This window comes from Sus scrofa, chromosome 13 (genome assembly GCF_000003025.6).
Source record: "Sus scrofa isolate TJ Tabasco breed Duroc chromosome 13, Sscrofa11.1, whole genome shotgun sequence".
Lineage (NCBI taxonomy): Eukaryota > Metazoa > Chordata > Mammalia > Artiodactyla > Suidae > Sus > Sus scrofa.
The window spans coordinates 86,176,043-86,248,131 of NC_010455.5; the positions used below are offsets into that span (position 1 = coordinate 86,176,043).

General features: G+C 36.3%; 1 pseudogene; it reads right to left on the reverse strand.

Moving 5' to 3' along the window:
* LOC102165040 lies at nt 28,106–29,978 on the reverse strand (annotated as a pseudogene).

Consider the following 72,089-nt stretch of genomic DNA (forward strand, 5'->3'; position numbering starts at 1 on the left):
AAAAAATAGTTATTTTTCACCAAATGGAATAAAGAAACTATTCCCATAAAGTGATTTCATACTGATGTAAGTTGTCTACATAAGCTGTAAAATATCTTGACATTCAGATGACCTAAATATACTCTTGAAAACAACCAACTGAACTAGTTGACTTCTCAAAATTTCTCCTAAACCTTGAGTCTGTAAAATACAAAAACTACTGAAGAAAAAAACCCCACTTATTTCCTCTCTTTGGATGTTTTACACTTTCATATTCAAATGGATGCTAAGCCATATGTTATACAGTCTTTGTATAAGTGTTTGGAGTTTTGTTCACAGAACATTATGTAAAACTATTGTATTTTTCTGAAACTTACATAGCTGTGGTCTTTGTTTCGGATAATACAATTAATTCCTATCCCACTTTGCATACATAAAGAACATCAATCTTGTAAGTAGCCCACAATACAAAGAAAAACACAACTGATATCTACAGAGAGATGCAACTTTATTTTATAACAATAGCAGCTCATTAGCTCCTAAGTTCAAAATTCACAGACAGTATCATTTTCCCCATAAGGAATCATATACTAAAAAAGACAGAAGTGCAGGATTCAATGACTCAGGATTCAGAGTCCAAATTTCACCACCACCTGTTGCCACAACCTTGAGAAAGCAATTTTATTATTTTGACTCCATTTCTCAATCCGTCCTGCTTATACTATAAGCTTTTGTAAGAATAACATTGGAAATATATGTCAACATGCAATGAAAAGGACTGTTACAAAAATTGATGGTATGCTACAGTAAGAGTAATGCAAGCAATAATAAAAGTCATTGTGGGTTTTTTTGGGGGGAGGATACTTGCTATGATCCAAGTGCTTTGCTTATTTTGTCATTTGATCCTTAAAAAAGCCCTATTGAGAGATATCCTCCTTGATGCATGAGAAAACTGAGTTTGACAGAAACTCTGCCACTTATCCAGGGTCACTTCCTACTAACCCCAAAGACAACTGATTTATCCTACTACCTAGGGCCTCAGAAAGCCAACAGGAGGAGGGAATGGAGGGCTGGCTGGATGAATGATACTGCAAGTTCACTGAGAACATGAAAGGACTAGGGAAAGGATCATCCTAGAACAGTTGGTCTAAGACTTCTGCCACCAAAGGAGGAGAGGATGAGGAAGAACACAACAGATGCTGATACATTTGTAGGTGATATAGACATCAGCAAAATGAGGGAATCTCAACCAAGTGGCCTCTATTTCTACCTGTAGTAAGAAGGCAGCTCTTCTCCTGAGAAGAAGGTTATGATAAAGTCTGATGATGTCAACAGTTGAGGAGAGAAGCCAAGCATAAAAATAGGAGATTTTTCTCCAGCATGCAGAGCAGCCTTGGTATAGTTGTTGAGAAGGCAAAAGATGTGACTGTTCAGAGTTGGGGTTTGCCTTGGGATGGCACAAATCAGGGGAAGATGCAGAGAAATGAGAGGTAATCAGTGTCCTGGCTGTGTCTGTCATCTTCTCGTAATGGATTCTCATTTTCTGACTGGATTTATTTATTTTGACCAATGCTATTTAATAGATATAACTAATTTTTTCTTGGTTTAACATACCTGGAAACAGAAATTATTCATCCTGTTGCTTTGAGATTTGGCTCTTGTGAGCTTCACATTGGTAACCTCTCTCTCTTCTGACCAGCAGTGTTTGTCAGGGATGGGGCCATAGACATCTAGGTGGTCTGAGAACAAAGCTGAAAGCCAGCCCCTCTCCATTGTACAGATGTATTCATGTTAAGAACGGAATTGTAATAAAATGCTTTCAGATTTTGGAATGCAATATGCAAACAGCACGACCTTATCTCTTTGTTACTGTGCTCTGTTCCACTAGCTTTGTGACAAACAATTCTGATTTTTAAAAAGAACTAAATAAAAAGACCTTGGTCTCAAAAACAGCTTCAAATGTAGCTCTGATGCAAGGCAAAGATTGATGCACTTATTTTGAATGTCAAAGTTTTTCTAAAACCATGCGTTGTACCTCCACCATCTAATAGTCCTCTCATTTCATTCCTCACATGAGGGTTTGCCTACCTCAGCCTCCCCTTTATGCTCTGACTTCTGCTTGGATTTATTATTACTCTCATCACTGCGGGAGAACTTTGACGTCTTTCGCCAGACGCAGAGTTATGCAGACGTAGTTTGTGCATTTTTCTAAAAAGCAGCTGTGTTATGAAACAGATATCTATCTTCTCCTTTTTTGCTTGTGTTTAGTGGCTTCTTTCAAAGGATGGGGAAAAAAAAGGAAGAAAAAAAATACAGGTCAGCCTATTAAAAAATAGAATCTCCCAAACCCCAGCTGCATTTTATTTTTCTGTTACCTTGTTTCTTTTTTCATTCCCCATAATGCTTGTCACCACCTTACTTACTACCTATTTGCCTGTCTTTGTCTTCTCTCAATTGCCATCTCTCTATCTCTGCTCTTAATGAATGAATGAATGAATGAAAAAATTACCCACAAGTCAAAAAAATCTGTAATCCCTGAGGATTTGAGTTTCAAAGAAAACATGACAGTGGTCTAAATGTTGGATAAGAAAAGTTGAGAATGCTTGACTGTTGCCTCACCAGGGAAGTGAATGGCTCTAGCAAATTCTGAGGTCGGCATTGCAAAAACTTTAATCCCAGCAGTCATCACCAGGGGGTGCTATAGTCATATGTCCATAATGCCACAGAGCTTTTTCACAATCTTCCCCAAACTGGAAATTGCTTTCTACCTAAATATAGGAAAAAAATCTTTGAGGGCCAGAAAAAGACCTTAACTACATCTGTAGTTGTTATCGGTGTCTCTCGTGGGGAAAGTACTTAACATGAGGTTCAGGGCTGCTGTTCCATTACCTTGCTTTCAAAATAGATTTATAGTAAGAGCTGCAAAGTAGATGGTTTCTATGTTAAGCTGTTAATGCTAATATTTAGCTTCATTTTATACTCAACAATGTGAAGTATTTGAATGTCCAGTGTGCAAGGGCAGCACATTATTAAAAATTCATTTTATTGTGTGATAAGCTGTATTCACTGGCCTGCAGACCCACCCATGTGTGCAGGCATCTCAGAATTTATCATTTAGCTTTAACCACACATCCAATATAGAAACAACTTTGACAATATCTTTATCCTATTTCTGCTAGAAAATTTACAATGACAATTCACCAAAATACAACATACATCTGTTATATTTGGACCTAATATCAATAGCATGCCTCCTTATATTACAGCTAACTTAAAAACCTATATACTGTGAGATACCACTGGTTCATTTCATTCAAAGGAAGAGGAGGTCATTTAGATATTTGTGTTTTTCAGAAACTATATAGACATCCTATTAATTTGAAGGAATAATAAATTTGTTGACTGATAGCATGTAGGTTAAGAGCATAAGTTATTGGCATCTCATCCACTAGGGTTTAAATATAAACTCTGCTAAATAAATAAATAAATATCAAATCTGCCCTATATTACCTTAGGCAGGACGCTTTAGTTCAGGGTTCTAGAAATTTGGTGGCATTCAGAAGCACCTGGGGAGCTCTGTAAAAATCCAAAGCCCAGACCATCATCTATTTCAAGAAGCCTGAATCTCATATTCCTTAATAGTTCTCTTATGATAGTGATCTAAGAATGGTGATCAAAATTTGAGAACTATTGACTTAAGCAAAAAGACTGAACTTCCTTATCCATAAAATAATGAACTTAATAGCACCTGCTGTGGTATGATGGTTAAATGACTTAATCTGCTTGAATTCAGTACCTAAGGTTGTAAACTCCCAATAAATGTTAGCTATAATGAGTTCCCAAAACTGTTATTTTGCAAAGTGTATCTGTGTCGGTGTGACAGAAATTTACCCTGTTAAATCTGTTAGGCTGAGGAAATATTCCTTTCCACTTACTACCTAAGTGACAAAAAATTCTGTTAAATCCAGCCATCTAAAAATTAAATTGAGAAGACAGAAAATAGTGATATTTATCGATATAAATTTTAGAAAATATTGGGTTTTCTAGGTTTTATGTAAGAGTAAATGTTTGAGGTAACAGAATTTTTTTGTTAAATCCAGCTTTTTAAAGCTGTTGTAACAATAAAGTTTTTACAGCTGTATGTGTCTTAGGAGACTTCTTTAAAACTACTTAACTATAAACAAGGAAAACAAGTTTACACATATTACAGCTTAGTGCAGAGAATCTAAGGTTTTATCTTTATTAAAACCAATGTTTTAGAGTTCCCACTGTAGCTCTTTGGTAACGAACCTGACTAGTAACCATGAGCAGGTAGGTTCAATCCCTGGCACTGCTCAGTGGGTTAAGGATCTGGCATTGCCATGAGCTGTGGTGTAGGTCACAGATGTGGCCTGGACCTGGCATTGCTGTGGTGGTGGTGTAGACCAGCAGCTGTGGGTCTGATTCGACCCCTAGTCTGGGAACCTCCATAAGCTGTGGGTGTGGCCTAAAAAGACAAATAAAATTAAAAAAAATAAAACCAATGTTTTATTGGAGATTGAATATATATTAAATTTTAGAGCCATCTTGCTTTAGGAACATAAATTTGCATTGCATTAAGATTTTTATAAGATGTATAGTCAAATATGAAATGTTTCAGATCACAAGTGATGAAAAGTTTCATTTAGTTTCTGCCCTTTCCTGCTAATTTTGAGCCTTGACTCATCTAAAATCTATCATTTCAGTAAGACAGAGATTATAAGTTTCAAAGAGAAAAACGTCAGAAAGCTACCACACAAGACAATAGAAGAAAATCACAGTTATTCTAAAGTAGAAACTGAAAGTCTTTGCTGGCCCAGTCTTGGCTTCTTTATAATTTTCCTGAAACATGCTGAAGAATTATATATATATGTTATTTTCAGATTTTGGCTTTGATCACTTGATATTAAAAATTTTTTTATATGACTGACACATGTATCTTGCTCTATTAACATAATTGAAGTTTAGGTTAAATTTCAAATGTTAAACCTAGAGATGTAGGGCTAAATTTTAGCTTTACTGATCCAATCTGACTGGACTCAAACTTTCTTTGCTTTAATGATCAAGCAAAAACAACAAAAAAAGTGTATTTCTGTCACCTTAACTAATAATGTCTTAAAAGACTTTTATCTGTGGTCAAGTGGATGTCATTATAATCAGGAGACATACATTCACCCTTGGATGTTTTCATTCAGCTTCATGGCTTTAACTATACTAAAGTATCTTCATTTGGTGGATATTGCACACACACACACACACACACACACACACACAGATACACACATGCAAGTGTGCATGGACTCACATACACGCAAAAAATCATTTCACACAAAAATAGAATATTTGTCTCTACAGCACTATTTATGCATCATTTGACTCACTAGCCTAGTAGGCTCAAAATGTCATAATCATATCTGCTTCATCACCACCACCTCCCCCCACTCCTGCCATGTAAGTTTGGCTGTCAAATCTTATTCTACTTTCTCAGTGATAGTTCTATCTCCTTTTATATTCCTAGTATCCTTAGCCTAAAACTTATCAGCATTCTCTCTCCTAGAATATTGTAAAACATTGCTCATGTGTATGTGTTAATTCTATTTTATTTCAAAGCATTCTGCTGCAAGATTGAAGATTAATTTTCCTAAAGCAATATGGTGTCCATGCTGAACAACTTTCAGGATTTCCTCGGTGCCTCTAGAATGAACCCTAAAACTTCCAACACAGGGTTTTCTCAAATCTGGCCACAACTTTCCTCTCCAGAATTTTCCTATCACTCTTCTCCTATTTTGCTTTATTCATTTTACCCCAAGCATGTGATTGGCATCTTTAAATCATGTTCATAAATATTATGTGACAACTGTTTTAAAGTTAAACACAGAAAACCATCAGGCACTATTACTATCATCCTCTTTCATGGATGAGAACTTGAAGCTCAACAAGGGTGAGTGACTAATGTGGAATCTAAAATATGGCACAGATGAACCTATCTGCAGAACAGAAACAGACTCACAGAAATGGAGAAAATACTTGTGGTTGCCAAGGGGGAGGGAGAGGGAGTGGGATGGATGGAGAGTTTGGGATTGGTAGATGTAAACTACTCTATTTAGAATGGAAAAGCAATGATTTCCTGCTGTATAGCACAGTCATATATAGATGACTGGGTCACTTTGCTGTACAGAAGAAATTGACAGAATATTGTAAATCAACTACACTTTAATACAAAAAAACCTTTTTTAAAAAAAGGATAGAGTGACTTACTAAGACCACACAGGTAGAAAGGAGCACTGTGTTTCCAACTCTTAGGATTTTCTCACTCGATTTCTATTCTCATGAGTGTCTTCTCATCTGTATTTCTACCATTGCTTAGAGGTTAGGTTTAAGTCTCAATTTCTCCTTGAATACTTTTTGGACCTCGGAAAACTCTTCCTACAATTGTTACTTGACCACCTGTTTGTATATCACACTCAAGAATTAAGAAAATGTTCAATAATTCTGTATTCTCAAGCTCTAGCCAAATGCCCTAAGAAAGTCTTTTCACTGAAGACAATGAGGAAGAGACCAGAGTCACCTAAGGACCACTGCCCCAGATGAGGGTAGATGATTACCATCAAGCAAAAAATACATTATAAGGCATTAGATAGATGATGACAGCTGCATTAATGAGGATGTGCTGCCATAATAAAATAAAGCCACAAATGAGGTAGCTTAAACATAAAAACTTATTTCCTTAGAGTGCCAGAGGCTCGATGTCCGAGATCAAGTTACCATCAGAGTTGGTTTCTGGATGGGCCTTTTTTGGTTTATAGACAACTACTTTCTTGCCATTTCTCACTTGGCCTCTTCTCTGTGAAAGCACAGAGAGAAAGAAATCTTTTTATATCAAGACACCAGTCCTATCTCTATCAGATTAGGCCCCCACTCTCCTGACCTCATTTAGCCTTAATTATCTCCCTAAATTTGCTGTACCCAAATACTATCACACTGTGGGTTAGGGATTCAACACGTGGATTCTGCGGAGGCACAACTGATACTATAATACTTGGACAGTCTCTCTTATTGCCAAGGATTTTATCTAAGTCCTTTGAATATATTAATTCTTGCAATCTTTACAATAACCCTGTGAAGTAAATGCTATTATCATACCTACTTTCCACAGAAACAAAGTGAGGCACCATGGGACTTAGCTAATTTGCTTACATTTAAACAGGATTGGAGCCTAAGCAGATCGTCTTCTTCATGTGTGCAATTATTCCCTATGGTATACAGCACTGTGAATCAAAGCTGAGCTTTCAAATCCCTGACACGAACTCTACACACTACCATATACATGAGCAGCATTGCCAGGGCAAATATCTGACTAAACCACGATGTATTTGTAGTAGACAAAGCACTGAGCCCCAAGTCAAAACCATAGACTAATGAACCTGTGATTTGAGATGCAGTAATCACCTTTCTTTGGACTGCAACTTTTCCAATGCAGATTATCTCCAGAATTCTCTCCTTAATTTGGAACTCCTTAGGGGGAGGAAACTGCACTGATTCACCTTTCTATTCCCCCAGAACTCAGCACAGGACCTGGAACAGAAAAGGTGTTTAGTAAGTTTTTGAATGGGTAAGCCAAACTTTACAGCCTCCATACAGTTACGCACACAGATTGGAACATTGTTCATATCATTTAAAAATGAAATCTTCACCTTCAAGTGATCAAATGTGCTGATTTAATGGAAATGTCTCTTGTTTCATCATGAGACTCCACAAATCTTTAGAATACTTGTAAATGAAACTAAAATGGGAAAAACTTGGGGAACGCTGTCCTGGGGATATTTTTAAAATAACATAGTATAAATCTGTATAATTGTTGTTACAAAGACAACATATTTTAACCATGAAAACACAGCAGGGTATTTGTCTAGATATATATGGCAAGTAAATAAATACTTTTTTTCTCTCCCTAAAATCCAATAATGCAATAGTAAAATATATGTTAAGGAAATAAATCCACACAAATAAAAGAGGAGAGCAGCAATAGATTTCCTGTAAGGCAGAGAGCAGGTGATGAGGAGGAAGAGGTAGAGGAGGAAGAAAAGGAGGAAGAGGAGGAGCAGGAGGAGAAGAAGAAGGAGAGGAGGGGGAAAGAAAAAGAGGACCTGCATCCTAAAGTCAGAAAAATTTAAAAAATCAAGAAATGGAGCTCCCTTGAGCCCCAGGGGATTAAGGATCTGGTGTCATGCAGCAGCTCCAATCACTGCTGGGATGCAGGTTCGATCTCTCGCCTGGGAAATTCCACATTCCATGGGTATGACTTAAAAAAAATGAGAACTAAATCAAGACCTTTAGAGAGAATGAGAAAATATTGCACTATTAAAAAGAATATTCAGAAAAAAAACTTGAAAATTAAAACTCTGAAGGCAGAGATTTCAAAAAATTTTGGAAATAAAATTGAGAAGGATTCCCTGAAAATAAGACAAAGTATAATAGATGTATCATGGAAAATATAAGAAAACTAGACAGCAGCCCAGTTAATTTAATATTTCAGTAATAGGAGTTCCCTTCATGGCTCAGTGGTTAATGAACCCGACCAGGATCCATCAGGTCCATGGAGATGTGGATTCAATCCCTGGCCTCTCTCAGTGGGTTAAGGATCCGGAGTTACTATGAGCTGTGTTGCAGGTCACAGACATGGCTCCTATTTCCTGTTGCTGTGGCTGTGACTGTGGCCAACAGCTACAGCTCCCATTTGACCCATAGCCTGGGAATTTCCATATGCCATGGGTGCAGCCCTAAAAACCAAAAAAAAAAAAAAAAAAAAAAAACAACAAAAATTGAGTAATATGAATTCCAGGAAGAAAGAGATCATGAGCAAAGGAGAGATGTAAAGCTCTCATGTAAACAAGGAAACAGATGTAAACAAGGAAACATGCAAAAGTGGTGAAACATAAGTTTTCATGGTGAAGAGACCCATCAATGCCCACAAAATGGGTGAAATAATATAACTGCATATATGCAATTTCAAAATACTCTGGATAAGATTCTCTTAGCAGCTTCCAAGGTTTAGAGGAAATCCTTCCCATTTAGGACAAAAATGAAAGCTTAGGAATCAGAATGTATCATATTCCTCAAAGGGCAATTCAAAAGCCAGAAACAATGTACCAATGCCTTTGACATTGTAGAGGATAATCATTTTCAATGCAGAATTCTGTGTCTAATCCAATGATCAATCCAGTGTGAGTGGAGAATAAGAGCACTGTTTGATCCGTCTTTTCTCAGGATGCCTTTGGAAGATATGTTCCACTTAACTGGGGAGAGTAAAGCAAGAAAGGGGAGAGACATAACTAATAGGAGATCTAACATCAGAGACAAGACAAAGCTGTGCACAGGGGAAAGTTGAAAGGAGCTCCCAGAGGAACATAAAGTTACTCAGCCCAAACTGGAGATACTGAAAGATAACCTCCAAAAAAGATAAAATGACATGTCTGGATGCCTAAAAACAGAATTAGAGAACTGGTAAAGAATTTACATTAGTGAAAAATGTTTAGAAAAATAAGGAAACAAAACAAAATAACCATTAATAATTCACAGGGACACCAAAAACTTGTGAAGAAAAAGTTTTATATAGCTCAGCTAAAAACAGCTTTCATAAAATCTGAACACTGAATATTGATATAACCAAAAGTTACAACTTTACAAAGGGAATTGGTTACCATTTTGTGTGAAGTGTTGGAAGAAAGAAAGAGTCCAAAGATAACACATATGGAGCCAAGAATTAAGACTACATGAATGTTATAGAGGGGGATGTCACAGACTTTGCTAAAGAAGCTGAAAGAACATGGTCTGAAAAGGGGAAAATTGCAGGGATGACTGCTGGTTTTTGAAATAAAGCTTATAGAATGCTTTGACTCAAACTACAGGCATGTGTAATTTTGATAAAAGCAAAAACTGTAAAAAATAAAAATAAAGAAAAATATTGACCACAATGCAGATTAGATTTTAAAATCCTCCATAACCCTAAGCACTAAAAGAAATTCCATTGTTATTTTTATAGAAATCATAAAACACAGGCTGTACTGGATCCATTACACATAGGGATTTATAACCTGAATTTTGTTTTCGTTAACTTTATGATTTGACTAATTCCTTAGATACCAAATATCCTTCTATAGCATGGTTTTAATGACAACCTAATAGTCTCAGTTGTATAATATATATAATTTAAATGTTAGGTTATTTCAAATATATCATATCAACAATTATATTACTTTAAAAAGTTCCTGGACTACCTAATTAACTCAGTCCTCACTGAGGAAACAATTCATCATCAATGTTTAAAAAAAAAACAAAAAACTAATGCTCTTAAATGATTTTTTTTTTTAATTACGAAGAGAAAGAAGAATATCCAGTAATGCATAATCTTGGTATGTCTGTGGAAAAAAAAAGAGCTCTTTCCCCTCAGGACTTTCCACAATTACAAGCTTTAAATAATCTTCAAAGAATTTTTAGTAGAAAAGAATTTTATAATATTGGAATACTTATGAACCAATAGGACCAAACCAGTCCATGTCTATGATTTAAATACTGACGTCCTTAACACTGAGAATAGTAATATCTACCTTCTGTAAGTATATATCTATACTTTGGTTATATTTATTTTTGATTTTCTAAATGAATTTACATAAACTAATCCACATCAAGAGTTATTCTGCAGATCAGTCTGATTCAGGGAATGTCTTCTATCGGAACAAGAGTATGTAACCAACTTTGTGATGTCACTTCAGAGAAGGGCTCGTGTCCCCACTTGCTACTGATCTATCTTAACCTTCTAAACCAAATCAAAGCTTTTTTATTCCACAGTGAAGCATAAGGCAGCAAATGTAATCATCTTTTGAATACCAGCAGGAGAAACTAATTTTAAGTTGTTGAAGTCAAAGGTGTATACACTGATATAAATGATCTTTTCTGACATCTTTGAGTCTTGACCTCCATAAGCTCCCATCACCAAGGTGATGGACAGGTTAGAGAAAAGGTTTAGATTTCTCAACTTTTAAATATTATCTGCCATTACTGAGAAAACATTCTCAAAGGATTGTACCTTGGAGACGAAAGTAGAAAAGAATAGGAATGTGTATTAATGGTGAACATGGAATGCCTCAAGGATATGCTACAAAGCTACATGCCATAATTTTTTACTCAGATCTAAACTGTTAGTATGTTATGCTTGCAATTCATTTTAAATTTCCCTTGTGTGATATATTTTTTCCAAATTAACTGCAAACTTTGCTTCAATTATATTTTTTACTTAGTAAAGTGTTATTAGTTCTTATAGATTTTAATAGTTGTTTCTTCTGGTTTTATTTATGCAGCTATTTGCAGTAGAATCATTATTGGAGCTATTATTTTTTTTGGTTTTGTTTTCCCACAGAGCTTAACTCTAATGAACCAAATTACTTCTGTACTGTACATAATTCAACATGAATGTGTCATAATATTCTATGATATAAATTACTATGATTTATTTAGTTTCACATTGCTGAATTTACTGAGTCAGTACTAAATTTATAGAAAATTATGTCAAATCAAATCATCATTCTTTCTGCAAACACTTTTTTAAACTTTCTAAACATGTTTTTGTCTTTAATCTTTCTGTATAGCTTTACAGCTTTCTTCTCAGGGTATGTCACCATCAGTCAATTTAAAATGGCAACATTGAAACAGATGTCAAGGGCATTTGCTCTGTGTCTTAACTGATCATCAACTTTCCTGATTAATGGTGCAATTTCCACAAAATCTGTATAACTGGGACAGCTGCTTTCTTGATAAAATCTTCCTGTCTATCAGTTTCAGGTGTATTGACAATAAAGGTTCCCTGTCTAAAAGACCTTTCATGGTGAAGATGGATTAAAATCTTCAAACCTGTCCTAAATTCCCTCTTATCGATAAGATAATTTTCTGATTACATGGGATAGATGACTGCTAGCTACAAATAGCTATTTTAATTCTCTACAGACATTGTTGTATTGAGGCATATGTGGAAAAGGTTATGGTAAGACACTTACAAAATACAAAATCTCATTATATTAAACTATTATATCTCATAATGAGGTCGTCCTTCTATCAGATTTCAAAAAATCAAAAATCAGCTATCATCCAGTAACAGTGAATGATTCATGGGAGCCCACATCTACACTGAACCTTGGAACTGTGAAAGTTAACAGCTACTGTGAGCATAAATAGCCCACCAAAACTAGTGTTTCCAGAAACACTTCCCAAAGAACATTGTTTTAAAGAAGAAATTAAGGAGTTCCCTGGTGGCTCAGCAGGGTAAGGATCTGAGTTGTCGCTGCTATGGTGCAGATTCGATCCCTGGCCCCACAACTCCTGCATGCCATGGGTGAAACCATAATAAATAAATGAATAAAGAAAAATAAGAAATTAATTTCAAAGCTTTATGAGCTTGGCTAGAGATAACATGGAGAATTACAGCTTTCAGTTCTACCTAAAGAGAAAGGAAATCAAAATCCTTTTACTTAACATCTATAAGAGAAATCTTTTTTACCTTTGTTGAGTAATAATTGACATATATAATTGTATATATTTAAAATTTACCATATTATTATTCAATATACATATACATTGTGGAATGATTACCAATATCAAGACAATTAACATATCCAATCATCCCAATTCTCCCCCTCCTTTCTTTTTTCTAGGACCAGGGCTCACATCTGGTCAGAGGGAGCTGATTTTATCTCTGTCACTTGAGACACATCAGTACCATCTGGTCCCTTTTTTTTATAATGATTTTTATTTTTTCCATTGTAGCTGGTCTACAGTGTTCTTTCATCTTTCTACTGTATAGCAAGGTGACCCAGTTACACACTCATGTATACATTCTTTTTTTCTCACATTACCATGCTCCATTATAAGTGACTAGATAAGTTCCCAGTACTATACTGCAGGGTCTCATTGCTTATCCATTCCTTTCTTTTTTGGTGAGAATATTTATGATATACCCTCAGCAAATTTCAGGTAGTGCAAGAGAAATATTTTTGAATTAAGTTGGTTTGAGTATGAACATTCATTTTCTTACCACTGTGTGCCGTAACTTTATAGCTTTTAAACAAGGGCTTCTTATGGTGTAATGGTGGTTGTTACTTTAAACTCTCTCTCACATTAATTGAAATAAAAACTAGATTACCATAAAATAATTCACCAGGCATTTTTAATGTATCTGAATCAGAGGATAGGTTAATTTAGTCCAGTACCTACATTACTTTTCTAATATTCATATAATTAAATTCATAAAATACTTTGTGTTTATATTGGTCTGGGAAATGAGGGAAATGGTTATAGGCAGGAGAGGAAATTTGTGGATCTGCAAAGTATTCCTTCCATGCATATCTTTGTCTTGATATTTTCTCTTCTACTAAGGTCTATTTGTAGTGTGTGTGTTTATAGAGCCAGTACTTGTTTGAAAAAAAAAATTAAGACTATATGTTGATTATGTGAGTACACAGTGTTTCTCTGAAAATAAATTTTCACATTTAGCCTTATGAAAAACAGAATAAATATTTCATCCAGCTAATTAAAAGCTGAAGGCCATACAGACTGACAATAAAATAAGTTAGAAACTCATTTTTTAAAGTTGCAACTTTTTTGTTTATTGATAGGTTTTACTGAATTAAAGTTCTTAATGATCCAAAGAGGTAAAATTATATTTTCAAGGTCAGCTTATATTTTCTATTTTAAAAGGGTATTCGCATGTTCAGGTTTATGTAAGCACTAGCTTTTCTCTTACCTCTCTCTCTCTCTCCCATTCTTTCTTTTTTTTTTTTTTCTGGCCACACCTGTGGCACAGGGAAATTCTTGGGCTGGGGGTTGAAACAGAGCTGCAGCTGCCAGCCTAAGCCACAGCTACAGGAATGCCAGATGCTTAACCCACTGATTGAAGCCAGGGATAGAACTTAATCCTCATGGATACTAGTCAGGTTCATTACCTCTGAGCCACAACAGGAATTTCCTTCTCTTATTTCTCTTAACCATTAAAGTTAGCTTAAAGAAATAGAAAAAGAACACTATATTTAATAGCTGGCAAGTTATAATAATTATTTTAACAGATTATTTTTTAGCGCTTTGCTAAAATGTAATATCTTTGATTTAGAAAATACAGTTAAAAGTACTTTGGGTATTTTCTATTACTTTTGACTTGTTTTCAAAACAAACCAATACTTATAAGCCAGTGTAGTCTTGAATGGAACATATGTGGACCTCAGCTACAAGAGCTGGGGGTGGGGCAAAGTCAGATGCTTCAGAGAACCTCCAAAAAAAGGCAGCCAAGCAATGCAAATCTGGTGTAAAAAGATTCAACTTAAAAAGCAGCCTTTGAGCACATAAGAGAACCATAACAAGTGTTAACACATGGGACAAAAAAATCCCTTTTATGAGAGGTTTCAGAATTTGTGGTCCAAGAATGAAGAAAGCCTGAGAATGGGGGCCATGTGAGATGCCTGGATAATGGAGCATGTGTGTAGTCACTGGACAGTCTGATGAATTCCCCTATACAAATTTCTGATGGACCTAAGATGTTTTTAAAAGTCGTCTGAATTTGCTGCAACTCCAATACACAGTGTGCCAAAAAAAAAAAAAAAAAAAAAAAAAAAAAAAAAAAAGTTGAGATTCCACACATCTAAGCCTGTTTGAATTGGGGTATGTATGAAGAGGTAGCAAGAGAGTCATTGAGGGCAGGCTTACACTTTAGTTTGGAAAGTAGTACTAACTCTTCCATCAAATATTGATGGAATATTTACAGGACACAAAGGCCATGGGAGGAGACCTACTCTCTGCCTCCCAGAATTCCAGTCTAGAGGAGGCAGCTAACAAAGTATAGACACTGCAGGAAATCAGTCACAGATTGAGCCACAAGTGAGTACTAGTCAGGGCTCTGCTTTAGGCTGGGTGGTCAGGAGATGTGGCTCTGAGGTGGCAACATTTAAAATGGGTCTCAGTGATGGGAAGAAAGTAGTCATGTAACGCCTAAAGGGAAGACTATACCAGGAGGAAGTTGCAGGGAGTGAGTACATAGGGTAGTAACAGGAAGAAGAAATTATAGACATGCAGAGGTCAGACCCTGCAGAGACTAATAGGCCATGATGAAGGGCAGGTATTTCTTTCAGTGTGAAAGATGGGAAGGAAGAGAAGAAGATATATTGAAATGACTACCAAGTTCTATAGATTTGAACTTGAGAGCTGTGATAACTCTCTTTTCCCATTGGAGGATGAAGGGAGAGCATTAGCTGACAGAGAAGGCAGATAAAGTGGGTGTGTGGGAAGTTTGCGGTAAGAGAAAGTTTGAGATAACTGTTTTTAATATGAGTAATTAAACCTACTAGAAAAAGTCAGCACTGAGAGACAGAATTGGATGCCCAATTGAGGTATAAAGTCAGATAACTGGGAAGAGGAAGGAAAATCCAGAACAAATGGGGTTAACAAGTGAGGTGAATGGTAGGTCTTGATAGAAGGACCAGACACAGGAAAGTGCTCATACTCCAGGGAAGAGTGAGACAGGAGCTGAGCAAATTACTAGGAGTGAAGGCTCAAATGGTGACAGCATTCAGCCCTGCCATGTGAATTACAGGTTCTAAATATAGCAAGACAAACATTGCAATTTTCCAGCTAGGGAGGCTCAGGTTTTGAATATACCTCCTGCTCTGACTCTGGAACATTGCAGAGCTGAATTTGCACATGGAATTTAACAGCTAGTACTGGGAAGGTATGGAAAAGACAAGAAGAAAGTAGTAAGGCAAGATTTATACTTTGGAGCAGATAATGGAATTTAACAGAAAAAAAATATTTAAGACATTTTATCAAATTGAAGAGGTCCCTACATCAAGGAGGAACCAAATTAAGCCCGTCTGTCAGTAATTTGGAATGGGGAAAAAACTGTCCATTAAAAGGACTTAAGATTCTTTCTTCCCTAACTTTTTAAACCATCTTCTGTCAATCAATCATCAAATTTCAGCCACAATGTATAAAGCACTGAAGATTTCACAAGAACACATAGTATTATAAACATATTCTTGTGGTTTAGCAAATATAGATCTGATAGGCATATGCAGAGATTAAATAAATTGAATAGTTGTTGTAGGAGTTCCCATGGTGGCACCGTGGAAATGAATCCAACTGGGGACCATGAAGTTGCAGGTTCCATTCTTGACCTCGCTCAATAGGTTAAGGATCTGGCATTGCCGTGAGCTGAGGTATAGGTTGCAGATGCGGCTCGGCATGGCATCTGCTGTGAACTGTGGAGTAGGTGGGCAGCTGTGGCTACAGTTGGAATCCCTAGTCTGGGAACCTCCATATGCCACAGGTGCAGGCCCTCCCCCATAAAAAGAATATAATTGGTATTAAATTTAGAGGCAAGAGATTGACTTAGCTATGAAATCTCAACATGATTTTCTGTAGAAGGTGAGATATAAAATAAAGCTCGAAGGTTGAGAAGAATTGTGACATGGGAAGTTGGTGGTAGATGAGGCAGAAAAAACAATGTCATTTTAGGAGGTCTGTTGTGGCATAGTGGGTTAAGGAACCAGCATTATCACTGCAGCAGCTCTGGTCACTGCTGTGGCACAGGTTCAATCTCTTGCCCAGCAATTTCCAAAAAAAAAAAAAAAAAAATAGCATAATGTGTTTTTAAAGCCTGAGCAGGTACAATAAAAGGAAACAAGAGGAAACACAGATCACCCATTAATATGCACAGTCATATACACACACAACCTTTATAACTATGGATCAAGATATTGCTTTATCTTGAGTCATATACATATAAAATAGTACATGACTTCTATTCAACTAACTCTGATAGGGCTTAGATTGAAACCTGCACCCCTGCCTTCACCCCCTGCTCCCCACTCATGTGACACCGGTGATCCAGTTAGTTTGCTACAACTCTGCTATCTGAGGTTACCCTGAAGGGGCATTTCCTAGGCCTGAAGGTAAGCATTCTTCATCCTTCCCAGTTTGTTTTCCTTTCTCAAGAACACCTCTACAGAGCAAAACTTTCTACTGGCAAAAGCTCAAACATTATAACTTCATAGACCATCATAGACAGCTTTAAGAATATTTACTGATGGACCAATGTCCTCTTGCACATTGTCACATTACATGTATACAACTTATACTATGAGATAAACACTTGGTCTCTGTTTGAGAGATGAGGTAGTTGAAGTTTAAACAGCTGAAGAATTTGTTTATCAAGAAGGACTGAAAGTTCATATGACCCTTTCTCTGCTGCCATTTCACTTTCAATTTAACTCTATAGCTCTGTTAAATGTAAAATGTCATATAAATCAACACTACTGATTACAAAAATATCCCCTGGTTGGTAAATTACACTGGACCGGAAGAAAATATAAATGAACTATAAATTCCTGATGGAGACGCTATAGTTTTAGCTTCCCTAGGTTCAGAGACTCTTATAGCAATCCCTTGCAGGGATGCTGGAAGTTATGCCCATAGAGTAATTACAAGAAACAGGCTCTCCTATGGGACATGAGGCATCTAGGCAGAGGTTTTTAAATCAGGTCAGTTTCCACATGTGCCCAGTGTGGATCCCACCTTCTGGACCATGAGCTCTTCTCTGAGGAGAAGCTAAGTCCCTGGGAGCTATGTGAACTGCTAAGGGGATGGCTAATGCAGGAAATCCTGCAGAGAGGAACGAGATATGCCCAGCACTGTCCTGCAAGGAGGCTGGTTGTTGTCCATAGTAGACTCAAGCCAAGCGTCTTGGGAATCTGGATGTTTAATTGAGCCTTAAGGACCCCTGGTGTGAGTTACAGACACACATTTTTCTAAATATAAGATAAGAGAGTTCTACTGTGCCCCAAAGTGGAGATTATTTATCTCCATCTCTTCTTTTTTTAATTTTTATTAAAAGTATTTTTCATTAATGTGTAGTTGATTTACAGTGTTGAGTCAATTTCTGCTGTATAGCATAGTGACTCAGTCATACATAATATTCTTTTTCTCATATTATTTTCCATTAAGGTCTTTCCCAATAGATAGGCTCTAGTTCACTGTGCTAAACTGTAGGACCTCATTGCTTATCCATCCTAAATGTAATAGTTTGCAACTACCAATCCCAAACTCCTCATCCATCCCACTTCTGCCCTCCCCCTTGGCAACTGCAAATCTGTTCTCTGTGTCTGTGAGTCTGATTCTGTTTTGTAGATAGGTTCACTGCAGGATACAAAATAATATACAGAAATTGATTGCATTTCTATATACTAACAATGAAAGATCAGAAAGAAAAATTAGGGAAACCATCCCATTTACCATCGTTTCAAAAAGAATAAAATACCTAGGAATAAACTTACCTAAAGAGACAAAGGACCTATACTCTGAAAACTATAAGACATTAATGAAAGAAGTCAAAGATGACACAAACAGATGGAAAGATATACTATCCTCTTGGATTGGAGGAATCAATGTTGTCAAAATGACTATACTGCCCAAGGTGATCTACAGATTCAATACAATCCCTATCAAACTACCAATGACATTTGTCACAGAACTGGAACAAAATATTTCTCTCCATCTCTTCTTGACTCAGAATGAGTGTTAAAACACTCCAGAGGTTATAACAAAGATCTAGTCACTCCCTCTTGTTAATGGATACATTTAAGTTTCAAAGTTTTTTCAAGACATATCCAAACACCTTCCCTTTTTTTCTCCAATTTTTTCATGTGTCCCCACATGTCACATGAAATACTTCGGTTTATTAGTTTCCAGGAATGAACCTCACTATTTCATAGTATTCCATGATAGCTATAAAATCCAGAATCTATTAACAAACATGAATTATAGGGTCTAAGAACCTATAAAAGTTAAAGAAACTCTCTGTTGAAAATAAGAGAATTGCCTTTTTTAGAGAATTAATTTTAGAAAACTTGTATTCCTAAGTTATTTTTCTGTGCCTTTGAAATATATGTCAAGTTTTAGAAGCAAATAAGTCTCTTGCAAGTATAATGACCCAAGGATGTCCTTCCCAAGGACCTGGGAGCCATCTCTTGGAACTGTAATCATCAGGAGAGATGGCACCTCTATCTCACAGTTTCTGTGGGAGGGAGGAAACTTGCTTCAGAGGGTGCCTTGTTTCCAGTTGAAAAACTACCACCTGTCATAAAAATATGAGAAACTTATATTTCCTTTGCATAAAACTAATTAAATGACACAGATACATCATTACCCCAACTACCAGGAAAATTCAGGATAACTATGTATAATAAGTGGCAATATTAAGTCCTCTTACCTGAGATCTAGTCATTGTTTGTCCTGAAAACATGTATGTAATGAGCCCCAGTTTGGCTTTATACAAGGGTGAGGTTTCTTTCTGTCTCTGCTCTGTTAATGGATTACCTGTGATATGCATTCATTTTCATTTAATTCTTGTACAATGATTAAAGTGTTTTCTTTCTCTACTACCTTAATGGAGAGATTTTCTGGGCTAAAAGAAGATTTTGTTTTCCGTTATATTTCTAAACAGAGATAGATCATTTAAAATTTTTCCCAACCTACAAATTATCTGGCTAACTTTTATGCATTAGGAGTTCCTATTTCACCATCCAGATGTCTAGATATTACTGTCATTTCTACCAAATTTCGAAGAGTGATTAACTTCAGAAGAGAAAAAAAATGAAAGGCAACCATCTTAAAATGCATTTTTTCATTAAAATGTGCTCTCGTAAATGAGTATTTACTGAACAATATGGATTTTACGCTATAATCCACGTATATAAACAAAGATGATTTTTGACCTGAGAAATAAGTGCAGAGGAAACATTTTAAATTTATTGCTATATCAATGATTTCCATGTAGAAGACAGAAATGGATTTGCTGGGATATCCTATTGTAGCTCAGCAGGTTAAGAACCCAATACAGTGTCTAGGAGGATTCAGGTTTGATACCTGGCTTCATTCAGTGGGTAAGGATCTGGTACTGCTGCAAGTTGTGGTGTAGGTTGAGACATGGCTTGGATCCCAGGTTGCTACGCCTGTGGCAAAGGCCTTAGCTGCAACCTCTAGCCTGAGATTTCTATATGCTACAGGTGCGGCCCTAAAAATAAGGAAAAGAAAGAAAGAAATGGCTTTTCTCATTATAGTAACAGAGGTAGAATAAACATTGACGTGTGGGGCTCTCAGAGGGGAGGAAAGCTGGATTTAGTAAAACAATGTTTTAATAACTGAATCTTTCATCAAGGTTAGCACCTTTCCAATGTCATGTGAATGCTAACAACAAAATCATTCAAGGGTGATTTGGGCAGACGTCATCTGAAACGCTAGAGACAAAATGAAGCCCAGTTCTGGTGGGAGATTGAAGTCCAGGCTACTGAGATCTTTCTAACTCCACCTTTTACTATTTTGGTAAGGAAAGATTGTATTAAGAGAGATCAGCTGCTTAGAAAGACCAAGATCTCTTGTAACAAAAATTGTAAGCTACTTTTGCCAAAAGCCTTTTATGTGCCAGGCACTTTGCTGAGCATTTTATAAATATAAGTCATTTAATCTTCACTCAAAACCTGAGAAGTATCTATTCCCAGCACCGTTTTACAGCTAGGAAAATGGGTGCACACGCATTTAGTAAATTGCGGCTGCCCATCAGGAATTTGTGTTTGCTATTACGCCATGTCGACTCTCATCCAGGAAAACTGCATGGACTCTAGAGGTAAAGTGAATAAAATCAAAAGGATTTATTTTGTTACTTTTTACGAGTAAAATAACTTGAACTTAATAGAAAATCATAGAAGCATGTGGAGTATATTAACTTCTTTCAACATCAACATATTCCCAAAGGCTTTTAACATTTCCAGAGTTGATAAAATGAATAAACAATTCAGGAGTTTTGCAAATGGCATTCTAAGGAAAATGATCATTTTCTCTTGCAAGGTTTTGCTTCGTAAAAATTTTAAAGATATATTACAGCATTTTAGCGTTATTATATAATAACTCTGTCTTTTAAGACATTATTAGTGCAACTTCAAGGCAGTAGTGCCCCAGGATTTTCTGTTAAGTTTCCCGTATAGAACCTTTACCTCTATGCCCTCAACCATTTTCCAAACTTTTCTTCTGGTTCTCCCTTGCTTCAGGCAGCAAAGGAGAAATATTCATATCAGAGCCTGTTTGGCTCACAGTAGTGTACACCCTTTAAATTCATCCTGGCCCTTGTAAGCCTGCTATTCATGCCTCATCAATTTCTTTGTTCAATTTCAGCTGTTCATTTTTCCAAATTCTACTTAAGGCCATCTCACATTCCCATTACACTCCAACTTACTGCAGATGTGTCTCCTCTCCTGAGACATTTATTATCTAAGACTTTCAGAAAATCTTCGAAGAGAGTCTCTCTTCTCTGTTCTCCCTTTCTGCCCACATTCTATCTTTGTGGGCTTTCTCTGATAATTCTCTTCCAGCCAAAGAAATCTCACTGTAGTCTGAGAGCAGGAAAAAAACAAAATCCACTCTGCTCAGATAGATCCAAATTTTTTATCTTATGTACGAGATTTTAAAAAGGGATTTATTTATTTATTATTTGTCTTTTCTAGGGCTGCACCCACAGCATATGGAGGTTCCCAGGCTAGGGAACTGTAGCCACTGGCTTATGCCAGAGCCACAGCAATGCCAAATCCCAGCTGCATCTGCAACATACATAACAGCTCATGGCAAAGCTGGATCCTTAATCCACTGAGCGAGGCCAGAGATTGAACCTGCAACCTCATGGTTCCTAGTCAGATTTGTTAACCACTGAGTCATGATGGGAACTCCTAAAAAGAGGTTTATGAATTTAAATTTAACTTTGCTGCCATTACTCCTCTGATATGACTACCCATCTCCAAATCAATGGGTGACATGGCTTACTCTAACTGGAAGGAAGGCCCTCCTGGTGAGGAAGAGAAAATAAGAGGGATAGGGAAAAGGGATAACAGGACATCATTTAATAATTCAAAATACTATGTTACAAAGACAATCTAAGCCTCTTTTTATTTATTTTTTTATCCTTAATTTCTGGCCATGCAGTTGGCATGCAGAAGTTCTTGGCCCAGCGATTGAACCCGTGCCTCAGCAATGGCAACACCAGGTCTTTAAACTGCTGAGCCACCAAAGAACACTTAAGCCTCTCTTAAAAAAAAAATAAAAATAAAAAGGGATTATCTGTCTACCCTTTTCTACTATGCTACCATTCCTTTTTTGAGAAACTCAAGGGTCATAGGGAACTATTTCTCTTTGCTTACCACCTCCTATTCAATTCAAATACACAGAGCTTATGAATGTAGCAGGAAAGCCTAACAGGCAGAGCAGGCCTCCTAGATCTGATTATCTTCAGGTCACAAAGGATACTTGAGTCTAACAGACATCACCACCATCCTCAGTACACCTGAGTCTTCTCTGATTCCAGGCCTAGGGAAGATACACTTGTTTGTAGAGAAATATGCATAGCCACGTGACATATCTCAGTCAAGAAAATGTGAACTGAAAGACATGTGTCATCGCCAACTTCAGCATTTAAAGTTCAATCCCTGTTCTCTACATTAGGTGCTAGTCTTGGAGAACCCTGAAGCTTCACATACAGATGATAGTGTTTTAAATTGTTGGTGTTTCTCTCTGCCTGCATCCTTGAGTGATTATATAAATAGAACTTTCTACCTTTCTGTGTAAGTTTGGCTAATTTTTATGTATCTCAATTCCTACATAAAATTGGATAGATCTGGAAATTACTGTCTTTACTGCCTACCTCTATTCCGTGTGTGGCATGGTTGTGCGATCTACTTTCATTAATTTTAAGTTTCTGGAATTTTTTTGTTAGCCTTGGCATGACGAGCCTATGAGTAGAAAACAAATAGGTACTTAGGGCAATTTGAATGCTTTAAAGGAATATTATTTTACAAAAAGTATTTTACTAGAACATAGAATTTTAGTTCCAATAGATAGGCCAATTTCACCTCTATGGGGTACAGCAAGGATTTTAATGATCAAGTTAATATGACTCCTAGCCCCGCCTTTCAGTGTTGAACATATTTTTTTCTTCTTCCCCACCGTTACATTTTTCCTCACCTAATTAGGCAATTCCCCAACTGTTACTAACTTCCTGTTTAATAAACTCAGATATCCCTACTTCTCCATGGAGGCTGATAATTATGAACATTATAACTTGAGACAAAATGGATAATCCAGTAAGATCTCTAGCGTGAGCAGCTTAAACCTAAAAGGAGAGAAATTAATTCTCAGCTCAGCTTTGTTGCCTTTGCAATTGTCGCTGCAGATAACACAAAAGTTATACTCCACGGTTGGTTCTAGGAGACATCTCTCTTCACAGGGTACCACATACTCTTCATTTGTGTGTAAACTAACAACTATCACTTTTCTAAGTCTCCTTTGCTGATTCCTTCTCTAAGGTCTGGAAGACTTCCGAATGTTGTAAAATCTCTTCTCTATCCCGTAACACTTCTCTAGATGCCAAGCCCTTCGTACTTGTGTGTTACAGTAAATGTCTCTGCCCTCAGTCACTTTCTGAATTCATTTATCTATGCCAATTCGGCATCTCCGCTTAGATATCTAACAGATATCTCAAGACCACTATGTCAAAATTGGACTTGATCCCCCCACTTACAGACCCAAATCTGCTTCTCCTGTAGCTTCCTCCACCTTGGTAACAGCAACTCTAACTTCTTGCCACTTGCATTCTTGATCCCCTTTCTTTGCTCTCATTTTTCTTTCCATTCTCTTGTTATTTGCTAACATACTATGTAATTCAATCATTTATTGTATAGAATGTTTATTTTTAAATTTTTTTTTTAAACAAGTGGCCACACCTGTGGCATATGGAAGTTCCTGAGCCAGGGGTTGAGCCACAGCCACTGTAGAAGCAATGCCGAGTAGTTATGTTGTGAGCCACACGGGAAGTCCTGTATAGATGTTTATATTCTCTATCCACTATGGGAAAGTAAGCCTCTTGAAGGTTATTTTTTTTTTTAGTTATTTCTGCTTTGCTGCATGAAAGTAAAAGTAGACCAAGGGCCTAAGTGAATGACTTTTGTATTGAGTATTCAGATATTAGGAGACTTAATTTTTTAATTGGCATATAAATTGATTTTTTGAAATAGAAAAATAAAAACTAGTCACTTTTTCTTAAAATTATATATATAATTTCAATTTATATTATATATAATTTCAATCATCCAAGAGTATAGGTTAACAGCAAGAAATGCTCTTCTGAAGAATTTCTATCCTCTTTATAAACCACAGTGCTTGAGCAACAATCAGAAAAACACTATATCAACAAGTGATACAACTGCTGTATTTTCAAATAAATTTGCAGCGTCATCTTTATTCATATCTGACATTAACATGGTTTCTCACATTTTATTTTATTTTATCTTATTTTTTGATTTTTCACCTGTGGCACATGGATGTTCCCAGGCGAGGGGTCAAATCTGAGCTATAGCTCACAGCCTACATCACAGCCACAGCAACTCCAGATCCAAGCTGCGTCTGTGATCTACACCACAGCTCATGGCAACACCGGATCCTTAACCCACTGAACAAGGCCAGGGATCAAACCCGCATTCTCATGGATCCTAATGGGGTTTATTAACCACTGAGCCACAAAGGGAACTCCACATTTCTCTACATTAAAATTGTGATTTTATAAGATCCAAAATCAGCAAAGATCATTTATAGTTTCATACTTGCTGTCAGTCTTAACATATTTATTTTTTTCTGTTTTAAAAAAAGACTATTTTTGACAGCTGTATTGAAATAAAATTCACATTCTATGAAATTCATCCATTTAAAGTATACAGTTCAGGGAGTTCCCATCCTGGCTTAGCAGTAATGAATCCCACTAGTATCCATGAGGATGTGGCCTCGCTCATTGGGTTAAGGATCTGGCATTGCCGTGAGCTGTGGTGTAGGTCACAGAGGCAGCTCGGATCCTGCATTGCTGTGGTTATGGGGTAGGCTAGCAGCTGTAGTTCCAATTGGACCCCAGCCTGGGAACTTCCATATGTCGCAGGTGAGGCCCTAAAAAAAATTAAAAATAAGAAAATAAAGTATACAATGCAATGGTTTCTATCACAGTCACAGAGATGTGCAATCACCACCATTATCTAATTTGAATACCTTTCATCACCCAAGAAAAAAACTGCATTGCATTAGAAGTCACTCCTCATATCCCCACCCCAGTCCTAAGTGTAATAAGGAAGAACAAATCTGACTCCATATTGGATCTGTTTCTTTAACTTTTGTATTCTATTGCTTTTGTTGTAAATTAATCCCTAAAGGGGTGTTGTCTATAGTTAAAGAGTACATAATGACTAATCTCTTGAAAAACTGCCTCCCATGCATGAGTATTAAGCTATAAAGTTTGTTTGGCTAGCAGGAATTATACTGAACAGGCCCATCTGTGAATGGCTACAGGAAAGTAGAAATTAATACATCCCCTCCAATATCCGGCTGGAGTCGACATATACTTGAAACAACTAATCACCTTTTTTACTTTACCTCTTCTCCCCTCACTCCTCTTGTTTTATGAAAGAAACTAGCATACCAGCTTAGGAAAGATGGTTCTTTGAGATACCAGGCCATAATCTTTTTTTTTTTTTTTTTTTTTTTTTTTTGTCTTTTGTCTTTTTAGGGATGCACCCAAGGCATATGGAGCTTCCCAGGCTAGGGGCTGAACCAGAGCTGTAGCTGCCAGCCTATACCACAGCCACAGCAATGAGGGATCTGAACTGTGTCTGCAACCTACACCACAGCTCATAGCAACACCAGATTCTTAACTCACTAAGTGGAGCCAGGGATTGAACCCACGTCCTCATGAATGCTAGTTGGGTTTCCTTAATCAATGAGCCACAATGGGAACTCTCAGTCCACTATCTTATCGGTCTGCTAGCTTTCTAAATAAAGTAGCTATCCCTTGCCCGAACAATGCACCTCCCAATTTATTGGATCATCATGGGGCAAGCAAAGTGCTTAGACTTGGTAACAGAGACAACCACTAGTGTACTTTCTGTCTCTATAGATAGTCTATTCTGGATTACTCATATAATGGAATTATACAATACATGGTATTTTGTGACTGGCTTCTATCACTTAGCATAATATTTTCAAGGTTTATCTATGGTTAACAAATATCTGTGCACCATTCCTTTTTATTGCTGAATATTTCATTGTATGGATATACTACACATTTTTATCCACTCATCTGTTGACAGAAATTTGCCTTGTTTCAACTTTTTGGATATTAGAAATAATGCTTTTATGCAACATGTGTTTTTTTTTTTATTTCTCTGGGGTATATACCTAGTAATCTACAATTGCTGGATCATACGGTAACTATAGGCTTGACATTTTGAGAAATTGACAAACTTCTGAAGTAGAGGTACCATTTTACCTGGAAAAATTACTATTTTCTACATTGTTAAGATTAGCATTTTTGTGAAAAAGTATTGTTGCTGAAAGGGAAAGTTAAACTTTATTGCAAATGCATTTTATACTGGGTGATTCTAGTTACAGTACTTTAAAATTCCTAAGCTTTTAGTTTTTATTTTAAATCTACAGAAAAAAAGTTGAGAGGGTACTAATATAAATGCTTATAAACTTCACCTAAAATAACCCATTGTTAACATTTTGTCACATTTGCTATTTATTTACACATATGCACATGTGTGAACACACAGTTTCCTGAACAATTTAAAAGTAATTTGCAAACCTCATGGCAATTTAAATCTAAATATATATCCGAATAATAAAGACAGAGTCCCTCTTCCAGAGTCTGCCATTCAGTGCTATTACATTGCTGTGCGCTGTCCCAGCATGTGTGGTGGACAGTAGGGGACTCTGATACTGGGCTGTGGGGTCTTGGAAATTTATGATTATGAAAGTTTCAGAACCTTTACTGTGTGATCTGAGGCTATGATACAACAGCACTATAACATGGCTCCATCCTTACCTTGCGAGCTTAGCATATATACTCAGGTGAGTATCAGTGTGATACAGGACAGATCCCAAGCCTTCTGGTCACCTGACTGGTCTGCGCACTTGGCTGTAGCTAGTTTCTATGGAGCTTTGTAGGAGACCAACTTCCTTTCAGGGGCACCAACCTAGAGGGGTATTGTCTTCAATAAATCAATCCCTTCCTCACAATTACAAAATAAATGTATTATTTTCCTCTACAGAACATTAATCTAGAAAAGGAGTACCCTCCTTAAATGATAAAAATAAACATAGAAAGCTTGTGGGGTAGACTCTGTTATATTAAGAACTATATGAAATATGTGAACATAAAAGAGGTTATGAAATATAATGAGGAAAGTGCTGGAGGATGAGTCTAGAGATGTGAATTATAGTTCTTATATTTTCACTGTTTATTCAGTGATCTCCAGCAAGCCACTAATATTTTTGGATCTCCTAATTTTCACTTAAAAATTGATTCAAAAATAAATACCTAAATTTTATCTGAAAATAGGATTACTATTGAAAAACTCTTTTTGGGTAAATGTCCATTTCTTAGACTTCTGAATTCTAAATGACCAATTAATTGATTTAGATTCTGGCAAGAAGAGAGTCTAATTAGGTTTTTCTGATTTGGAGCCAAGACTATCACTATTTAAAACTATTTTAAAAGAATTTCAAAGTTTTATTTTGTTCTGTCACTCATAATTCTTCAACATGCCCTGGGTGTGGTATACCCTAAACATTATAGGTTTTTCATGGCCAACAGAGAAAATGATGTCCTTTAAATATTTTTACTCCTAGATCTCATTCTGGTCTTCGTTATTAGTTTTTATATTCTTCTCTGTAATAGTCCATATTAGGAAATTAATTATAATATACTATTGATAGAGTGGTCTCAAGTTTTGCTTTTTTTTTTTCTTTATCAACCAATACTTCTTAACAAGATTTTCAATGATGAGTCAGAATTTTATCTACTCACTTAAATTTTTTTTTTTTTTTCTAGAGTCAAGAGTCTTATCTTCTCATAATAACTCGGGAAAGGGAAAGGGTTTGGAGGCAGTCTGGGTCAGTATTCAGCAGCCAATTATCTTGGAGGGTGGAAGAGAGAGCTTCACTGCAGCACTGGGACTTCCAGCTTGCGCTGGGCCAGGGCCTCCCCCAGCATGTTGACAGTCTGACAAGAGTAAGTCCCCTAGTAGAAGGGTGATGGGCGCCGGATGTTCAGTGTCAGGAACCCCTGGTGGTTGGTCCTCAGGACCTTGAGATCCTCCCGATCTCCACACTGTTCTTCACCCAGACCACCTTGAACTTTGGGCAGCCTCTTACGTCACAGTTGAGAGCTGCAGCGTAACCAGCCACGTCCACTCAGTCGAATAGAGGAGTCAGGAACTCGAGAGGCGTTTGGAAGTCATGCTCTTTGAGCTCAGGTGCCTTGAAGGTGATGCCTGTCTTGGAGACACTGGGCCAGGCAAGCCACTGAGACCACAGATGTTCTCACTGTAAACTCGGAAATAGTATTCATTGCCCACAAAGAGGTCAGATACATGTAGGAGGTATGCCAGTTGTATTTGAAGAGGTTGAACCACTTCATGGTTTTCTTGTTGGCTTTCTGGACGAAATACTCTGTGACCTCACTGCTGCCGTCATCCTTCGGGAGCTGCAACTCCACCAGAGCATTGGTGCCCCATACCTCCTTCACCATCACATTCTCTGGCGTCCCTGCCTTTTCCAAGACATGAATGCAGATGGTGGCTGTGTCCTTCAAGTTCTCAGTCTGCAAGCTCAGTTCATGCTCCCCAGAGTCCAGGCGGGCCACCTGGCACACAAAGAACAGTGGTCGAAGTCGCTGGTGCACAGGTGCATGAGGGAGGTGTCTACCAGCTCCCCGCCCTTGTCCACACAAGCTGTGGCCACGGCTTTCCATGGAAGGGGATGATGAGGTTGAGTTTTTCCCCCACTTTGCAGATATAAGTCTGGCAGAGGTGGTGGGGCAGCCAGATCTTGGGTTGCTCCACAGTCTCCCAGAGGGTGACCCTCTGGGCCAGGGTGACCAGCGGGCTGTGCCCCATGAGGTCCATGTTAGCAGGAATCCATGTGTCAGAGCTCTCCACACAGTACTCCATCAGGTACCATTGATGCCACTTGCCCCAATCCTGTCTGGGAGAAGCCACTTGAGGGTAGTGGTGGCGTCTGTCACATCCTCCATTGTCAGGTGCTGGGGTTCACGGTGCAATAGGCATGAAAGGCTTGCTGTTGAAGCTGGGCAGGAAGACACCAATAGCGTTGACAGAAAAGACTGGCATTGCGTAGAGGATGCCCTGGTGTTGACAGCAAAGACTGGCATCTCGTAGAGGATGCCCTGGATCAATTTTATAACTATGTAATGCTAAATGGAGAAATACTGCCAGAAACAATATAAGAATTGTATTTTCAAAGACTAAACTAAGGTATGTGGCTTTGTAAGATTTCCTAAATATTTTGTTTCAGTCCTTGAAGAATTGAGGGGGAGCCCTCAGAATATCATAGATAAGAACTGCTCTTAATTTAGCATTTTTGCTAACTTCATTCCTTACTCATTCCATTTCCCAAACTTGTCATTCCATTAATCTTTTGTGGCAAAACTAGAAAAAGAGGTTAAAAAAGAATATGAAAATGGCTAACATTTAATGGGACTTTACATTTAACATTTCTACATAAATCTCATTTCATCTCTTAGCAAATCTGGTATGAAAAACAGATCACAGGTAAGTAATGAGGCTTACACTAGAACTCAGAGCTAATATGTTATGGAGTTGGACTAGAATTCTGATCTTTAGATTCTGGATTTTCTGACTGGGGACTGGGTAACAGTAGCTCTTTCAGCAGGTAATAGGATTGTCTTCCATGTCATTGCCTGTTTCTCCACTACCTGAAGTCCTATTCTGGAAAAGTTGCAAAGACTGTGTAACTGCTCTCCTTTGATGTAAATCGATAAGTGCTGCCATCTTGAGGTCACCTGGGGTCTACAGGCTTCTGCCTCACCTTCCCTTTAATAGATTATTAGCAGTGTGCCAAGCCACACGCTGTGTTTCTACAGAAAGTCTGGGCTCCTTCCCAAATATTGCTGTGTGCCTCCCAGTGGCACGGCACCTCTAAATGTTTGACAAATGTTACTATTATCACAACTGCCCATCTCACTCAACACTTCTCTGTAATCACCTCTGCCCTTCACATACCATTTCATGTGCTGCCCTTCTGCCCAGTTCACTCTGCTCTAGTCTAATAAATGACATCCTTCCCTTTTATTCCTCAGCATACACCTAACACAAAGCTAAGGGTGCAATAGATGCTATTAAGCTGTGCCTATAGCTTAATGGAATCACAGTGCAGGAAATTGATACCTGAATACTTTTTTCAAGATATTGTCCCAACTAGAATTTTCTCCTCTACCAGATTATCTCATTGGCCATGTCCTCTTTTTGCCTTCATGCTAGGTTATTGATAGTCTCCCATCTTTTTCAAGTAGCATCACCTATCTTCTGTTCTGTCTTTCAAACTCCAGGCTTCAAATCTCGGCTTGGGTCCCCAACTAGAAAAAGCCAAAAATAATTGCACATCATAATTATCTCTTAATTCAAGGAATACAATCCTTTCACATTTTTGTTCCAAGCAGTTAACAGTTAGCACTTGACTGTCACAAACTTTGTTTTTCTTAAGTGGATATTGTTTCACTTTTTTGTAGCCAAGTGCACTGTTGATGTTTTCCCAAAGCCAAAAGCTGTGAACCTTAAATGCAAATTCAATCAGCTAATTCTAGCTGCAGAAATGTTAATAGAGTTTACTTTCATTTCCTTCCTCTTCCTTTTCAAGCCATAGAAATCACAGATCCATTTTACAGACAGAATTCACCCTCCAATCTCCGCCCCTACTGCCCAAGTTCCTGTAAATAGAATGTTTTCTCCAAGATCAGAAGTAGCTCAATCTGGACCAGCAGTAGCAGCAGATAATACTGCTAACTTTTTCAGATCCAAAGTCAAGGTACAAACTTCTTCCAATTATTATCATTCTTTAAGCAAAACTTAAAGGAAAAGAGTGAGGATTACAATATGTGAAGGAGTTTTCCTTCAGAATGTAAATCAGGCATAATTTGCTAATGAGATTTTTATACAAATCTCATTATTACAGATGAGGAAACATGGAATCACAATTTCTTTCTAATACTTGCTCATTTGATTTCGGTTTTGTTGATACAGTCTTTGCACTAAAATGACTTTTTATTCTTATAAATTAAGAGCATTTATTCAAACTGATTTATTCTCAGGTCTGCTTTTTAAAAGCTTCAAATAGCATCAAAGGATGCTAGGATATTTAAAGAAATTTTAAATCTTCATTTCATCAGAGGAGATAAAAATGGTTAAGTAAAATAATATGAGCCCTGCAGAGATGGGACTTTGGAGGCTTATCTTTGAACTCAAGGCTTTATTCTAAATAATAGAATGAAAGATTTCTGGGTAACCTTTGAGACAACCTCAGACAACCCTATGTTGTGCTAATAAGGAGGCAAATAAAGCCTCCTCTAAGGAAAAGTCATGGGGTTTAGTTTGGAATCCAGGTCTTATTGCCAAAATATTGTCTGCCTCTGTACACCAATGCCACACTGAAATGCAGAGACAGAGTTGGAGAAAAGAGAAAAAGTAGCATTAATTGCCAGGCTGAGAGAGAAACACAGCAGGCTAATCACTCAAGGACTGTGGTTCCCCCTCACCCCCAACCCTGGTTGGAGGGGATAGTGAGGAGTCTTACAGTGTTTGAGGAGTAGGGTGTGATCATGTGGTCATTCTCCTGACTGGTGGGTGATGAGGTAATTGGGAGTCAGAATCATCAACCTTCTGTTTCCAGTCAGTCTGGGGTATATATGCTTGTGGGCAGCATACAGTTGGCTCTTTCCACCAAGTGGGGGCTTCAGAACCAGCAAAACAGCTCCAAAGACGTGGTTCAGAATATTATCTATAGGGGAGTTCCTGTAGTGGCTCAGCAGTTAATGAATCCGACCAGTCTCCATAAGGAGGCTGGTCCAATCTCTGGCCTTGCTCAGTGGGTTGAGGATTTGGCATTGCAATGAGCTGTGGTGTGTGTCAAGGACCCAGATTAGATCCAACATTGCCATAAGCTGTGGTATAGGTTGCAGATGGGGCTCGGATCCCGCAGCTGCAGCTCAGATTCAACCCCTAGCCTGGGAACCTCCACATACCTTGGGTGCAGCTCTAAAAAGTCACACACACAAAAAAGAATATTATCTATAGTCTTTGAAGAAGAACTGAAGGTCCTTGACTCTGCTGAATGGCTAAATTATTATTACTGTTTTCTTTTTTCTCTGTATTTTCTCACTTCTCTAATGAAATTTGTTCTTACTAAGGTTTTTCTACTAATAAAAAGGCAGGTGGAGGACAGGAGTGGGGTCTACTGTGGGAAGGCCTCCCAGGGTCCTGCTCCATTACAGTCTTTTCTTCATGAACACAAAAACCAGGGTTGCTACTGTTCACCTACCTACCAAGGCAATTAAGATGCTCCATTTCTTGGAGTTCCTGTCATGGCTCAGTGGTTAACAAATCCGACTAGGAACCATGAGGTTGCAGGTTCGGTCCCTGCCCTTGCGCTGTGGGTTAAGGATCTGGCATTGCTGTGAGCTGTGGTGTAGGTCGCAGACGTGGCTTGGATCCTGCATTGCTGTGGCTCTGGTATAGGCTGGCGGCTACAGCTCCAATTAGACCCCTAGCCTGGGAACCTCCATATGCCGCGGGAGCAGCCCAAGAAATGGCAAAAAGACAAAAAAAAAAAAAGATGCTCCATTTCTTATATTTTCTTTTACATAGTTGACGTCTTATAAAGTAAGTCTTGTATTGCCAGTATTTTCACTCTTTAAAACATATGGTTAGACAAATTTAAACAATCAAAAGAAACTTTTGAGAGGGGACCATCAACAGCAGATAAATAGTTTCTTAAAAAAGTGCATCCTCATTTCTTTTTGTATAGTTGAAACTTAGCATTGGATTGTCTCTTCCTCCTTGAAGTCCTCCCTTTTTTCTCAAAAGAAGAGGAAAATGTTTTGGCTTCAAAAGAAGAAAGAACATCTGTCCAACCCTGTATCCTCAGCCCTGCTTGCCTGTGAACAAGGGCAAAGATGTCATTAAACAATACATTGCATATCAAACAAATTTGTTTCCTATCTCATCTAAAACCTATTATGAGTTTAAAATTCTGCATTCTCAACTATAATAGTATGGGGGTGTACCTTTCAGAAATCTCTATGTGTGATATTAAGAGCCAATTCACTCAGGTGATAGCACTTATATTTGCTTATGCCCAGGACCATTCACTTCACTTTTCATTAAATGTGCATTAACCTAAAACTACCCTGGACTATAAAAGTATAAGAGGATCACGGCAACATAGCATTAAAGTGACAGTAAATCAGCAGAAACATAACATTAGATTTTCTAGTTCAGGTGCTTTGTAGACTATAAATATGGATCATTCTTCCATGAACTTACAGATATTTTCCATGAGTACAATGGACCTGTCTTACTGCTTGCTCTTAAATCAGGGAAATGAAAGTAAATTTAGATGTGGAGTTAATCATATTTCCATAATGAAAACTAAAGCTGGAAAAAATACCTAATTACAGTATCTAATTTGCAGCAATATTATTTCCTACTGGAATTCACTAAACTATATTCATGAGAATGCTAATGGAACCATTTATTGACACAACCCTTCCTCTGAAGCCACTCAGGCTTGTTTACTATTCCAAATGTTGTGATATTGCTATAGATTTAAAATACAAAAAAAGGAAAAACCATGTAATTACCATAATTGTATAGCTATAATAGAGTTTCCACTCCAAAACTTTGTCAAGAAGCAGCACCAATACTGCTTAAAGACTTATTTCTTTTCTGCTGATCTGGTAATTTTTATTTTTCTGGGAATTTTATTAAACAAATTTTATGAATGCTATATAACATAAGAAGAAAAGGTTCTCACACCTTAATATGACTTAAGTTTTCATTTCAGTGTATTTCTTTCCCATGCATGTCTCATAACTGCATAATATTTTAACCTGCATGTGGTTCTCATAGGATTTCAATGCCATTCCATATTCAGCCTCCTAGTTGGAAACCCCAAGCTAAAGAGAGTGACTGAGAAATAATCCCTGTGGTTTTCCAAAGGCATCCTGAAGGCTAATGGAGATTCTCTGATGTTGTAGAAAGGTAAACAAATCCAAAAATTCACATACAGGTGAATTCCATGAACTATGGGTGCTGGCTCTAATAACAACAAAACATCTATGTAGCGCTCTATAACTCATAAAGGGGTCCTGTAGATGAGTTTGCAGTTGATTAATACAAAATTCTAATAATGTGCCATCATTGCTCTCCCATACAGATGGGAAACCAAGTCTTCCATCTTCAAAGTATTTCCTTAGGAGTGGAGTGGGAAATCAACAGCACCCAGCTGAAAGTGGTGTCTTCTGCTTTTCTCCACAATACTGTGCCCCAGAACTCCACACTGTAAACAACGGATATCCTTACTACCAATGTGTTTCTGATCCATGATGGCAGAATAAGAATTTGGAAGTACATAATTTAATTCTCATATTTTTCCACTTCTTCCTCCCCTCCCTCAACACACACACACACACACACACACACATACACACACACACACACACACACACACACACACACACTTTCTTCTGTACTTAAGTACTATGGGTATTTCTTTCAGTCGCTAATATCTGGCTTGGAAAGAGAGAACTGGAGTCTCTGATAGATATCTCTTGCTTCTAATGGTTACCTTTAAATCCATTTCTGTGCAATCTATTCCCCCAGAAACTGGCATCTAAAAGTGCATTTTAGAAAAGCAATATATGTAATATCCCAAGTTTACTGGGAAAAAAACTGTACTACTGAATTCCATCAAATGTGCAGTCCAAATCCAATATTGAGCTGCCTGAACTGTAAGAAATTTTGAGCTTTTCTTGATTAAAAAAGAGCATGGAATAAAAAATCAAATGTACACTGATATAGTAAAGTAGCACATCAATGACTTTCTATGAAATACTTTCAGTCTAATAATCAATGAATAGATTTTGGTGCCAGACATAGAATATTAACTATTTTTCATGTAATAGCTGACCTAATCCAAAGTTATATGCTTACATAAGTTTATGATTATTTTAGTCTCAGAAATCAAGCTTTGAGACAATGCCAAAGTAGTAGACAATTTTTTAAGTGCAAAGATTATAGCAGCTGAGTTTTGTGAGTTTTCCTGTGGAAAGTGGAATTGTCAAAGGCTGAAAAATATATGAGAAACAGCTCAAATATTTTCTATGAAAATTTGACTGATGGCTCCCAAAATCACAGGCTTAAAATCCTTTATCTTAGGGTAAGTAGCTGGCCCTCTGTGTAGCCCTGGGCAAATTGTTTTCTCTGTTATGGTATCCTTATCTGTAAATGAAAAATACCACCTCCACGATCTACCTCATTGCAATGGTAGAAAGAGAAAAGAAAGTTTATGCCAGATTAATTAGATAGTATTATTCTCATTCCATTTCCTATTTTATGAACTTTAAAATTATCTATTAACTATCAGTTTTAACATGGCACTCAATTTTTATGAAATGCCTGAAATTGTCCATATCAAAATTTATATCATTAATATAAGTCACTGAATAATATAACATCTAAGCTATAAAGAATTAAAATTTGCAAGTACATTTAAGGGAAAAAGGTAAGTGCTTGACTCACTATTTATTCTACCAAAAATATTTCCTGACTTTCCTAGAGAAGTCAACATTTTCGAGTATCTTTATTTACATTATTGATTACATACCTGGAATGTTTCCCTTCTTCTTTTCCCCCCAATAAACCTCTGCTTATTCTTAAAGCACCAGCCCTCAATCTTCTCTGTTTCTTTCCATGCTAACCACGTACACTGTTTTTACCACAGCATTTAACCCTCTTTTCTTGCTCATGATGTTAAATGCATCTGCCCCTTCCAGGGCACTGGGGGGCAAAGTTTTGTACTATGCCCTGGCATTGAGCTCCCTGGTTCTGGAGTTATAGAGATGCTAATCAGAGATGATGCTTACACTTGTTATTTTATGGCTTTGAGTAAGTTATCCACTAGTCTTATTTTTCCTATCTTTACAATGTCAAATTGCTATTTCAATTATATAAAAGTATAATGAATTTTCAACTGATGATAGTTAATAGGATTGATATTATTGATATTATTTACTTCCTCTTACATAATACCTAACATGGTACTTACCACAGGACCGTAATCCATAAATACCTGTTATATAAATTTAAAGTGATGAATAAATAAATAAATCCCTTTATAACTGTGGTGTTGAGAGTAACAGTAATGGACACATTTTAAGTTCTTTGTGTTGTATCATATTTTTATTCCACACAATTATGTTTGATATTGGTGATTTGGTTCACTGCAAGCTCAATAACAGTTAAAAAAATAACTTTGATTTCCAAAACACTAACCATTTTTATTGATGTTGGCTCTCAAATAAAAACCTCCTGAAGACAGAAAAGAAGAACTAAAATATACATCAGGGTCCAGAGATAATAGAACTAATAAATAATTTCTTTTCTGAATTTCCCCATATTATCCTATGAATATGTATATTTCAAGATGTTCTGAACTTACATTTTTCAAAAGCCAAAAGCCAGAGGTGATAATATTCTGTTTAACCTGGAATATCAACATCCTGTAATGACCTGCTGAGATCAGTAACAAATTAAAAACATTACCAAAATACATTTTAGTTCAACTTCCTTACCAAAAGATTTAATGGTTAAATATTTTAAGCTCCACAATTATGGTATAGGAACAATTATTTCTCCTCACTTTCGGTTTGTGGGTTCCTGCTGCTGTCAAAATATTGCACTTTCACAACTGGAAATTGATGTTCACTTTCAAAAGAAATCAATGAAGAAGCAAGATGAGAGCAACTCATTTTATTCCCTAATATTCCATTAGCTTTTTCTATCCTCCATATATTCTTTTTTAAATAATACGTATTAAAATGATTTACCATTGTTGCGATTTTTATGTTTTGCTTTCCCATGAAATGTTGAGTTGGTAGAGTTGGCATTCTACCTTTATTTCATCAGCACGATAGGCAAAAATTACAAAATAAATTCATTTCTCGAAAGACTTGGGCTAAAGGTAATTAAATATCTACAATCATGTAGCATTCTTGTTTTGTTTATTATATACACATTATTGCACAAAATATCTGCAACTATTGACATTGGTTATAATGTAGTTTAATATCTGTTATTCTACAGTATATTATATGGAATTTTATAAACACTAGTTTAAAAAATAGATGTTCTCCCAAAAGATATCTAGCTAATGCCTTCTTTTTAAATATTCCTATCTCAATCTATTTTTTGATGACTTTAAACACTTGCATATTTTCAGTAAGTGATTACATATATGACATTAACAGTTCTCAGAATTATTAATTAGTGCTACATTTGATGGTTACAATAAAAGCTTAATACTCTTCCAGACTAAGTGAATTTTAACATGTAAACACATTTAAAAAATCTCGTGAGGGGGTTCCCATCATGGCTCAGTGGTTAATGAACCTGACTAGGATCCATGAGGATTCGGATTTGATCCCTGGCCTCACTCAGTGGGTCAAGGATCTGGCATTGCCATGAGCTGTGGTGTAGGTAGCAGATGCAGCTCAGATCCCATGTTGCTGTGGCTACGGTGCAGGCCAGCAGCTGTGACTCTGATTCAACCCTTAGCCTGGGAACTTCCATATGCTGTGGGTGCAGACCTAAAAATTAAAAAAAAACCCACAACTCTTTAATCATATTTTCATAATCATTTCTTTGTCACTGGGCTCTCTAGATTTAAAATCTTCTATTATTTAGCACATTATTACTTTAACAAAAATCTTTTAAAAATTATATTAACACAAAATCCGTTAAATATTTAAAGGGCAAAATTTTACACCTGAAAGTTAAAGCATTAATTGAAATTAATTATGCAAAAAAGCCAAAGAATTTTTACATGTAAAGAACATACATTGTGTTAAATGAGAATAATGCAAATCAGAATTTCAACCAGTGTCTTTGGTTGATGATGGTGGGATGTGTGATGACGGAATGAAGGAAAGAAAGAGAGGGAGAAGAGAGGGGTGAAAGTAGGGAAGAAAGTCATCCTTCATTGTCAGATTCAGCGCTAAGTGGCATTTCAAACAATTTTGCTGCACTGATAAGCTTAAGAATATGTATGTCATCTATTCTAGATTCTTATTACTTTCAAAGTGATGTGAATAAAAATTCAAAATGAGATACACTTACATAACTATTAGAATGACTAAAATAAAATATTGACCAGTATCTCATACTGGCAAGGATGCAATCAGAGTTACTGGAACTCTGATACACTGCTGGGGAGAATGCACAGTGATACAGTTAGAAAATAGCTTAGCACTTTCTCATAAAGTTAAACATACACTCCACATATGACTCAGCAATCCTACTTGTGGATATTTGCCTTAAAGAAGTAAAAATTTATGAAAACACTGCACCTATAACTGTTACATGCACAATTTTTCTAATGCTGGCAATTATCCACATATTATTCACGAAGTAAAAGATTAAGCAAACTGTCATACTTTGGACACTTGTGGTTTTTGTGACTCACAAAGGCATTACTCTGAGGGAAAGAAGCCAGACTTGGAGTTCCCATGATGGCTCAATGGGTTAAGAACAAACACAGTGTCTGTGGGGATGCGGGTTCAATTCCTGGCCTTGCTCAGTGAGTTAGGGATCCGGTGTTGCCATGGTTGTGGTGTAGGACTCAGCTGCAGATTCGATACAACCCCCAGCCCAGGAACTTCCATAAGCCACAGGTGTAGTCCCCCTTCCCCCCAAAAAAGGAAACAAAGAAAAAAAGAAAAGAAAGAAGCCAGCCTCCAAACTAGACATAATGCCTGATTCCACTCATATGGCATTCTTCAAAAGACAAAACTAGGGTGACCAAAAATATCAGTGGTTGCTAGGAGCTAGTGGGGAGAAGGGAATGTGATACAAAGTATATACCATGAAGAAATTTAGGGCGTGCCAAAATTTCCTGTATCCTGATTGTGATGATGGAAATATAGATCTATACATTTGATAAAATCCATAGAGATGTGTCCCAAGAATGTCAACTGAAGTAAAGAGGAGAGAAGGGGAGAGGGGAGGGAAAAAAGGATGAGACATCAGAAATATCCAAGTTTTAAGATTACAGCAAAGGAATAGGAGCCATAAAAGAAGACTAGGAAGGAGCATTCAAGAGGAGAATTTAATAAAGTGTTTAGGAGAAAGGAGAACTCAAAAATCAGATGTCTCATAGGGGATGGACAATTGAGATTAAATCTTCAGTGCCCATTGGATGCTGCTGTTAGGAATTCACTGGGGATTCCAGATAAGTTCTACCTTTATTCCCTGGAGTCATATGGAAAAAAATCCCTTATCTTCCAAAGAAAGACATTTTAAATCATTGAAATCAGCAATAAAATCTTTTAATCTCAAGGTTTTCTTCTCAAAACTAAATATGTTTGGCAGCTTCACTTTGCTGAAAGTTTGTAATTAACTTTTACCCTGTCTATTCCCATTTATATTTCATGGCCCCTAAAACAGCAGTTGAGGTCTACTAACATTTGAATCTTCAGCAATTTTGCCTTGAAGGGCCTCTATAATCTCCAAAATTGATGTGATAAGGTTTGGGTTTGAAAAGCTGAATGATTTAATCTGATAATAATTAAATTGCGAAAAGTTAAAATCTTAAAAAAGAGTGTAAAGAAATTGCCAGGAGGTTAAAATCATAAGTCTAGTCCTTTGGTGTTTTCTTTATGGCCTGAATTTGCCAAAGAAAATCCTCCCATTTAGCAGAGTGAACAATAGATCATAAAAATAATGCAATAATGGATCACCTGGACCATTTCTATTTAGATTAAAAAGGCCACAATGTCAGTTTTTTACAGATAGATTGCTTCTCCAAACTCTATAATCATAACTTAACAAAAGGAAATTTATCAGATGCTCTTAACATCACAGAGAACAAGATGAGAAATAGCCTATTGTGTATAAGGAACATAAAGGTGGCTTTCCATTTATTTTTATTGTTTAAATTAAAAAAACTTGAAGAGTTCCCACCATGGTGTAGTAGGTTAAGAATCTGACTCCAGTGGCTCAGGCTGCAGCTGGAGCTTAGATTCAATCCCTGGACCAGAAACTTCCATAGACTGAGGGTGTGGCCATTAAAAACAAACAAACAAAACAAAATAAAACTTGAAAGTAATGAAAGAAAACTTGATAAAGCAAGATATTTGTATACATTAATTTATCTAAAAATAAAATAGATATTCAAAGAGATTTTATAGTTGTTTTTTTTTTTGTTTTTTTTTTTTACAGAAATGCTGCATACATTACAAGCTATCAGTATTTTGCTAGACATTGGTGCCTCACTTTAATTGGATTAGACATAGTTCTAGGATTGAAGAACTGGATTTTTGTGGGGGAAAAATACCTAAGAATTGTGGGGACATAAGAAAAAAAAATATTCTCACTAGTAGAAATGTAGATCTTTCAAGTCATTTTGAAAAAGCAACCTGGCAATGTCTCAAAATTTTAAGACAGAACAAGCTGATTTCTGAGAAATTAATTTTTAAAAAATAAAGGCACCTATAGTTATGGAAGGGAGACGGGCAGTTGATTTTTATTAATGTGTTATTTATTCTACTTTTTTAATACTGACTACTACTTTTATAATTTGGAAAACGGCAAGTTAAGAATATTATTAGAGAAAAAGAATAAGACCTGATATTTATGTAGTATTTATTATATGCTAGCAACTATGAATACTTTTTATATATTTATAAATTCATTTTTTCAGCAATCTTATAAGGTAAGTACAATATTACTTTGAAATATGAGTTATTCAAGAACATACAACTAGACAATAATTTGAACCCAGGCAGAAAGCCTAATTCTAAAAATCTTCACTTTTAACCACTCATATTCTACACTCTTTTATAATAACAGGAAAATATAGGAAAAGGAGCCCTTTAAAAACCCCAAAACAGACTGAGAGAAGCCTGAAAGGGTAGTTAACACATTTGTATAAATATCTTGTGAGACATAAAACTCCAACAAGCAGGAAAATTTGAAGACCAACATCTGTGTTACAAACATGAAAAGTCAAAGAGGTATTCCAGAATGAACTTTCAATTCCCCAAAGTGCAGCATATCCCTGTCAAAAAGACAAAAACAAGAACCAATAACTCTTAGTACAAATCTCTGGAGTCCTGTTAAATTTAATCTGGCTATTCCTCCTCTTTTAGGAAAATGAGAACTAAGGAGATTAATGTTTAATAGGAGATATACTCCTTGCAAATGCACTTGCTGTCAACTTATCCAGCTGGAAAATTTGAAGAAATAATCACAAACTGCACATAACAACAATAAAAAAGAATCTCTTACAGTTTCTTAGAATTTAAATATTTTGTAAATAGTATATAGGCTATCTCTTCAGAATTGCACGTGATCATTAACCGTAGGGAAGGTAATGAATAGTATGGAAAGCTGTGTAGATTTAAACAATGACACCTCCCCTGAATATAATTAAACAAGTTTATCCTTAAATGAAACTTCAACACAGCATCAAATCTTTGATGATCACTTAATGCGAAGGGATGCTTTATATTATTAAAAATGATCACTTGGGCGTGACTTTAACAATTTATCTAGGAAAAAGCAAAAACCAAAATTAAGTCCCATAGCTCTTTGCATGTTCTTCCACGTTAATGTTATTAGGAAGAATATCAAGCTAAAAATACTTAAAATACAGCACGGTACCAAATTTTCCTGCTTAAAAATCATTTTTAGAAGAAATTCTCTAGTACATTTCATGCTGGATGGATTTTTTAAGACAGTGAAACATCCTCTGCTCTCTCTGGGGTATCCATAGGCCCCTTCTTAAGACAAAAATTCCTAGGGGGATAGTCAGTCAGTATCAAATTCTACTTAAACATAGATCTTTATTTTGTCAAAGTTTATTCCATAAATTGGTTTATGTTTTGGAAACTAATGAATAGGAAATAAATACATTACTTTTTTTAGAAATGAAATAATTGTTCTCTTGACTTAGAGCAATCTCTTACTCATTTTGCTCTTTGATGCAACTAATAGATAGCAATTAAGTTTGACAGATTTCATAGAACTGGTTAGAGGGGAACAAGCCATAACAGGAAAACATCACCTTGCCAACAATTTGGTCACCCTTTTCTAGTTGAATGCCTTGTCTCTGTTTAGGGGTTATTTTCACTGTAGTCATAGAGGAGCCAAGCTCAAAATTCTGCTACACAGCAGGGAGAAAACTCACAATTACAAAGAAATTCAGTCCAGTCTCTTTATGTATATGTTCCTATTAACATTAATTAACTCATAAGCAATCAGTGAAGTGATATCAGTATGAACTGGAATTTGGCACTTGCCCTCAGCCTCTACATGGATTAAATCATGAGCCACTGCAGCTGCCGGCCTGCAACACCCCCTGAGTGGAGTTCAGGGTGGAGATCAGGAGTGAGAAACTCTGTGCTCTGGGAAAATTGGCAGAATTGTTCTTCAGATAGTTTATATTTTAGGATAAGATTTTATGAACCCAATTCTTGCATCTCCTTGAACCTACAAGAACACTGAAATCCTTCATGGTGAGGATGTCTGCTCCTTGTCACTAGTAGTAACCTTCACAAGACCAGCAGCAAACTTCTGTAAAATGCGTGCATGGCTGCATGCACCACCCCTTTCACCTTTATCATGCATATGCTGATATTATTTCCCCTTGCCTCTTTGGGGCTATAATACCACCACCTGGGCAACTTTTTAAGAAACAAAAGATGTCACAGTCCTCAGAGAGTGCAGCCATATCCAAGTGTGAGCCAGTGAGCCCTGAGGGAACCCAGGAGGAAACAAAGAATACCTGCCGTCTAGTAGCCATCAGACTGCAGCCACCCCTAACAGTGAATCCTGAAGAAACGCAGGCTATGAAAACACAGGATACTGGCCCCAGATAGCTGAGGTCATATCAAAGGAATGATTTCAGTGAACCCAAACCTTTGCATCTTCCCATAGAAAAGCACTAAATTTCTTAAGATACGTGGTTTTCAGAATTTCCCTTCTGGTGCAGTGGAAACAAATCTGACTACTAACCATGAGGTTTTGGGTTCAATCCCCAACCTCACTCAGTGGGTTAAGACCTAGCATTGCTATGCCTATAGTGTAGGACGGAAGGTGTAGCTTTGACCCCTCGCCTGGTAACCTCCATACACCATGAGTGTGGCCCTAAAAAAAAAAAAAAAATCTGGTTTTCTGTTATTAACGGTAGTCTTTTGTTCTTACTGCCTGCCCTTTGTTGCAAAAACTCCTATGTATCCTACTCCCCCTTAACCTCCTCAGAGAATTTTTCTCAGGGTTATTTGAGAAGCTGCCTCCTGGGCTTAAGTGCTTATTTTGCCCCAAATAAAACTTAACTCTCAACTTTTAGGTTGTGCATTTTTTTTAAGTCAACATCAGTATACATCCTGGTTGTCGTGTTGGTTCGTGTGGGAATTTTTTTCCTAGGAGGCTGGAGACAAAAGAGAGAGAATAGAGTTACAACCTTTATCAGGAAAGGAAATGTCCCTCATCCAGCAGCTGCACAGGCCAGGAGGCCTTTCCTCTGTATACTAACAGCTCCCTTGTGGAGCTCTCCCTAGCCTTGTGATACCATCACAGTTTTCTTGGTCCCTATCTCACTGTAACAAAGCATTGGAATGGCAGAGACGTTTTACAAATTTATTAAAGTGAAAGTACATTTTCAGAGAGGGAGTGAGAGAACTCACGTGAGCACAGGTTAAAAAAAGAGTGCCTGGCTCACTCTGCAATAGTCTTTATACCCTACAACACGACCTGAGTGGAGACCCAATTTCTCTTCTGATTGGTCTTGGGCAGGACATGCTATTTGCATGGGGAACAGGTTATGTGTGGCCAGGTGAGGAATGGGCAACATTCCTTCTCTAGCAGGGAGTGAGCAGCCCAGGCTGGTCAAGGTGGGACAAGGGGCATTACAATGAGATATGGCCAGAAGCTTTTGGGTTTAATCTCCTTGAAGGGGAATTGAAGTCTATAATGCTTGCAGGATCCTCCTTTGCTTACAGGTCTCTTCTAACCACGTTCTCCCACTGCTCACAAGCCAGCATTTCCAGCCAATTGCCTTTGCGAATTTTCACTTCTCTTGAGTATTTCATTGTTGACCCTGTCCCAAATTATCTCAAAGGCACCAATTATTGTTTCCTTAGGGTTCTGGATATAAAGTCGCATAGATTTTCAGTAGTTGGCGCTAAAATTATTTTCTCAGAGGCCTTATTATCTCAAACGTGAATTTCCAAAAAGCAAGTTCTCCTGTATTTGCTTGTTTGTTGTTTTGGGGTTTTGTTTTGTTTTTTGGAGTTTGAATTAAGTTTAAATTAAAACCTAATTTTATTGTAGTATAAGTGATTTACAATGTTGTATTAGTTTCAGGTGTATAGCAAAGTGAACCAGTCATACATTTAAATATATACGTTCTTTTTTCCAATATAGGTTATTACATATTATTGAGTAGTAATAGTATTAGTACTACTAAGTAGTAGTACCTCTATTTTTTATAGTAGTGTGTATATAGTTATTCCCACCCTAAAAACATGGACTTTTCATGAAATTGTGTGTCATCTTTGCATAGGGACCATGCTAATCGTCCCTATTTTGTTCCAGTTTTAGTATATGTGCTGCTGAAGTGAGCACTCTTTTGTTGTTGTTGTTGTTGTTGTTGTTTTCGTTTGGGTGAGCCCACAGCATGTGGAGCTCCTGGGCCAGGAATTGAACCTGCACCACAACAGTAACCAAAGCTACAGCATTGGCAATGCCGGATCCTTAACCCTCTGAGCTACCAGGGAACTCCAAGCTCCTTGATAAATATCATGTTAGAGCAGAATAACTTTATTGCTAAAAGGCACCTTATGGCTAATGGGGAGCTAATCATTTGAGTTTAGGTACCATAAAGACATAACAATATTTAATAGACTAATAGTAGCACTTCTTTAAAAGAATTGTGAATAAAAATGATCACTCAGAAGATAATTTGCCATTGAATATTTTGCTTTATTTAATGAGTTAAAGCTTATCTTAAATGTCAAAGAATAACTAAGATATATATGGTATCCTGAATACACTGCTTTCTAAATTTTAGTCTGATGCTAAGTCTATGATTTGATGTAGACCATAAGTTCACAAAGATAGGCCTGGGTCCCCACTAGGCTCTGTATCTTAAATAACGTAAATTCTGGAAGGAGAGAGTAAAATCTCCCAATTTTTAGTATGACTGCTACATCAACACTTTTGATCACATAGAAAATGATGTTACTCTGATGTGACAACTGTTCTCAATGGGAGGGAATCACAGGAAAATGAGAAGTGAAACCTAAAAAATAGGCACCAGAAAGCCTAGTCTACACCAAAGGTAGACTCTTTGGAATAAAAGAAAATAAGGAGAGGGAATATGGTATTAAGCCTTTCCATGTTGTGAAATACTGACCAGTTATTGAGAAAACTAAAATATATAGGACTTTAAAAATAAAAGTTTTATCGAAGTATAGTTGATTTACAATGTTATAATTTCTGCTCTACAATGAAGTGATTCATTTATACATATACACACATCTCTTCTTTTTCAGATTCTTAGCCCACGTAGATTATCACAGAATACTGAGTAGAGTTCCCTGTGCCATACATAGCAGGTCCCCGTTGGCCAACCATTCCACATACCACAGTGTGCATATGCCAATCCCAAACCTCTAATCCAAGAATATGGGACTTCTTTAAGAGCAAAAATTAATGATATTACTTAGATAAAAACCAAAAGCATCTTCTATTTCCCCACGATCCCCTCCCACTTATGACCAATTACATTTTTTTCTAAAGAAAGGCACAAATCAGAGTGAAAGTAGTGATACCAATAATATTTATGTTTATTTATATGTATGTATATTCAACTTTACTTGAAAAAAAAGAAAGTTCTTTATCAATATTGATCTTCAAAATAGAGCTTAGAAGTATTGGTAAATATGGGTACTAAGCTCTTTATATCATAGGGAATTATGTACTGTCTGTAATTACAAATAACTTCCAAGTTAACAGTAAACTGTCCTAAGGAGGCTTAAGATGATTTGTGGGACAAAGATTTAAACTTGTCAGAGGAGGAGTTCCCGTCATGGCGCAGTGGTTAACGAATCCGACTAGGAACCATGAGCGTTGCCGTGAGCTGTGGTGTAGGTTGCAGATGCAGCTTGGATCCCACATTGCTGTGGCTCTGGCATAGGCTGGAGGCTATAGCTCCGATTAGACCCCTAGCCTGGGAACCTCCATATGCCGCAGGAGCAGCCCAAGAAATGGCAAAAAGACCAAAAAAATTTTTTTAAAAATAAAAAATAAATTAAAAAAATAAACTTGTCAGAGGCCACATTTTGACAACACAAAACTTGATAGTGATTTGGTTTTTATTAAGAATTACTGAAGATATATGAACTATTAGGTCTGAACATTATTATGGGAACTTGTATTAACTTAAATCCTAATATCAAATCCAGGCTTTTCCATGTTATTTTATTCATAGAAACTCTCTGATTGATTGAATCAAACTTCAAGCACACTTCCTACAGAAGCTATGCCTTGATGAGACACTTCCATCTATGAGAGACTATTCCAATGCTCAAATGCATATGAGAACAAAAAGACAGATTCGGTGGCCATGGGGTGGGGCAGGGGAGATGGGGGAAAGGAAATGACATTCTGTATTGAGCATCTTTTCTTTGTATCACCCTATGACATTTTGGTTCTCTGGACATGAAGTGTTTGGAAAATATTAGGAAAGGAAGAGCAACAATGACTCAACAATGAAACTGATAACTTTACTCTTACACATATTTAGGAACAAATTGAAAAACAGTAAGAAATATTCACTGTGTGAAATTCAAATCATGAGATCTGACTCTTAAGAGATTTTGTTAAAAAGCTATATATGAAAAAAGGGACCTCTTCCCCAACTTAATAAATCTCATCTTATTAGGATCGGCACTTCTCTTTCTCTCAGTTGGATTGGTATACCTCGTGAATTCCTAGCTGTTTTATGCATAAAAGTGGTTTCTGAGTTATAAGTTAAAGGAATACTTAAATGTAACTCACTGCTTGGCAGCATGGGAGAAATGATGACTAGGAAGAGAACAGAAGAAATAAAGTCCTGGGAGCTCTGGCTCAGCAGGTTAACAATCTGGCATTGTCGCTGCTGTGGATCCCGTTACAGCTATAGTGGGGGTTTGATCCCTGGCCCAAGAACTTATGCGTAAAAATAAATAAATTCCTGGCAAAATACAGGAGGAAAAATGAGATTTCATATGTTTTGGAGGGGGAACAGGGAAAAACTCAATAATTTAAAGTAGTGATGCAAATGAACAGAGAATGACCCATTTCTGTAAGGCTTTTTATAATTAAATTTTATTAGAATATGATATTTGTCTTTCTCTTTCTGCCTGATTTATTCACTTAGTACGAGAGTCTCTAGTTGATTTAAAATATTGTATTTCAGGCATACGGTGAAACAAAATCAGACTCAAAAGTAACAATTTTTATCTCTTGTATGGGCAGAATCAAGTCTGTAATGAGCTGTTGCCCGAATTTTTCATAGTCTGGAGCCCAAGGCATCTCTCTCACAGTTCCCACCCTTCCCCAGATTGTCAATAATGCACTTAGTGGCCAACAGAATAGATTTGACATCACTTCTCTAAAAACATCTGTGCCCTAGACATGGCCCTGCACCTCACTGGCAGTAACAGTCATGGTCACCCAGAAATTGATGAGCTGATTATATTATTTACATGGGAAGCACTTGATCTAGGATAGCCAAAACAATTTTGAAAAAGAAGAAAAAATTGGAGCAATCATTATTTTATTTCAAAGTTACAGTAATCAAGATGATTATGGAACTGGCATAAGAATTAACATATGGATCAATGCAAGGGAATCAACGGTCAGAAATAGAATCTCACATATACAGTCAAATGATATGTGACAGAGGTGCAGGATAATTAATGAAGAAAAGACAGTCTTTTCAACAAATGATGCTGGAACGATTCGACTTGCATATCCCCTCCTCCTCTAAAAATGAACCTCATGGAATTCCCATTGTGGCTCAGCAGGTTAAGAACCCGACCTAGTGTCTGTGAGGATGCAGCTTTGATCCCTGGTCTTGCTCAGTAGGTGAAGGATCCAGCATTAAGGATCCAGCATTGCTGCAAGCAGCTGCATAGATCACAAACGTGGCTTAGATCTTGTGTTGCTGTTGCCTGTTGTGTAGGCTAGTGGCTGTAGCTGTGATTCAACCCCCTAGCCCTAGAATTTCCATATGTCACAGGTGTGGCCCTAAAAGAAAAGAACGTTCGTCTTTATTTCAAACCACATGCAAAAGTAACTCAAAATGAATCATAGACCTAAACACACAAAATCTGAAACTAAAATTTTTTATTAAAAAAAGAAAAATGTTGGTAATTTTAAATTGGACGAAGATTTCTTACACCATGTAATGGTTAATTTTATGTGTCAATTTAGCTAGAATATAGTGAGTAGACTTAGTTGTTTGGCCATATACCGGATTAGATATTGGTAAAAAGGTACTTTTTAGATGTGATTAATATTTATAATCAATTGATTTTAAGATTTTTCTCGGTAATATAGGAAAGTTCCTAATAATCAGTTGAAGGCCTTAACAGCAAAGGCTAAAATTTCCTGATAAAAAAGGAATTCTGCTCTGGAAAACCCAGGAGTGAGGCATGCCCTTGACACTGTGACAGTTCACCCCACAGCTCCATGATCTTTAAAAGCAATCCCTCTGGAGATAATAGTAGTCATCTATGTGGTGGAACAGGGTGAGGACACAACCAGTCTTTTCACATTTATTGTTGTGTAGACAAAGCAGTATTAATGTCATGTTTTTCACCTTTCCACTGGTTGTTTTGATATTGTTTGTTTCAAATGTGTATTTAGAATGGAATCTTCTAAAAAACTATCTTGCTAATCTCCTGTTCCCTACAAAAGGAAATGTCATAAGAATGTGTAACAATAAAAATTGAAGGAAAAAAAAAAGAAAAGAAAAAGGAGGGCTGCCTCCAAACTGCCACATACAAATTCTGCCTGAGTTTTCAGTCTTAAGACACAAGCTTGCAACATCATCTCTTTTTTCTGTAATTTCAGTAAAAAAAAGAATAAATAATAACATGAGATCTACCCTCTTCATACATTTTTAAATGAACAGTACGATTAGTTGTAAGCACAATGTTGTAATCAGAGCTCTAGAACTTTTTCGTCTGGCCAAATTGAAACTTTATATCCCTCTGAACTGTATCTTCCCATTTTCCACACCCACCAGCTCCTGGCAACCTCTGTTCTATTTTCCACTTCTATGAGTTTGACAACCCTAGATAGCTTATATAAATGGAATCAAGTAGCATTTGTCCTTCTGTGACTGGCATGTTTCATTTAGCATAATATCCTCAAAGTTCATCCAGGTTGCAGCATATGACAGGATTTTCTCTTTTTTTTTAAGAAAATAATATTTCATTGTGTGTGTATATATATAATTTTCTTTATTCACCTACCAATGAATATTTAGGTTGTTTCCACCTCTTGACTACTGCAAAAAATTCTTTGACGAATATGGGAGGGTCCTCTTGAATCTGCAGCCTGCTGCCTTGACCTATGGATTTTAGACTCACCAGCCCTCATAGCCACAATTGTGAGCCAATTCCTTAAATCCCTCTCTGTCTCTCTCTCTCTGTGTCAACTAGAGCTCATTTACATTGCTTTTGGGAGTATAGATGACATGGCCACTTTGTTATAATATTGAACACAAACCTACAGTATGACCCAGAAATCCTACTCTTACCAAGGGAACTGAAAACATACATCTATGCAATGACATGTAAATGAATGTTTTACCTTTTTTTTTTTTTTTCATTTATACTCACTCAAAACTGGAAACATACCAAACATCCTTCACCTGGAAAATGGATAAATTATGGTATAGCTACAAAATTAACTGTTATTCACCAATTAAAAAGGAATGAACTACTGATATATGAAACAATTTGTATGAATTTCAAAAGCATTATACTGTACTGAATGATTTCACACATGTGACATTCTGAAAAAAGAAAAAAATGATACAGAAATCAGATCAGGGAAGGGATTTTGGTGTGATAGAACTGTTCTATATTTTGAATGTGGTGGTCACTATTCCTATCATTTTAGTTACAAACATCAGTTAAATAATGAGGTTCTTATTATAGCATGTTTAAGAAGTAAATTGAAATGGTGATCATTTTAATGTTCGTTATTGGCCACTATGTCATTGATGCATTTTAAAAATTTTAATTCTCTCTTAAGAAATTAAATTAAAATCTTAAAATCAACTGCAAAGGAATTGTAGAGAAAGTCCATTTGGAAGATATTAATAAAGATATTTATTACTATGAGATGAATTTTTTTTAATTATAGCTAAAAATATTCAACCCACTGGTCATAGGTTGGAGGGCCAACCTGTGACATATGGAGTTTCCCAGACTAGGGGGTAAATCAGAGCTACAGCTGCTAACCTACACCACAGCTCACAGCAACACCAAATCCCCAGCCCACTGAGCAAGGCCATGGATCAAACTTGCATCCTCACGGATACTAGTCAGATTCGTTTCCACTGCGCCACTACTGGAACTCTGGAGGCACCATTTTGATGAGAATTAAATTGACTGGGCTTGAGGACTTGTCCAAACTTTTAGATGAGGAAAATTTATTAAGATCAATGAAACAATTTTAGTGAAAAACAGAAATATGAAAAGAATAACAATTTTACAGAAACCAGAGTATTAAAAAAGCTAGCTGGTTGAATATGGGATATTAAAGTCAAAAAATGAAATATTTTTTCTCTAATTTATGACAGGGAAAGTTTGGCTTTGCTAAAATGCATGGTTTTAAAGAGACTAAATATTCAAAGAAGAGAAAAATATCTCAAGTGAGAGCACAATATATCACTGGATTTTTCTTTTGTGCAAGACACTGCCACCCTTGGTGCAAAACTTATCAAGTTCTAAATACTTTACCTACACTTCATTTTTTTTCATTTAATCCACATAACAACTCTATTACATATTTCTGTCATTTTTATCTATGTTAACAAATAAAGAAACCAGACTTCTGGTTCTTTTCAAATTCACCCAGTCACTGCTAACAGAGTTGTGCTTCAATATAACATCTTTGTATCCATACCACAGCATATTTTCTGAATATGGGGAGACCTTGGAAATACTGCAAGTTCAGTTCCAGACCACCACAATAAAGCTAATATTGAAATAAAAGGAGTCACATGAATTTTGATGTTTCCCAGTACATATAAAAGTAATGTTATACTTTTACCATACTGTAGTCTATTAAAAGTGAAATAGAATTATATATATCTGGAAAAACAAAGTATATGCCTTAATTTAAATACTTTATTACAGAGTGTCCCTAAGGATGCATTTGGATCCCTGGCTTTTTCAGTGGGTTAAGGATCCAGCATTGCTGCAAACTGCAGCATAGGTCATAGATGCTTGGATCCAGCCTTAATGTGGCTGTGGTATAGGCCCAGAGCTGCAGCTCCAATTTGACGCCTAGCCTGGGATTCCCATATGCTGTGGGTGTGGCCATAAAAAGAAAACAAACAAACAAAAAGCTTTATTGGTAAAATCGTGTTAACCATCATCTGTGTTTTCAGTGACTTAATAGTAACATCAAATCACTGATCACAGATCACCATAAAAAATGTAATAATAATGAAAAAGTTTGAAATATTGTGAAAGCCACCAAAATGTGACATAGAGACATGAAGTGAGCAAATGCTATTGGGAAAATGGCACTAATGGACTTGTTTGATGCACAGTAGCCAGAAAACTTCAACTGGTAGAAAAAACACAATGTCTTTGAAGTGTAATAAGTGAAGTGCAAGAAAATGAGATGTGCTTGTATTATCTCCTTCTGGAATATAATTATCCCTCCAAATGTTCTATTAAGTAGCTATTTGATGCTGATTTATAGAAACCTGTCTTTGCTGTTCTTTGTTTTGGGGTTTTGCCTCAATTGAGTTTGCCAAGGAAGAGGGGAAATGTCACCATGAATCAAATTCTATAATCCAAGGCAATATTATCTTTTATTGCTTCTTAAATATTTGAGGGGGAAAAAAAGCAAAGTTCTTGTACTAATGATGCACATTCATTTCTATCAGGAAAATTTCTTTTACTCACTGTTTACAATGCCATTACTTTCAAAACCAATAAGATTTCATATTAAAATGAAATATAACAAGTGACAGAGATAAAGAATAAAGTAAAATCTAAGAACACAAACAAAAGTTCTCATCTATTCAACCATCAGAGGGTTTGCTCCTGAATGTCATTTAATTTTCATGTGGCTGAACACGATTATAAGAGGAATGACACTGAAAGGCCAAAACACTAGAAGAACTGTCACTATTGTATCAAAATAAAATAGCCTTTAGTTCTTAGGCTTTTTCTCAATTTTACAAACTTAATGTTATAGACCCTCCATCATATCAAGGAATTTTAAATCTGGAGTTTTCACTCTATCCAAGTTGAAAAAGTAAATTTGGCAATGCCCAGTGCTTTCTGAATTTAAAAGTATGACAGACTAAGAATTCAGGGGAAAAAAACGAACAAAACATTATAATTGCATATGAGATCATTATCCAGACTCAACACAATAGTCTACTAAAAATGACCTCTACAAGGCTAAGACTGTTCTCTTATAACCATTTTCCTCAGCCTTTGTAGAAAATCACGGTTTTTCAGGTTCAGTGTCATATAAGTACAATGATAACTAGAGCTGATATAGTAAAAGAAATATAAACTGCTCAAAATTGGCCAAAGAAATTGAAGATAACCAGCCCATTTAAGTCCCTCAATCATAATTCTTTCCTCTCACTGTGCACGTAAAAAGAATGCAAAATAACCTAAATATAAAGCTTCTTTTTAATCTAGTGTAATTGATCTGAAATCACTGTAAAATGCCTGTGTCAATTGCATGTGTTGAATTCTTAAGCACTGATAAACCTGACTTACAAAATTAAATAATCAACAAAATGCCTTCCCAGGGCTTCTTGGACCAACACTGTGTACAGTCTCCTCATCAATGTCAAGGAGGTTTACCAGTCTCCTACGTAAAAGACATACCCCTAACCCAAGAGGAAGCAGGGAGCCAGCATCACCATTCATTATATGAATAAGAATTTCAAAGCATTTTCATAGCTACACGCTTCCCATTTCAAGTTTAAAATTCTGTCTTATTTTGAGAAATTGGCATAATTTTTTAACACAATACTAAATTCATTAAATGAGCATTTCTTGCAAAAGCAAGTCAAGATATTAAAGTCAGATGCCAGTTCCTTCTCTGTTTTAGGATTTTTAGGGGAGTCAGGTTATACAAAAATGAATGAGGAATAAATACGATAATTGTTTTTCTTTTCTTTTTTCTTTTTTCTTTTTTTGTCTTTTGTCTTTTTAGGGTTGCGTATGGAGGTTCCCAGGCTAGGGGTCTACAGCCGCCAGCCTATGCTATAGCCACAGCAACGTGAGATTCAAGCCACATCTGCAACCTACACCACAGCTCATGGCAACCCCGGATCCTTAACCCACAGAGCGAGGCCAGGGATCCAACCTGCAACCTCATGGTTTCTAGTTGGATTCATTTCTGCTGTGCCACGATGGGAACCCCTAAACACGATAATTGCACCATAAAATCATACACTATTTGGATAGTAAGTCAATAAACCCAACCTTAGATTATATACATGAGAAATGGTGTATAGACTATAACATTGCTCTGTGTCTTATGCAATGTTCACCTGAAAAAGAGAAAAACGGCTTTTAAAGGGAACAGTTTACCAGGACCTATCTTCCAGTGCTATGCTAGTGCCAGCTGGCTCACCAGGAGCAATGCTAAATGTTCAGTAATTTTGTCAGGCAATTGTTAAACACATCTATTATTAAAAGTTACATTATATTAACTTATAATGAAATTATATTAATAAGAAATGTAATAATCATTTATAAATTATTTTTCTATTATCTATATTCTTGAGATTCTTTATGACTCACATGGTGGGAACATCATAACAGGGTGCTACTATGCACTTCCCAATTCTATGTTCACACCAAGTAGGTTAAAATAGAACATGATGGGATTATTTACACCACAGGAATCAACAAATACTACAAATCAGGCTGCTTTTCTTAGAGAGCTGGTTATTAAACATTTATCAAAACGTCTCTGCATATTGAACTTATAAGAATAAAATAAACATTATTACACATAAAGAGATTATTTTACAAGTGAAAAGTAAGGGAAAATGTTTGTGCTCTATCACATTACTGTTACAAATTCTTATTTGCTTTACACCTCAATCAAGAAAGGAATCTTTTTTTTCAACCCTATATCTACATAGCGCATTCATTTTCTCTAAGTTGGAGTGGTCCCACACAATATATTATGGGCAGAAAATAAGATGTTATATCTCTAAGTGTTTAGGGAAATGATGACACAATGGTAACTAGTAAATCATTTCTAAGTATATTTACGTGAACAAATTCCTGTTTGTATGACCCAACCCGATGAAGTGACAATGCCAGATACTTAACCCACTGCCCCATGAGGGAACTCCATTACATTTAATATTTTTGAAATGTGGTTGACCACAGGTAACTGAAACCATGGATAAAGGGGGCTACATTCATATATACAATGAATGCTTGTATGGTATCTGCTACATGAACTACAGAAGGCTTTCTGGGGGATATCAAAATGAACCAAACTGCCTGCGCCCACAGAGTACACTGTCTACTTAACACTAAAATTGCTGAAGTATTGTACTTACTGCAAGACTCATAGATGTCGAGCTGAAAGTTGGCAAAATCCTGACCAGGTCACAGATGGATGTCATGTATTGGGAAGATGATACTAACAAATTTGGAAACATTCCTCAGAACTAAGAGTAGAAAGGGATTTTCCTCTGGGAATGGTCGGCAACTTGTCTAAATGTATTTGGCACTATAATCATACCAGGCAATTGTCAAATGTGTTGTTGCTTGGCAACAGCAGCAGCATCATTGATCCACAGCCTGGTCAAAGTGCAGCCTGGTTAAAAGCTCAGGGTCCATTAGGGGTTTTGTTTGTTTGTTTGTTTTTGGTTTGGTTTAGTAATAAGACAAAATCCTTGAAAGCCCTTGGAACTTAACTCAATGATCTACTGATGGAAATTGCAGGTCTCCTTTTTCTTTCCTTCCTTGTGGTTATACCTGCTTCTTGCCAACCCAAGAACGCAAGTTTAGTATACCCCATAGGGATTCATAGGTTTCCCAAAGCTACCTCAGTCTGAAGTCACAAATTTGGTAATTTTATCAAAATACAAGGGACTCTAGAATTACTTCCCAGTGTCGCTGTTTGGATAAGAAAAGATGGAGAAGACTAAGATGCAAGGGAATGAAAGCGAGCAGCCATAGTCAGAATATCTTCAAACATGGCATTACCCATACCTTGTGTTCTCTCTGTAAAATGAACCAATCCAATTTCCCAGAAGCTGAAGTCACAAAATGAACTCTCTGGAGCAAGTGAATTTGTATATTTTAATTTCCTATTCTGCTATAAAATCACCATCCAAGTACATTAAAGCAAAAATTTATGAAAGGAATCGTGGAATGCTAAAGAGACCACTTACAATAAAAGTAAAAATCTTAATTTCCATAAAAAAGCATTTTCTTTTTAATTAGGTGTTAAGAAAAGTGGAAATAACCAGCAGTTTCTGCCTTCATAGGAGTTACTTGGGTACCTCAAAGAGAGCCCCAAAACAATGAGGTACTCTAGACAATCCCACCCCACAAAGCCTGGCCTCCTACATGTACCAGAATTTGACCCATCATATCAAGTTTTACTTCTGAAAATGACACCAGGAATATTATGCTGGAATAGGATAAAAACTAAAAAAGTTGCATGCCAAATCCCTAATCAAAGCAATAATACAATTTGCTTAGGTTGTTTGGAGATCATTTCCTAAAATAAATATCAGAAATTACAGTAAATTTCAAGTAGAAACATACACAGGAAAATGCATATATGCTCTTTTTAAAAAGCTAATTATATCTATCCAGTCTAGTTGTGCATATAAGAAACTACCTATAACCTTGATTTGGATGATAATTAAAAGGGCCTTCCAGCTAAAATATTCACACTGCTGCCTGCTTTGGTGTAATATTCCCAATCTCATAATTTCATTCCTTTAGGTCTTATGGATTATTTTTGCCACTTTAAAAAATTAAAGTACTTACAAAATGAGAGTATCTTCTTATCATTGGATACCTTAAAGAGCAGCTGCTATCTATGGGAACATTATTTTGAATAAATATTATACAGCAGTGAGAGCATCTACAATGAAGCATTAAAAAAAGCACTCTTTCCCAGAAGGCTATCAGGTAAATTATTGTTACACTCAGAAAGGAATTCTGGTTTAACAGCTCAAACACTTCCGTCATAATTTTTTTTTTTTCTTTTTAGGGCCACACCCACAGCATATGTAGGTTCCCAGGATAGAGGTCGAATCAGAGCTGTAGCCTCTGGCCTACGCCACAGCCACAGCAGTACCAGATCCCAGAGCCAAGTCTGTGACCTACACCACTGCTCACAGCAATGCCAGATCCTTAACACACTGAGCAAGGCCAGGGATCGAACATTTGTCCTCATGGATGCTAGTCAGATGTGTTTCCACCGAGCCACTACAGGAACTCCCTTCCTTTATAATTTTAACTCAATTAATGCTATTTTCAGAGAAAATTAGGTTATCAGCATAGAAATAGACCTTGAAAGCCACATGATCTAACTACCTCATTTTACACAGGAAGATACTCAATCTCTGAAAGGCTGACCTATCAAAAGTTGAGCAGCTATTTATTGACAACTCAATATTCAGAACTCTTGTCCAATGTCAGAAGCTGAAGCTAGTCAGATGTCTCCACCAAGCTGTTCAGAAATAAGAGAGGAAATAGAATATATGGAACAATTGGAGAGCACCACCATCTTTATCACCAGTTCTTAGGATAATTCCCTCTAAAATGTGTTTTCTAATATCTAAAATTGGGACATGAGGAGCGGCTATGCCTTCTTATAGTACTCTATACTTTCTGTCATAGTACTCATAATAAAATGCTAGTCTATTTCATTCCCTGTATCTCTCATTAATCTTATCGTTCTTGAAAGAAACAATATTTTAATTTATGTACATCTTCAATACCCTATAGGAAGTTCAAAAACTGACAGAGTAAACATTCAATATATATTTCAATGAATAGTTAAATGAATCTCTTATCATTAAAATTAATCTAAATGAATAGCAATGGAGTATTGGTTAAACAAAGCCTGGCAAAAGGAAAATACAGAATACTATGTATCCACTAAAATAATACTGTTGAAAAATACTTAGTGACATCAAAAGTATTTGCTAATGTATCCAGATAAAAACTAATACACCAAACAGGATGTTTTATTTTTTGTAAATAAATACATGGCTAGAAAGTTAAGCATCATATGTTAATAATAGTTATTTCTGGGTTTGCTTTTACTTTCTTCTTGGCATTGTCACTATTGCAGCTGGAGTTTGATGGCTGGCCCTGAAATTTCTTCATGCTACATGTGTGTCCAAAACAAATGAAAAAAAAAACTTGTATGATAAAAATGTACCGTGCTCCCTAAATAACAAGTCTTATTAAGTAACTAATTTGCACATGTGGTATTTGATAATGGCGAGAAAAGTCATCTGCCCAGATGTCCTATATTTGGCATATTTGTATAATGTCTTCAGACTGTAATGGTTTTGATTTAGAGTATAGAAAATGATTTTATACTATAAATCACAGCTTTCAATTTGAAAATAATGGATTAAAAGCTAGTAGTTCAGGAGGAAATTTACCTACCTGATCAAGAGGTGGTTATGCCCATTCTTTTGGATTCACACAGATCTTTATGAGTCACTTGACCAATGTGAGCATCTACTGCCTCCCCATGAACAATCTCTGCTGCACAGCTTGTTGTGTGGCTACAACAGGTAATGCCTTGGCATAATACCTGGAACAATGCTACACTCTCAGGACAACTAGCCCTTTCTACCATCAGGCTATCATTATTTAAACAGTTTCAAAACTGGAAACTAATAGATGTTAAAGGGAAGAACTTCTATTACAGAAGTAGTACTTAGAGTTATAAAGAGAAAATGAAGATGATGTCTATTAGCAGTACTTCTGGCTTCTTAAGTACTGATGCACCAAGAATAGACAATAAACCAGAAATGGGCATGTGACACAGAAGGTAATTACTAATCTCCTAATTATTATCAAAACATAATGGAAAAAAAAAAAAAAAAAAAAGGGGAGTTCCCGTCGTGGCGCAGTGGTTAACGAATCCGACTAGGAACCATGAGGTTGTGGGTTCGGTCCCTGCCCTTGCTCAGTGGGTTAACGATCTGGCGTTGCCGTGAGCTGTGGTGTAGGTTGCAGACGCAGCTCGGATCCCGCGTTGCTGTGGCTCTGGTGTAGGCCGGTGGCTACAGCTCTGATTCAACCCCTAGCCTGGGAACCTCCATATGCCGCGGGAGCGGCCCAAGAGATAGCAACAACAACAAAAGACAAAAAAAAAAAAAAAAAAAAACATAATGGGCTGGGGCTTGTCCTTTTGAAAAAGTAAGACAGATATAATGATGGAGAGTAACTGTTGCAATGAGAGAAATCTGGTAAAAAAAAAAATTCTATCACCACCATTTTTTAAATAATTTATTTTCTGGAAAATCAGTATATCTCTCTGATACTTAGTAAAAGTGGCAATAATAAGAATGAGGATTAATGGCAAAAAAAAGTGTACATTGGTACAAAGAAAGAAATTAGTAATATCACCTTTAATTTCTTTCCTCTTTTGGAAGAAATAGATCTACTAGAAAGGGAGGGGAAGAAAAGCAATACAATTAAACTGGTTTGGAAGTCTCAAAATAGGCAACTTGGGGTGAAATAAAGATAGAGATAAAAGGAGAAGGAAAAAGCATGGATAATCTTTGAGACTACTCTCCAGATGTGGAAACCAAATAGAACACAAAGCAAATACATCTCCATAGAACATAAAACCAAACTGAATGCAAGATAAAGTTGTGGACAAGAAATTTCAAGTCCCGAGCCATCTGCTGGGAGCCTAATACTGCTTAATGCCACACATCTGATAAATAGTTAATGAATTCAATACTTGACCTGATGAAAATAGCTTTCCACAATGCTGAAATATTTGAAATACAAATCTGAATTTGTCAAGGCAGCTAGTCAAATCAGCCTCATCCAAACATGGATTCACACAGATCTCTAAACTAAAATATGTGAATATGAATATCATTCCTCTTAATTTCTCTTTTGGTAGATTTCTTAGAAGACTATGCATGATAAATATACCTAATGTGTATATAAAAAGATGCAAAAGTTTTGCAGTGATTTTATAAATAATTGTCAAAGTAGCAATGGGGAAAAAATGTATTGGCATACTAAGAGTCTGTCAGAAGTTCTCACTGTAGTAAAATGGGTTAATGCATTTCTGCAGCTGTGCATAGGTTAGAGCTGCAACTCAGATTTAATCCCTGGCCTAGAAACTTCCATATATCATGGGTACAACTGAAAAAGAAAAAAAGTATGTCAGAAAAAAAAAATGTTTCAAAAGTGATTAGTCATTAATTCATTCAATCAATAAAAACATATTTATTGTACAGCCACAGAAAAAAAGAATGAAATTGGACCTATATCTTATACCATACACAATTAATTCAGAGTGGATTAAAAACTTTAATGTAAGACCGAAAGCATAAAACTCCCACAGGAAAACACTGGTGGTAATTTCTTTGACATAGGTCATGGGCATATTTTTGAATCTGATATAAAAAGCAAAAGCAATGAAGGCAAAAAATAAACAGGTGAAACCACATCAAATTAAAATGCTTCTGCAAAGCAAAAGAAACCATCAATGCAGACACTTAATGGGAGAAAATATCTGCAAAATGGAAAGAAGATATGAAAAAACTTTTTTCCAAATAAGACATACAGATGGTCAACAGGTACATGAAAAGATGCTCATCATCCCTGATCATCAGGGAAATTCAAATCAAAACCACAAGGTATTACTTCACATGTGTTAGATTGGTTATTATCAAAAAGACAAGAGATTCTCAAAGGGATAAGTGTTGGCAAAGATGTGGAGAGTAGAACCCTTGCATGCTGTTTTGGGGAATGTAAATTGGTGCAGCCTCTATGGAAAACAATATGGAGATTTTGCAAAAATTAAAAATAAAATGACCATATCATCCAGCAATTCCACTCTGGATATTTATTCAAAGAAAACAAAAACACTAAATTAATAAAACATTTGCACCCCATGTTCTTTCCATCATAATTTACAATAGCCAAGGTATAGAAATAACTTAAGTGTCCATGGATGGATGAATTGATAAAGAAAATGTGTCATATATATGTGGAATTATATGTATAATAGAATATTATTCAGCCATAAAAAAGGATAAAATAACTTTATTTGCAGCAACGTGGATGGGCCTAGTGATGATCATACTAAATGAAATAAGTTAGAAAGAGAAAGACAAATACTATTATGATCTCACTTCAGCATGTAATGCAAAAAATAAAACTCAGAGGAAAAAAAAGAACCAGTTTGTGGTTGACAAAGGCTGCGTGGGGAGTAGGGGAAATTCATGAAGATGGTAAAAAGCACAAACTTTGAGTTATGAGACACCTAAGTCGTAGGGATGTTATGTATAGCATAGTGACTATAGTTAACAATATTGTATTGTAAATTTGAAAACTTCTGAAAGTAGATTTTAAAAGTTCTCATCACAAGCAAATAAATTATAAAGATGTGAAGGGATAGATGTGTTAACTAAACTTATTGTGGTAATCATTTCACAGTATATACATATAGCAAATCATCATGTGGTAGACATTGAACTTATACAATGTTATATGGCAATTCTATCTCAATAAACCTGGGAAAAATAAAAATTTTTCTAATCAGCTTAGTGATTTCTGGAATCATTTTAAGTCTTTGTTAGATTGTTCAATAATTGCCATCTTTGTCTCTGATATGCATTTGTTGCTTTATTGCAATGAGTTAAAACATGTTTTAAGGAAAAAAAAAAATAGAAGAGAGTGGCATTGTTTTAAAGCTTCTGAAATGTCTTTAAAACCCCAACTAGGAGTTCCCACTGTGGTGCAGTGAGTTAAGAATCTGACTGCAGTGGCTCAGGTTGCTACAGATGTGCAGGTCTGACACCCCTTCCCCCCACGGCCTGGCACAGTGGGTTAAAGGATTCATTATTTCGGCAACTGTGGCATTTGCAGCTGTGGCTCTGATTCAGTCCCTAGGCCAGGCACTTCCATATGGCATGGGTGCAGCCATAATTTTTTTTAAATTAAAAAAATTGCTAAATAGGAGACAGCTTGATTACCATACCTGCTTCTGTATTCAAACTTTTGCTGTAATAGCTTTGGTTGAAGTACATTAAGAAAATCTAAAGTTCCCATCGTGGCGCAGTGGTTAAAGAATCCGACTAGGAACTATGAGGTTGCGGGTTCAGTCCCTGGCCTTGCTCAGTGGGTTGGGGATCCAGCATTGCCCTGGGCTGTGGTGTAGGTTGGAGACGTGGCTCAGATCCTGTGTTGCTGTGGCCCTGGTGTAGGCCGGTGGCTACAGCTCCAATTGGACTCCTAGCCTGGGAATCTCCATGTGCCGTGGGAGCAGCCCTAGAAAAGGCAAAAAAAGACAAAAAAAAAAAAGAAAAGAAAAAAGACAGAAAGAAAATCTACCTCAAAAAATATGAAGTTGTAAAAACAAGAATTTTAATAGCTTCCAGGTAATTGTGAATACTATTTTTTAATAATATCCAAATATTGGTTGAGCAGTATTTTTTTATAAGTTGCTTGCAATGTGGAATCTGAAATCACCTCAAGGAAACAGCATATTCTTCTACATTAAAATCTATTGATATATCCTATATTTCAATGGATCTCTTACTCATCATGGTTTTGTAACTTGCATTGTTCATTTGAATATTCACTGTGGTATGCAGACCTTTTGAATGTTTGCACATTTCATTATGTAATATTTTTAAAAACCTTGTTAATATCACTATCATTGTAACGAGAAAATAAGTATGGGGAAACAGCAAACTTACAGTGGCAGTAACACATTTTCCAAAATCTTCATTTTCACTTGAAAGTTCAAATTTTCCCACTGGCAACATATATAATCAGTTGTTTTCCTTGAAGTGACAGTCTCGGTTGATTCATTTTGAAAGAAAGAAAGGAAGAAAGAAAGAAAAGGAAGAAAGAAAAGGAGGAAAGAAAGAAAGAAAGAAAGAAAGAAAGAAAGAAAGAAAGAAAGAAAGAAAGAAAGAAAGAAAGAAAGAAAGAAAGAAGGAAGGAAGGAAGGAAGGAAGGAAGGAAGGAAGGAAGGAAGGAAGGAGGGAGGGAGGGAGGGAGGGAGGGAAGGAAGGAAGGAAGGAAGGACAGACAGACAGAAAGAAAGAAAGAGAAAGAAAAATAGATCTGTCAAATACTCAGTTCTGAGTAAGCATAGTTGTTGGTCTTTCTTTCAAGTAAAAATGATGCTTCATGGAAAAAAGCAGCTAAATAGGTAGCTAGTTCAATTTCCAACTCAATCCCATATGTGCTTTCTTTGAAACCCCTTCATTTCTTGACAAAGAAGAACTTATGTGTACTTTCCATTTTGTCACACAAAATATTAGAAAGATGTATACTCAAGTGTTGAGATTTAATAAAATTAAAAATTGCTACTTCACAGACATAGAAAATAAACTTATGGGAGTTCCCATCATGGCTCAGTGGAAACGAATCTGACTAGCATCCATAAGGACATGGGTTCTATCCCTGGCTTTGCTCAGTGGGTTGAGGATCCAGCATTGCTGTGAGCTGTGGCGTTGGTTGCAGACGTGGTTTGGATCTGGCATTGCTGTGGCTGTGGTGTAGGCTGGCGGCTATAGCTTTGATTCGACCCCTAGTCTGGAAACTTCCATATGCTGCAGGTACAGCCCTAAATAAAGACAAAAAGGAAAAAGAAAAGAAAAGAAACTTTTGGTTATCAAAGAGAAAAGGGTGTGGATAAATTAGGAGTTTGGTATTAACAGGTACACATTACTAATTATAAACATGGACCTAATATATAGCATAAGGAACTATATTCAATATGTTATAATAACCTACAGTGGAAAAGAATCTGAAAAATAATATATATGTTTATATATATAAATAACATTAACTGAATCACTTTGCTGTGCACCTGAAACTAACACAACTCTGTAAGTCAATGATACTTCAGTAAAAAATATAATGATTATAAAATTGCTACATCAAGGTAATTCCTAAGTGGGAGTAGCTTTTTTTTAATGGCCTCATTTTTTTAAAAATATGTCGTAGTGAAGAGCACTGTACCTACTAAAACACTTAGTTGCCGCTGTCTTGATTCAGCCACCATGCCAATTTCATGCACCATTGCCTTTGGCTCTTTCAGAGCAAACACGAAACGGTGGAAAGGGCAAATCATGTTTTAGTATTATTGTGAAAATAGATTTGAACTCATGGACCTCCTGAAAATGTCTTGGGGATTCCAAGAGGGCAAGAACACTTTGTGGATTTTCTTTTAGAGCTCCAGTTCTCCACAAGGCTGCATTTGAGCATCATGAGGAATCTTCTAAAAGATTCTGTCTTCAGCAGCAATTCTGTCTTCACTCAAGATTTGTTAAATCAGTCTCTGGGGTGGGGCCCTGGAATATGTATAATTTAAATCATATAATTCTCATGTAACCCAGATGAGATGGAGTTTAAAAGATCAGCAAAAACAGAGAGAGAATAGTGTATTCCTTTGTGGTAACTACAGTACTTTGTGAAGCTCTATGACAGATCTAATGACCTACTACAGATTTTTAGTCCTTTGAGTCTATCTCTTTCTTAACTCCTAGAAGCTTGACAAGTCTCTATATATTCCTGAATGCAAATTTCTTTTCTGGTGTCTAGAAGATTTGGGGCAAAGAATTTAACAAAATGTTGAACAAGGAGTTCCCATTGTGGCTCAGCGGGTTATGAAACTGACTAGTATCCATGAGGATTAGGGTTCCATTCCTGGCCTTGCTCAGTGGATTGCTATGAGCTGTGGTGTAGGTTGCAGACACAGCTCAGATCCAATCTTGCTGTGGCTGTGGAATAGGCAGAAACTATAGCTCTGATTCGACTCCTAGCCTGGGAACTTCCATAAGCCACAGGTGTAGCACTTGGAAGCAAAAATAGTAATAATAATAATAATAATAATAATGAACAAAATACAAAGAGGATTGTCCCAATTCAACAATACAAAGGAAAATATGTGTAACTAGTTATACCAGAAGTCCTCAGTGCCCATCCAAGATAAGCAAAGTTAATTTTTCTATATGTTTTTTTATTGACAAAGAATTTCACTTTCCCAGTGCCATACACATTATCTTAAATTGTCTCACTTTTCTACCCTTCTGTTTCATCCTTGTGAACAAGAAGTTAACCTAGATGAATCTAAGTTTCATCAGGTAGCCTATGAGAACATCACTGAATTGGGTTTTAGGTACAGGGAAGGAGGGCACTGCAGCATAGCAGGGTGCTGAGAAGCACAGAACTGTGCCTGCCTTCCACACAGTCAAGGTCAAGCAATGTCTACTGAATAGCCACTCACTGTTGTAGTTCCATCTATTAAAGACTTGAAGTAGATTTTGACTTAAATTTTTTTTTCTGGGTAATGTTTAAGAGAAAAAGATGTGTTTATGCACAACAAAGAGCAAATTTGAAGCTTCCTCAGTGGAAACTAAACTAGTGTCAAGGAATGGAGTCCAGGGCTCAATGGGACAGCTCATCTGCATTCAGGTGCCTAGGAGTCCTTCGTATCAGGCTCTGTGCTTGATGTGGAATTACTGAATCAGGTTTCTCTCTCTCTCTCTCTCTTTTTTTTTTTTCCTGTCTCTATTAATCTATTTTATGGTAAGTTAATATCCCAAACAGTAATCCTTAACCACTTTGAGCTTCCTGCCTGGATTGTACAGATTATTTCCTTTATACCTTAGAGAATTTAGGTCCATCATAGGGTTCCCTTTGTGACAAGTAAATTCTAAAAATAATAGCCAGAATGTGCTAATCATTTAAAGATCATTCAAATGTGGCATATGGTGATCTGCTGTGATGATATTTAGCATAACATATCCTGCACATTTTCAGTCGGTTCAACATCCTAGTAATATAGATAACATGTTGTTTGAAATCAAATTATTTTTATTTATCCTTATTAAAAAATATAATTTAGGTAGTTTCTGTTGCAGCACAGCAGAAACGGATCAGACTAGTGCCCATGAGGATGCAGATTAAATCCCTGGCCTCTCTGAGTGGGTGAAGGATATGGCATTGCCATGAGCTGTGGTGTAGGCTATAGACATGGCTTGGATCAATGATTTCTTTCATAGGTGTCTTATAGTTTTCAGAGTACAGGTCTTTTGTCTCTTTAGGTAGGTTTATTCCTAGGTATTTTATTCTTTTGGATGCGATGGTAAACGGGACTGCTTCCCTAATTTCTCTTTCTGCTCTTTCATTGTTAGTGTATAGAAATGCCATTGATTTCTGTGTATCAATTTTGTATCCTGTGACTTTGCCAAATGCATGGATGACCTCTAACAGTTTCCTGGTAGAGTCTTTAGGATTCTCTAGGTATAGTACCATGTCAAGACACTGAGCAAAATAAAATAGCTATCCTGATAGACCATGATGGAAAAATAATATAAAAAAATAATGTGTATATATGTATAACTGAGTCACTTTTGCAGTATAGCAGAAATTGGTGCAACATTGTAAATCAACTAAACTTTAATAAATAAAAGTTATTCTGTGTTCAACATAGAATTAATCATTTTACACATATGCTATTCATTAAATTAAAATCTAGTTCAGCTTTCATCCCTAGTGAGATAGCCATTATTTTTCATCATTTTTATTACTAAGGAAAATATGTCCAAATGTAACTTCTTATAAAAAGACCTATTCCATTAGTGCAAAAAATTCACACACACAAAAAATAAATTTCCATATTTTTAGTCTGAATGAAACTAAACTGCTAGACATTCATAATTGTCTTCAAGGTTATATCTTTTCTCTTGCCAAAAGGAGTAGAAAGAAAACCTGCCCATTGTAAATATTCAGCCGCTTTCCCTTCTCTAGAATAGGGAAAAAAAGGAGAAAAGTGGAGAGGTCAAAGATGCTTTGGAAAAGAAAGAAACAAAAATCTGCGCTTAGTGTAAGAATGTCTGGTACCCTGTGAGAGAAAAATTGGCTTTAATACAGCCACTAACACTGAAGTTATGGAAGGGCTTCTTATAAATGTTGATTGAACATATTACATCTACTTCTAAATTACCCATGAAACAGAAGAAAGAAGATATTTGCATCTATTTGCTAAAGCCACCTAGCACACTGCTGCAGGCGAGCCTTGGCCAAGATAGTATAGTGGATCAATTACACTCTCCAGAAAAGAAAAAAAAAAAATGACATGACATTCTATATCATGTCTACAAAATGAAATATAGGGTGAAACTGAGGCAGTCTGTCCTGACAGGCTGCTGGCTTTGTGTAACAACTTTATGTATTTCAGCTAACATAAAGTGCAGATTTTTGAATATTTTAACAAAGGTGTGATCATAGTGTGTCTTTTGATGGCCTCCAACCATTGTTGTTAGAGAATTGCTACATAAATTGCTACTATTTATGTGCAAACTTGATCATAATTTTGTTACTTGAATTTAGTTTCACACATTGAGTTTAATTGCCATTTACAAGGACTTCTTGGTGGATGTGTTTAAAAGCTTTATTTTCACACCATCTGTAATGACTAATAAAGTGCCAACATCAAAACTTTTAGAAAGAGTGCCAGCAGCTGAGAAAAAAATCTGAAAGCCCCCAATTGAGCCTTCTTTCAGGAAATGTAGTATTACATATTTTTTGAAGTCACAGAAGAAAAAAAAATCTGCAGAAAAATTATATGTGATAACAAAGCACCACGCCATAGTTTAATTGACATTTTTTCTTTCTTGACACATACATAATGGTGCATCTTAGCAATGACAGCACAAGATTCAAGATTCAATAAAATACAGTATTTTTAAGGGAAGGAAAAATTGCCTTTAGTAGCAATGGATGTTAAACAATAGTTAATGATCCTTTATCAATAATGAAAGAACATGTTTTGACCATCCATGCTAGAGGAAAGACTGAATAATCTTGTACTCTGTTTACATAAAATATTTCAAAATCATTGTCATATGAAGACGTGACTAATGAGTATGTAGTCAAAAATTGTAGAAAAAAATATATAGAGGTGTATCAGTAATTTAATGAAAATTTTTATGATATTTACCTCAATTTTTGATGTTTGTGATATTTGCCAGTTTTTAAAAATTCTTAGCCTATGATTTGTTTTCTAAGTAAATATTCACTTTAAAATTTTTATTTATTTTTTTTAAATTTATTTATTTATTTATTGTCTTTTTGACTTTTTAGGGCCATACCCAGGGCATTTGGAGGTTCCCAGGCCGCAGGTCCAATTGGAGATGTAGACGCTGGCCTATGCCACAGCCACAGCAACTCAAGATCCAAGCCAAGTCTGTGACCTACACCACAGCTCAAGGCCACGCCAGATCCTTAACCCACTGAGCAAGGCCAGGGATCAAACTTGTGTCCTCATGGATGCTAGTCAAAATCGTTAACTGCTGAGCCATGACGGAAACTCCTACACTTTTGACATTAATTTGTATAAGTAATTTTATTTCTTGAAGAAGTCTCAAAAAAATTGTGTAAGCTTCAGGCCCCAACAAACTTGCATCCAACTCTGCCAGAAGAGAAATCCCTGGCTTCTGTGTTCGCTTTGCCCCCGGGGTTCTCAACACTGCCTGCCTCCCACTGATGAATGAACCTAGCTGCAAGTTAGTCTGCAAGGGAGTCTGGGAAAGGCAGATTGCAAGGGTCAGCCCCTTGAGACAGAGGGGATTCCTGGAGAAGCGTGTGAGAGCTGGATGGATTCCAGAGCAAAAGGCCATGGCAGTGCCAGCCACTCAGTGCAAACCATGTCTCTCCCTGACTCCCACTCTGTCTCTCCTGGAACTGAGCGTAGGAATTGAACACCAGAATTTGCCACATTCTCTCTTAAATTTCTAAAGTAATGCCTAAGGTTAATATCTAGTGAGGTTTCGGGTGAACTGATCGATTTCACGGGCAGAGCTGAAACAAGGTTTTTTTTTAAAAAGAGGAGAAAAATAGCAGGATAAAGTTCCACATTCATCTTTGGATATCTCCTTCTTGGGTACCAATGTGAATCCAATCTGTTGGAAAAAATCCAGGCATCCAATGCTTTCCAGCGCTATGACCCTTAAATAAAAACTAAAAACCACAGCTAGCTAAGCTGAAAATGACCTTACTTAAAACGAATCAAATAAACTCTAGATCCTCTTGTACCATTTATAATGTCTTTCAGATAATTAAAGAGAATCTCTTCAGGTCCAAAGTAAACTAAAAAGGCTATTCCGTTGAAATTTTATTGCTTTCAAATGTATTCAAAAATGGTCAGGGAAGATATGACCTAGTTTATTTTCAGTGTCAAACATTAAACTAATGCCATAAAAATAAGAGAAAGAGATGTTTTACTACCGAAGTATCCACATGTCTGCGTCGAACTTACCACTTTAAACATTGGTGATTTTGAACAACTTAGAGGAAGAGTTTACTGTAAAATAACATTGATTTTATGAGATGAGGTTAAGGGTCTTCTAAAGTGGAAAGTATTCCTTCATGAATGAAAATGATTAATAACATAAGTAAAATTCTAGTTTCTCATGAATTATACTTAAAATAATGACTATATACCGATTTTCAAATGACCTCAATTCAAAAAGTTTTAAATGTTGGAACAAAAAATACCAATATTTTAAATAATGTTTTAATTTAAATGTGATTGCAAATGTGAACAATTTGAGACATAGAAAATTAATTCATTACGAATTTAGAAACACATATGTTACTATCTACCAAGTGCTAGACTTTGCTGAGGATCTCCTTAAGATCATGTTACCGTTAGTTTTCCTACTTAACAATCAGCAAAGTAAAAACCAGTAGGCATAACTGATCCTCTAATTTACAGAGCTACTAAGTAATGGACTAGGAACTCAAAAAAATCCATTTTTTTTCTTTTTTTCCAATATATTGACTGTTAGGTAGAGTAAGCATTTAAGATTATGCATTCTTGGTGAAAATCGAAGTTGTTCCTCTTAAGGAAAGTCATCAAAATCATATTAAGATAATTCTCCAAGGAGCAAGAGTCTTGGCTGCAATGTTTACAGAGTCCTTAATCATCTCCCTCAGTGAGCTGTATTTCTGCATAATGACATAGACACCTACCCTTCTTGTGGGACTTAGGTGGAGTTCTGATGCCTCTATCTTGTATTTGTCAACGCCTGAAATGTTGCTTGAACTTTTCTTTTAATTCACTTTCTCCAAATCTATTCCTCCAACTGCTTGCATCGCAGTTACTCAGGGATCAAGGCAATTAGGCAAGGGGAAAGAAAGCATGTGGACTGCAAAGGTAAAAGTAAAATTATCTCTATCTGCCGATGGCATGATCTTGTAAGAGTAAATTCCAAGTAATCTTCTATAAAACCATTAGAACTAATAAATGAGCTAAGCAAGTTTGAGGGATACTAGATTAATACACAAAAAATCAATTATTTCTATATATTAGCATTGATCCTTCCAAAAGTAATATTAGTACAAAGTTTTCTATGTAATAAAATATTTAGTGTAAGTTTAACCAAAAAATTTCAGGAATTGGACACTGAAAACTACAAAACATTATTGATAGAAATGAAAGATCTAAATAAATGGAAAGACATTGCATGTACCTATCTCAAGACTTGATATTGTTAGGATAATAATATTCACCATATTTGTCTACAGATTCATAGTAATTCCTATGAAAATCCCAGCTAGCTTATTTGCAGAAATGAACAAGTTGATCCTGAAATTTACATGGAACTGCTAAGGACCCAAAATTGCCAAAGAAATCTTTAAAAAGAAGAATACATATAAAAGACACGCATTTCCACATTTTCCCTATTTAAAAATTAACACCTATCTATGATAAGAGTATAGTGTTGGCATAAGAATTGACAGATATTAATGGAATAGAATGAGATTTGCAATAGAGCTTCTTACATTTACTGTCAGTATATTTTCAACTAAGATCTCAAGACATTTCAATGAGATAATTTTTCAACAATTGATGCTGAAATAACTGGATATTCACATGCAAAGGGATGAACTTGGACCTATACTACATACCACATACAAAAATTAACTCACAATGGATTATAGAAGTAAATATATAAACTAAAATTATAAGAAATGCAGGAGTAAATCTTCATGCTCTTGGGCTAGGCAATAATTTTTTAAATATGACATCAAAAGTACAAGCAACAAAGGAAAAAAATAAATAAATTGGACTACATCGAAGTTTATTGTGCTTCAATAGCCAACATAAAGAAAATGAAAAGACAGCCACAAAATGATAGGAGAAAAAATGTGCAAATCGTACATCTGATAAGAATATTCAGAATATGTAGAGAACTCTTACAAAATAATAAAAGGACAGATAACTTAATTAAAACATGAGCAAAATATTTGAATAGGCATTTTTCCAAAGAGAGAAGACAAATGATCAAAAACATATGAAGAAATGCTCAACATCTTTAGTCATTAGGAAAATTCAAAATAAAGCCACAATGTAATATAACTTTATATCCACTAAAATGGTTAAAATTTTTTAAAAGGGGGAAAATTACAAGCATTCATGAATATGCAAACCCTCATATATGCTGAGAGTAGTGTAACTGGAACAGCTGCTTTAGAAAAACAGTCCAACAGTTATTCAAAAAGTTGAACAAAATTATTACATGACCCAGAAATGCCACTTTTAGGTTTATACCCGAGAGAAATGAAAATATACATCAAATTAAAAACTTGTATATGTATATTCATAGCCGCAATATTTATAATAGTCAAAAAGTAGAAACCACTCAAATTCCACACCTAACTTGATGAATAAATTAAATGAGGTGTATACATACAATGGAATATTTTTTGCAAAATGAAAAATGAAAAACTGATACATGCAACAAAAACATTTTGCTAAATGAAAGAGGCCTGTCACAAAGACCACATATTTTATGATTGCATTCATACGAAATGTCTAGAACAGGCAAATCTATGGAGACAGAGAGTAGATTGTGGTTGTCACGTGGAGGAGGTTGGGGGGCCAGGTGAATGGGGAGTCATTGCTAATGGATATAGGGTTTCTTTGAGGGGTGATAAAAATGTCTTAAATTTGACTATAGTGATGGTTGTACAACACTACTTTAAGACCTCAGAGGTTACTAAAATGGGAACAGCTCAGAAACAATGACTATTCTGGCATTAGGCATTATTCCACCTTCAGGATCAATGATCAGGTTGAGTTTTGTTCTATAGCAAATGACTTTTTTACAGAAAAAGAAGGTAACCATTCTTTTTGGATAGAGAGCACTAAGGAAGAAAGGAACATCGAGTTTGGCTTGTGTATTTCAAAAGACAAAGTTGCCCACTTGGCACTATCCCCCCAGGCTAATCAGGTAGGAGCCAGGATCACCAGAGGCGCAGCACCACCACCAGAGCTGTGGGC